The 72,089-nt window shown below is 37.1% G+C and overlaps 2 protein-coding genes across 2 annotated transcripts; one reads left to right on the top strand and one right to left on the bottom strand.

Moving 5' to 3' along the window:
- The first annotated feature begins 18,117 nt into the window (after positions 1-18,117).
- Positions 18,118-50,038, top strand: LOC115976238 (auxin transport protein BIG). Its single transcript, XM_031097410.1, has 14 exons — positions 18,118-18,506; positions 18,831-18,937; positions 26,526-26,688; positions 26,788-32,873; positions 34,632-35,249; positions 35,377-35,557; positions 38,855-39,086; positions 39,175-43,725; positions 43,822-44,044; positions 44,343-44,744; positions 45,106-45,249; positions 46,427-47,452; positions 48,134-48,637; positions 49,030-50,038. Exons 1-14 carry the CDS (start codon positions 18,236-18,238, stop codon positions 49,849-49,851), a joined length of 15,330 nt encoding a protein of 5,109 aa, XP_030953270.1. The 5' UTR covers positions 18,118-18,235; the 3' UTR covers positions 49,852-50,038.
- Positions 50,039-63,094: 13,056 nt separating this feature from the next.
- LOC115976237 (U3 small nucleolar ribonucleoprotein protein IMP3-like) lies at positions 63,095-66,779 on the bottom strand. The gene is made up of 3 exons (XM_031097409.1): positions 66,368-66,779; positions 64,646-64,729; positions 63,095-63,586 (listed from the first exon to the last, which is right to left on the bottom strand). Exons 1-3 carry the CDS (start codon positions 66,607-66,609, stop codon positions 63,355-63,357), a joined length of 558 nt encoding a protein of 185 aa, XP_030953269.1. The 5' UTR covers positions 66,610-66,779; the 3' UTR covers positions 63,095-63,354.
- Between the last annotated feature and the right edge of the window lie 5,310 nt (positions 66,780-72,089).

Below are 72,089 nucleotides of genomic sequence, written 5' to 3'. Positions count from 1 at the left end.
ACAAGCGTACAACTTGAATGAGCCCGTACAGTTTCTCTGTCCCAATTATACTTAAATCGCCACACACACACATCTAGACAATTCTAGGGAAGGATGGTATAACACTATAGAAATTCAAAAAAAAGCAAGATATATTCTTTTCATTCCTTTTTTTGATAAGTAAAAAGTAACAGATATTCTAATAAAAAAATTTTGTAAAAATATGATCCAAATTGACATTCAAAATGCAGGGAATCATTAAAAATATCATCCTTTCTATGCTTAAACAAAAGCACCATGCCAAGCATACCTGGTGCAAAATGGCCTAGATTGCTTCATTCTGTCCTTCCCAACTTCTCATGTCTAAAGGCATAAATTGATACTATTCAAAAATTTCAACAATTATGCACTCTTTTCATCATTTTCACGATGACTTATTTGACGATTATGCATTCTTCTCGTGTCTAAAAGAAAGGGCATTAAAAGCCTCTTTATTCATACATTTTAGCCAACTAAAAACAGAAAATGAGAGCAACAAAACACAACATATAAGGTTTTGCTAAGCAGAGTACATCACCAGAAAAGAAGCCAAATCTAAAATCTTAGTAATAAGCTCATATAAACTCTATAATATTAAGGCATAGTTAACATATAACATGATAGACAAACTAAGCACCATGGACTTAAGACCATAAGTTAATATAGACATCCTGCTTAATCCTTATAACAATTGTGGACAGGTTCTGACAAAAAGGTTTAGGAATGTACTCAAATCAAAGGGATGAGAACAAAAGAATGCATATCAAACAGATTAGATAATAAGAATCATAATTTGACTATAGAATAAATCAAGTCAAGCAGGTAAAGATTTTTTTATTTATTTAATTTTAACCAAAATAAACTCCAGACATATGGTAACAACCGTATTTTACATATTTCCTAAATCTCAATTTTCTAAAATCAAACAGAGGTGAAGTCACAATACAGATCTCTAACTCAAACCAGTAGCCAGAAATCAACAAACAACTCAAACGCACGGAACAATGTTTTCTACCATACTCAGTAGTCTTTCCTTCCTTAGCAAATTCTGCTTTGAAAACCAACAAAACTACTTCAAAACAGTTGAAATTTTTTTTGAAGCAAAAAAATAATAAAAATATCTGTAGTGCATCATATGATCTGAAAGTTGGAGGCTTTCCATTGCTATAACAAATTAAAATTGTGCATTAGCAATCAATGAAAAATACATCCAAAACTTAATTAGAAAGCAAAATTAACACAAAAATCCTGCTTCACAAATTTAGAAAAAACTTGGCATTTGTTCCATAAAAAACTCTTGTCCGGTAAACAATTGAAACAATGATCTTATCACGACACATTTGAAATCCCATTTAGTGAATTACAAGCTATACACAATTGCTACAGAATTGATATGGTTAACTAAATAAGCCAAAAAATAATTTCACCATATTAAAGCATCAACTATAAGATAAAAGGAAAAAGAGAAGCATTTGAATTTTTGGCCTTCCATGGCTATGTAAAAATGTTCTTGTATACTGAAAAGCAATGCAATACTTCCCAGAATCTTAAAAATGACTTTGAGTTCCTAAACTTCAATCTTATAGATCTGCTGGCCTTAAACTTCATGATAATTGCTTCCTTGTAATCTCAAAACATAAAATAGTCTGCATGGAGATAGAAAATGGGATGCAGACAAGCCAAACAATTAAATAGCCTGCCAAGAATCACTAAATGCTTTATAAATGTGGAGCCAAGAGCTTTAAATCCCTTAGACTGGAAATCCTGCTGACTTTCATATAATGCTCTTACAAGGGGGATCAGAATAAAGATATAATTTCCAATCCAAATGTATTATGTAAGCACTGCAGAAGAAGAAGGAAAGATTAAAAGACTAAACAAACAACAATGGCTAGCATTTAGTCAACAAATTTCACAACACTTAACAAACATTGGAGCGCAGTATGTTATTCATGAAACGTTGATGCTAAAGTCCATATTCCTTATTGCCAATTTAGCATACAGTAAAAGGTGGCATCCTTAATTAAAGATAATGTGCTCATTCATCATAGTTGTTTATTTAGAGGTCTTTCCTATTATTGTCTCTTATTTCATCACAATTTTAAAATCACACAAGTTGTCAGAAATCGAAAGATTTGATTTGATGTCTAAAATCGTTAAAAACTAGTCGAAACTGTATGTAATGAATAAAATATATAAATGTTCAACAATGAATCCACCAGTCTCTAAAGAAGATAGTATATTCAGTTGATTTTCATATTGAAGTTGGACCCAAAATAAAACCGGCCGGTGACATTTTTCAAAAATGTTTTTCATATATATAATATTGTATATATATATATATATATATATTTAAAAAGTTTTTTAAAGATATTTTGGAGTCCAATAGAAATTATGAAATCAAGAAATTAAGGGTCACATAAGCTAGGGACATGACAATGATATTTATCCAGTCCTAGTGGCTTGTGGGAATATAGTATGGTAGAATGACATAGATATAAAATTGTATGAAATGGGACTTCATTTGTAATTCTCTAATCTTCAGGGGTCAATTGCAATGTGTTGATGGACATTATTGCAATATGTAGAAGTTCAGATATTTTCTTGATATGATTGAGAAAATTAAGAAATAATTTTGGAAAGAATTTCAAGATAAGTCAATAACGTTCAAAAAGTTATTGATAAAATCCTACAGCTGTAGATTAGGATCCCTAAGGATCTCACGTCCAATCTCTCTCTAGGGTTTTAGAAGTCTACTATAAAATAAGATTTTATAATATCATATTCAGTTGTTGGCCATCAGAACTACTGTGTGATACTGCAGTCTTCTGAAAAACTCAAAAGAAATAGAGAGAGAGAGAGACGTAAATACCTTGGGAGGCAACACGCTTGGGTTGCTAAGAGAGGTACGCAATTTTATTCTATTTAGAATCCATAGTTGTGTGGTACAACGATCTTTAAATGAAAATATGATTTTTGTTTTATATTGCTTCGGCAAAAGTTTTCAGAAACAACTTTTGGCTACTCTTACTTTGGAGACTTCCACATCTTTTATCAAAGAGCAAACCACGGGAATTTGATAGAAAAATTTGAGGAAAAAAAGAACTAGAAAGGATCTAATACAAAATGGTACAAACAAAACATAGGAAGAAATATTTGACATACATAACCAACACATTGTCAAGGTTAAATACAAGTAATCTGTGGCAAGAAAATTCACTGCAATGGATTACATGGATGATGACAATGCCCTTCCCAGGCTGGAGGATAAGGGAGTAAACCAACAGAATTACTACAAAAACTACAATGTCAATGAGGCTTTTTTTTTTTGTTTGTTAGAAAATGTCAATTTGACCTCTTGGAGGATTTTAGGTTGTGTTTATGTCATCAACAGTCAGAGTGTTGGAGAGGAATTGTGATACAGGAACCCAATACAAGAAGAATCAGACAAGTAGATTGTTAATTTGCTATCATTAAATTATTTCTTTTCCTGATTTAATTGCAAAAGTTATATAATCGGTCATACCAATAGGCACTCATGGAGAGAAAAATCAAACAAATAAGTGCATCATAAGCACTAAATGAGTATTGGTAGTAAACTTCAGCATAGAGGGCCATTCACAAGCTAAAACTAACAAATGCTTAATTACCACAGGGTAAAAGGCAAAGGAAAGTGTAACTTCATAAGTGAAAGCATAGGGTGCCAAAAATTCAAAACATCCCCTTTGATCAGTAAAACTCAGAAATGCAGATAGTTACACTTGGTCCATGGGACAATCGTCACATTAGGTTTTGGGCTCAATCAATTCTAAATACCAAGACCTAGACAAGATTCATCTCTTTCAATCAATTTTATATATCCATCTGTTTCAATCAGTGGAATTAAAACTGTGAATGCAAAGAAAGAGTTATCCAAGATACAAGATAAACTAAAAGTTGTGTAAACAAAAATAGGCAAAAGCAGAAATACAGAAGAAGATGTCCATTTTTGTAGTTTGATGGCTCATCCACATGTTCCATAAGACAAGGTAATTGTTCAATTCTAAGAAGACAATGTCGCCATCATTTAGGTGGAAATCTAGAAAAGACAAGTCTATAAAGGTCTCTCTTTCATTATCCTAACAAGCCTAGAATGTTCTGAAAACCATGTCCATAACCATAAAATAAACGTTGTGTTTCATGCACCATGTACCTGCATTACAAGCAAAAGTCTATGGGTGGATTGATATAATGGCATTGTTCTGAACACCACAAAGCCTCTGATCATTTCATTTTCTATTTCTATATCCACCCAAACCCAATACAGCATCCCCACTGCAGCGATTCAATCACAACGATGACGAAATAAGTATCAACCAGTCTCAGGGGAGAATGAATGCTTAAAAATCTATAATTGACATTTGTAATGCATTCCTGCCTGCCTAGGCTTTGTAACTATAATTGACATTTGTAATCTATAGAGCCAACTGTGAACCATTGTTTGATAAGCGGATTGCAGATAGTAGTAAACACAAAACCCGTCTGGATTCGTAGTAGCATTCATTGATGAAATCAATCATAGGATGGTTCTGGTTCTTAAAAAACGGATTTTATTTCTTAAAAAAAATGAATTAAGGGATTTTATTAAAGATTACTGTATTTATTTTTTAATAAAAAACATTTTATTAAAACAAAACAAATTTTTTTACAAGGATGATCCACCCCTTCGGTTAAAACTTAAAAGGGTAAACATGCACATCCATAGATACGTACTTGTTATCAAACCACAACAACTCAACAATAACAAGCCTATTGCTTCAAGTCAAATGTGTCCTGACTAATGCCCAAGAGACCAACTAGGAATTTATTTAATTTTAACTTTTAAAATAGAGTGTCATGCCCAAATGGTTCAAATAGTGACAGTTCATTGCTCCAACTCCTGCAATACAACTTCTCAACCATGCACAAAACTTGGGGATTTAGGGTAAAATGGTTCAAGCGGTAGAATTAGCAGCATATTGTAATTATTTATATAAAAATAAATAAATAATAAAAACCTCTCTTCCATTTCTAGTGCCGGGACATGAAAGCCCCCTGTACACCTAATACACATTTCTGCTATTTACCTTTGACAAGAGCCCATATTTTTCTTGCTCCAATAGGAATCGTGATACCGTTTATGGATGCTGGCAAAACATATATATTGGATTCATGCTTTTTTTTTTTTTCTTTTTTCTTTTTTCTTCTAGCATAGGTTAACAAGGGTGTGGGAAGTATATTTGATAGAGCTCTCCTAAATTTTGCACTTTGGGGGGACATTTAGAGACCAAGGCATTTCCAAATTTCCTATAGTTAGCCTAGAGATTTTTAGTTCATAAACCTTATTACATTGGGTTCATTGTAATATAACAAAACATATATAAATGATGTAGTTGTCAAAGGTTTTTTTACCATGGACACAGGCAGTGGCGGAGTTAGGATTTTAGTTTAGGGGGGGCAAAATTAAAAGATAGTATTAAAAAAAATTAATACGTTAATCAATTATAGTAACAAAATAAATAAACAACTATAAACAAATTTAACAAAAAGTAAATGTTGCATATTTTTAAAAGCAAAAAAACAAAACACCTCATCCTATTTATCTAAAAGAATATATAATTTAAATGGTATTTCACTGTTCATTTATGGGATAAGTCATTTATGAGATATGAACAAGCAAGACAAATGCCATGAAAAATGTAATAGGTAAAAAATAAGGGATATACTATGTTCACAACATTTTTTTAACAAATCTTAGATTACAAGTTGTTACAGGTTGTTATTGGTGAAAAAAAAAAAAAAAAAATAAAATAAAACTAATTTCAATGGTAGGTTCAAATTAAAACTAATTACATCTTACACATATAATTTATTATAAAAATATTGTAAATATAGTACTTTTCTATATTTTTATCATTTTCTTTTACTTTAGCTTTTCAGGAAAACTTTTTTCCTTACTTTCCAATTTGTTTCTTTAAGGGTGGAGTGGCCCAGCTTTTTCTCTTTTTCATATCAAAAGGGTGGGTCAAAGTGTCAAGCACCTTAATATATCACCAAAACTAGTAGTTTGGGGAATTTTTTACAAAGTCGGGGGGGGGGGGGGGGGGGGGGGGGGGGGGGGGGGGGGGGGGGGGGGGGGCCCTCGCCCAATGCTGGCTCCGCCTCTGGATGCAGGTCATCAAGTTGAAACACATTAAATTCTTAGTTTCACTTCCTCTTTTTTCTTCTCTCTTTCAATCACCAAAAAAATTTAACATATAAATCTTGCCCAAAGTTACGATGCACCAATTATCATAAGGATCGTGTTTAGTTCAAAAGGTGTGTTACACATACTATGTTCACTAATATTTACCTTTATCATAAACCCAACTTTTTTGCATACTATTGTAACACCCAGGGCCGGCCCTAGGCTTAGGCCATTGCCTAGGGCCCCCTTATTAGAAAAGGCCCCAAATTTGGGGGCAATTTTTTTTTTTTTTATATATATAAATATTTTTGGGTGATATTAAAACATTTTAGTATACATTTTTTTTTCATTGTTAAGAAGGCTCAAAGAATAAGTAATGCTAGAGATAGAGATAAAACAAATTTAAATAAATAGGTTTTATAAATAAACATGTTGCTAATCACAAGTAATTCAAATAGGAAAATGTTAAAAATACTATAAATTTTACTACATAATTTTTATTTATTTAATTATTTTTATACAAGATAAAAATTCTACTCTAGCCTAATCTAAGTATATATGTGTGCAAAACTCTCTTCTAGATACTTAAATCTCAGTCATTGCCCCCCACACTTCACCAGAACTTATACTTGTGGAGTGATCACTGCACTAAGGGTGTATAGTAGATTTGATGTGACAATGAATATAATAGGTAAATTTCAACAAACTATTGAATGCATTTTTGAATGAATATTTGTGATTGGTGATATATCTTTGTAATTCTTGATGGTGTCACAAATAATCGTCCATAACTCGTCCATATGTCTCGTCCAACGAAAGAAGCTACAATAGGCGAAGAAAATTGCAAGCGTACTGGCGAACCTCGTCCATATATGGACGAGCAATACCTCATGAAATCTACTCATCGTTTACGAAGGACAAGCCTTCCAAGATGGTCTCGTCCATCTTCCACTAAAAGTGGACGAGCTCATCGTGGAGGTCTCGTCCATCCTTACTAAGGATGGACGAGTTCATCGGCCCGTTCGACCTAGGTAACTTCCACAGCGGTTATGGAAGTTACCCCCAATTCTCCGGACTCCTCGACATTGGGAACGGTTACTAAACAGATAACCGTTCCACACACACACTATATAAGGCTTCTTCGATGAAGGGTAAAGGGAGTCAGACAATTTCATTTTTGAGAGAATACTTCTTCCTTACAGAGAGTTCAAAAGTAACTAACTTGATCATCGGAGGATTTTTGGCCGGTCCCCACCGGTCCCCTCTGATTCTGTGTTCTTTGTATTACAGGAGATAGCCCAAAGATCAACGTTCGAGTCTTGTCAACCCACTGATATCCAAGGAATCATCAGTTGGCGCCGTCTGTGGGAAATCCCTAGAGGGAGATAAACTGAAACATAAAGTCCGTCTACAGTACCAAGCGACTAACAATGAAGTCGAATATGAAGCCCTCCTTAAAGGGCTAGAATTGGCAAAGTCCGTGGAAGCCAAGTCCATATGTGTCATGGGGGATTCCCAACTGATCATGGTTCAAGTGAATGGGACGTATGAAGCGAAGGAAGAACGAATGAAGAAATACCTTGGTAGGGTGATGCGCCTTGTGAAAAAGTTTGAAAAAGCTGACTTCGTTCAAATCCCAAGGGAGGAGAACGTGGAAGCTAATACTATAGCAAAAGAGGCCTCAGCAGATGAATCATTAGAGAAGTCAGATGAAGTTCAATATATGCCAAGTATAGATGTCCAGGAAGTACAGCAGGTGGATAACAGAGAAAATTGGATGACTCCCATTATATCATACTTGAAAGACGGACGACTACTAGAAGAGAAGGACGAGGCCAGAAAGGTGAGGGTGAGATCAGCTAGATACGTCCTTATGAATGAAGTGTTATACAAGAGAGGTTTCTCTCAACCTTACCTTAGATGCTTAGCTCCGGACGAAACAAACTACGTGCTGAGAGAAATTCACGAAGGGGCATGTGGCAATCACTCAGGAGCCAGATCACTTGTCCACAAGGTCGTCCGTGCAGGATATTACTGGCCGAACATGCAAGCTGATGCAAAAGCATACGTTAAAGTCTGCGACCAGTGCCAGCGATTTAGCAACGTCCCTAGGCAACCATCGGAATACCTCACCCCAATGGTGGCACCGTGGCCCTTCACACAATGGGGATTGGACATTTTGGGTCCCTTCCCTTTGGGAATAAGGCAGATGAAGTTTTTAGTGGTGGGCATCGATTACTTCACCAAATGGGTAGAGGCAGAACCGTTGGCAAATATCACACAACAGAATGTGAAAAACTTCGTGTGGAAGAACATTGTATGCAAATTTGGAGTGCCGAAGGTATTGGTGTTTGACAACGGACGACAATTTGACAATGCACTCTTCAAGGACTTTTGCTTACACTTTGGAATTCAGAACCATTACTCCTCGCCTGCACACCCCCAAGCCAACGGCCAGGCTGAAGTTGCGAACCGATCCTTGTTGAAAATCATCAAGACTCGGCTTGAGGGGGCAAAGGGAGTATGGCCAGATAAATTACCAGGAGTTTTATGGGCATACAGGACCACAGTGAGGACCCCTACAGGGGAGACTCCTTTCAAGCTAGCTTATGGAAGTGATACAGTCATACCTGCAGAAGTACATATGGCTAATCACAGGGTGATGATGTATCAAGACAAGGATAATGAGGATCAGCTTCGTCTGAACCTCGATCTAATAGACGAGGTAAGGACAAACGCAGAACACAAGGCAGCAAAGTATAAGAACCTCATGGCTAGGCAGTATGATGCGATGGTGAAGCCTAGGCATTTCAACATAGGAGATCTCATCCTGAGAAAGGTCTCTTTGTCAACCAAGAACCCAGCACATGGGAAGTTGGGCCCAAACTGGGAAGGACCCTATAAAGTTATCAACTGTAAAAGGCAAGGATCCTACTACCTGGAGGCCTTGGACGGGAGAAAGTTGGAACATCCTTGGAATGTGGAGCACCTGAGGAGGTACTACCAGTAAGAGTGAACCCATGGACGAGACTGTGTCTTATCTGTCTACTAACGTACTACTATGTATGATGCTGTTTGTGTTTGATACTACTATATTTGGTGTTGCTTGTGTGTGGAGTTTGAAACTACGATTTTATTACTTATTATAGTTGTGTTATGGACGAAGTCATGAAGTATGTATTTATTAAATAAAAAGGCATCAGTGTGCATATGCCTTGTCTGTAAACAATATTTATGTTATGTACAAAATGTTTGTGTGAATTCTCCATGATATTGTCGTCCAAGTCAATCCTCAAGAGGGTTGAAGGATCCAAGAAGAACAAAATCTCTAGACGCAGAGATGTAACGTCTAAATTTTCTTGAATAAAGTAAGGAAAAACCACGTCCACACTCGTCCAACTCATGGACGAGGCGGAGCCAACTGAAACAATCCAAACTCTGGACGAGAGAAAAAGTTGGCAAAATAAGTAAGATGGTAAGTAAAATTAGTTTGCAAGCCCTAAGAAGAATCAAGCTAATTAAAAATACTACCTGCTAAGACGAGTTAGACTACATGAAAGATATGTATTCTCGACATGGACGAGCTAAAGCTGGAGTTAAAATAGCTTAGCAGCATTCGTCCATGCAAAGAAAATGAAATCACTTGTCCATGCAAAGAAATAAAACTTCATTCAAAGGGTGGACATCCTACGTCCAAAAACCCTTGATTAGTTTGAAAAGCAGAAATAGTATACTTAAAAAACCCGTCCTAAAACCATGGACGAGTATAATGTATCCTTATTACATAAAGAAGGTCCAAAAACAAATGACCAAATATAAAACCAAAAAAAAAAAAGAAAAAAGAAAAAGAAAGAAAGCCACTAAGGTTAAAAGTCTCGTCCTAAGAAGGGGGAGCATTCACAACTGGTTCGTCCTGAGGCTAGGTACTAGCGTCGTCTTCCACGTTGACGTCATCAGAGCCAATCTGAAGAAGAGAGCTTGTGGCAGCAGCAAGGTTAAGCTTGATTGCGCTAAAGTCAACTTCAGGGAAGTTCTCAATAGCGTCCATTCTGAAATCTTCAAAACCAGCTGCATAATTGCGATCCAAAGTGTCTGTATATGCTTTGGACGACTTGAACTCAGCCACAGTGTCCTCTTTTGCCTTGGAGAGACGAGCATTCAATTCATCGTTCATCTTCTGCAAGTGATCAATGCGCGTATCCTTCTCCACTACATCCGTCCTTAGCTCCTCAATCAGCTTGTTACGTTCCTTGACCTCGTCCTTAGCTTTTTCAGCAGCCCCAGCCTATTTTTTACAGTCAGCATTCACCTGCTGAATCCTCGTCTCCAACAAGACTCTCGTCTTGTCCAGCTCTGTTGCTTGTCTAGACGCTGCTATAAACTTTGACATGGCCTATGAATAGACAAAGCAACATAGAATGAAATAAGGAAAAGTTGCTACCTAAACAAGGACGAGAGATACTGACATACCTTGAAGAGGTCATGGACGCCTGAATGCTCAAATTCCTTCAAGCTCATGTTATAGCACATGTTTATATCCTCGTCCTTGACGGCTATCTGGAAACGTTCCCAAGCCAGGTCTTCGTTCTCAATGATGTTCGTAGAAGGCTAGGACGAGCCAGGCGTAGTAGACTTGGCTAAAGGAGTTATGGGCGGAGTCTTGGACGGAGTGGACTCAACTGGAGTGGACGAGTCCACATCGACTATCTGGACGGCAGGCTGGGACTGGGGAGGTTTGGACTTGACCACCTTGGATGAGCCTTGTTTAACCCTTTTGTCTCTACGACTGGGGAGCCCTTCCAAGTCAATGTTCTTTGGCAAGAACTTCCTTTTGTCCCCAGCCGTTGGACATGTCTGACCCTCAGGACGATCCTGGGCCTGACCCTCAGGACGTTTCCCCTCTCCTGCAATTTCCTTCCCTCTGTTCTCTTTCATTGTTGACATTCCTAAGACAAGATGAACAAATTAGGAATGTATACATAAAAAAGAAAAAGAAAAGGAGGTTTAGCTAAAAACTTATTTTTTCGCATAGTAACTTCGTGGGCGATAGCTTCGTCTGAAGGCTTAGGACCTAAACCCCACTTGGCTAGACGTCTAAGCGTGACAAGAGAACGAAAGCTCTTATCTGTATGTAGACGAGCCCTGTGGATGCGGTCACGGTGAAATTTACTCAAGGACGGACGTTTGGCAGCTACAACACAATGAACAAACAAAGGTTAGAAATTGTAAATATACTAAATAGAAGTAAGAATAAAAATAAACAAGGGGAAGGGACGTACCTTCTGGACGAAAGTTCCCTAGGTCCCCAGTGTAAGGGGGAAAGGGATCCCTGCCAACGTCCACAGGGTTCCCTGCCCAGAAGCCTGAAACAAAAATGAACTCCGTCTTCCATTTCCTATCAGACGAAGCTAGGGACTTGATCAACCTACAATCATTCCCCTTAGCAGTAAACTGATAAAAACCTTCAGATTGACTTATGGCAGAAGGTTTATAATAATAAAGGAACTCGTCCACTGTAAGAGGACGGTCCCCACCAAAAACTTCCCCCCACAAAATTTGCATGGAGATAATTAATCTCCATGCGTTAGGATTGAATTGACAAACACCTAAACCTAACTTGACTAATAACTCTCTAGCGAAGGCATTTAAAGGAAACCTAAGGCCACCTAAGAAGTAAGATTCATAGACGCCTATTCCAAAACGGGGCTCACAACACCACTCTCCACGGACGGGTAGCCTAGGGTTAAACTCGTCTGGGATTTGATACCAGGATTTAAGGCTACTTAACCTTTGTTCGTCCGTCTTAGAATGGACGCCTACAGCGCAACTAAAGACGGTTTCTACCTCGTCCGTAAGATTGGACGGAGAACCAGCTTGAGAGCCAGAAGCTCTCCTAAGCTGTTCTTGGATGACCTCAATAGGGAGCCCAGGGGCCCCAGAAGAGTAGTTCTCGTCCGTGCTTCCTCCACTCTCATCACTAGCGCTGCTAGAGCTAGACCTATCACTAGTATCCTCACAGTACTCGTCTATAGCCTTATTAAGGCTATCAGTAGACGAGGAAGCAACAGACATCTCTAACAAGAAACTTAAAACCTAAAGACGAGGAGAAGAAGAGTACCTGGCTCTAGACGGAAGAAGACTCTAGACGCAGAGGAACTCCTAGACGAGGCTCTAGACGATGGATGTCAAGGAAGAAAATCTCTGGAATGAGGAGGGTTAAGGGAGGCATTCCACTATTTATAGGATGCTGACCTGGGTAATCGAAACGACCCAACCAATACGAAAGCGACACGTGGCATCTACCTCAGAAAAATAAATCGACGGAATCAGTCGCCAATAAAAAAATGACACGTGGTGCAGTAATTATTAACCAATTATATATGTCCAAGGACGTTCAACCCTTTGGACGACTCACATGGACGAGGGGGCAACTGATGGTGTCACAAATAATCATCCATAACTCGTCCATATGTCTCGTCCAACGAAAGAAGCTACAATAGGCGGAGAAAATTGCAAGCGTACTGGCGAACCTCGTCCATATATGGACGAGCAATACCTCATGAAATCTACTCATCGTTTATGAAGGACAAGCCTTCCAAGATGGTCTCGTCCATCTTCCACTAAAAGTGGACGAGCTTATCGTGGAGGTCTCGTCCATCCTTACTAAGGATGGACGAGTTCATCGGCCCGTCCGACCTAGGTAACTTCCACAGCGGTTATGGAAGTTACCCCCAATTCTCCGGACTCCTCGACATTGGGAACGGTTACTAAACAGATAACCGTTCCACACACACACACTATATAAGGCTTCTTCGATGAAGGGTAAGGGGAGTCAGACAATTTCATTTTTGAGAGAATACTTCTTCCTTACAGAGAGTTCAAAAGTAACTAACTTGATCATCGGAAGATTTTTGGCCGGTCCCCACCAGTCCCCTCTGATTTTGTGTTCTTTGTATTACAGGAGATAGCCCAAAGATCAACGTTTGAGTCTTGTCAACCCACTGATATCCAAGGAATCATCAATTCTCATGTTGTAAAATTTATAATATTTCTAGTATTTTTGTAAGCCTTATGTTATTAATCACATTCTTTGCAACACCAGTTTGTAGTAAAATTTGTTATAACTTTAGCATTTAAAAAAAAAAAATCATATTAAAAATTAAAAAGAATGGATTTAAAAAAAAAAGTATATATATATATATATATAAAATGCTAGTTAAATATTATTTATGTTGCGTTTGTTTTGGCTAAAAATGATTTCAGGAAATCATTTTACACCAGCTTATGTGTTTGGTAAGCACAGAAAACTGGGTCAAATGGAAATCAATTTCTGCGTTGACCGTAAAATAACCCTCCCAAGCCGGAAATGGATTTTAGTTTCTATTTTACCTTCAAATGAATTCCAGGACTTAAAGACGAAGAGAGAGAGAGCACAGGTGGTTCGCCTAGCTAAGCTCTGGCACCGATCACCGATCCCTCATCATTGCCTAGCCAAACTCCAGCATAAACACCCATTACCGATCCCTCATCTCAGCCCACCCCTCCTTCATCACCAATCCACAAACACCTAAGACCCACCTCTGCGATCGCCAGCCATGCATCGATGAGTACAGGTTGAGCTCCGATCTTGACAACCAACCGCAAGCCGTGCTCCAACATCGCCGCCATCTAGATTGGAGCCTTGCATCTCGTTCTCGTCGTCACCACCCAAGACTAGTCTCGTTCTCAACCCACCCAAGACCGATCTCGTCGCGGTAGCTGAAGATCGTCGCCGCCGCTGAAGATTAATCTCTCTTTCCCTCAATCTCTCAATCTTTCTCTCTTTGATCTCTGATTTTTTGTTGTTGTTGTTGTGGTGGTGTGGGTGGTGGTGGATTTTTTGATATAAAATTTGTTTGGAAACTGAGAAAATAGTTGAGAAAATGTGAAAAATTTGTAGGAAAATAGCATTTTCAGAATATTACCAAATACTGGAAATCATTTTTCGGACTATTTTCCATTGCACACCCAAATGCCTGAATTTTAATTTCCTTACGGGAATTCATTTTTCCCTGCATTCATTTTACACTAGAAATTCGATTTACATCGAACCAAACACAGCCTTAATTGATAACATAAAGGCCCCATTTGAAGATTTTGTCTTAGGCCTCCGAAGTGCTTGGGCTGGCCTTGGTAACACCTCATGCCTCTAAATCATTCAAGCCCATAAGATCCAACATAATGAAGGCCCATGCACCATCAGGAGGCCAAGGCCCTCACATGCACAAGCATCTCACGTCACCCTGTGAAGATGACCACTCTTTAGGCTTTTGAGGTTGGACATGCAAACCACCTGCTATGCAGCCACTAGAATGTTGTCCACACATGATGCTTCCATCTTTTTACACAATTTTTTAGCAATCTGTGTGAGCCATCATCATCAACTATGATTGTTCGATACCATCAACATTTGTCTTGTAGGTTTCCAAATTGATCATATTATACATTCATGACTTTATAAATTCAAGGTTCCATCATCTTAAGTTTGAGAGAGGATGGGGGCATTAGAGATATTAGGACCCAAGAGACCTAAATCTATTAGAGGCCCATGTACTTATAGTGTAAGCATGCTAAACCTAGGGTTAGTATAAGGTTAGCTTGACTTCCCAAAAAAAAAGAAAAAAGAAAAAAAGCCTAGTACTAAGTTTTTATTTATTTACTAGTATGTAGTCCCGTGCTACCGCACGAGAATGAATATATTATTAATCATGAGTTTATTCATGTTTAAAGTCTAAATTCATATTATTAACCAGAAAATTTCATTAACAAAACTGAGCAGTATATATATTTTATACAGAAAGATGAACCTTGGTGACAATGTTTATCCAAAAGATCCATTCACGCTTTTGAATCTTCAATCTCTATTGGTGATTGAAATTTTTGCAGCTTAAAAAATTTTTTTAAAAAAAAAAACCCTACTTATTTTGTAGTTTTACGATGGGTCATTTTGTAACATGATGGGCATTTGTATAAAGAAAAAACCTCTGAAGTTCTATGGCTGATAAAAGAAATTCTCTTCAATCTCTTTTTATAGAGAGAGGGGTTTGTGCGTGTTTTTATACATCCTTCATAGTTGTATTATCACGAAGCAGGTCCAATGGATTTAGATTGGTACTACCGATTCCCAAAACATGAGTGTTTAATGTGTTATTAATTTCATCTCATTGGCTTTTGCACATGACAGCAAAATTAAAAATAATTAGATTGTACACGTGTATAGTAAAATTGGACTCCAATTTCATATTCTAATTGAACAATTGGAATGATAATATATGATAGTAACAATAATAGGAAAATTCAAATAAAATTTCGAATTAAATTGTAACAATTTGAATAAAAAATTCCAATAGAAAGACAAGGTGGAGTGATCCACTCCAAGAAGGCGACCAAACTTGAGTAAATATAGAATAATAAATCTCTCTCCGGAAAATTTATATAGTTCATAACCTTTACCTTCACTGAACATTTTAAAAACATAGTGACTCACATCTGCCATCCAGACATCTACAGCTGGGTCCTCTCCAATTCGCGTGAGATTATATTGATCACTAAGTTCCTTTGCAGCCTGCAAAAAGTATCATCCATCGGTCCACAGCAGTACTTTCTTCATTGTTATAGGTGCCAAACCTGAACAAAAAGCCAAATATAAGGATAGTGAATTTTAGGCATAATGTGCATCTAATCACATATTAGCAATTTATAACAAATGTAAAGATGCAAACTTTGTAAGTGAATAGTAAACAAAACTCAGTGTCAGAACTAAGAAGAAAGCACCTTAATCCGAAACTTAGTGCAAATGTAAAGATGCAAACTTTGTAAGCAATTTATAACAAAGATGCAAACTCTGGCTTTGTTATTTTTTTGGAAATTATGCAATGTATCCAAACCAAGTTCTTATCACCGATATTAATCTCTTTGGTTTTTACGTTTGACTACAAAATCAAGAAAAAACTTAATTAGCACAGTAACTCACTTGACCCGATACATAGAAGTGGTTTTAATGAGAATGAGTCCATATACATTTAACCACATGATGCAAAATTCAACTTCAATTTCAGATTCTAAACACATGGCACAAAATTAGAGTTCTAATTTGGAATTCAATTTCACACTCTCTCTGCTTCACCTATTATTTTATATATAGATTTATAAATCTTTTTTTTTTTTGGTTAAGTATTTATTTATAAATCAATAATTACAATGGGTATTGAATTTTTTTTTTTTTTTACTACGGGAAATTGAACCTTGGATGTCTTTATTAGAAGATATCAATTAATTAAATTACAAGTCCCTTAAAAACAAATATAAGGTCACTCTAAGGTTCTTTAGTATTTAAACTTTATATTGAATTCCTTGAAATATTAATAGATTAGATAGAAAAAAAAAAAAGTAGTAATTAAGGGAAATTTTTTTTGGTAGCTTTATGTTGTCAAGTCTAATCATGTTAAATAATTATTTCAACTTTTTTCTTTTCTTTTCTTTTAATCACTTTACAAACCAAGGAAAAAAAAAGAAAAAAAAAAAAGAGAAAAGGAGAGAGAGCACTACCTTATTGTAAGTAGAGAGAGAGGGGACGGACTACATTATTGTAAGTCAATGACTTATCGGCGAAGTATTTTTTGTCGTATCTTGAAATCTGTGTTTGAAAGGGGTAGCAAAAGAAACATGCTCCTATCATGAGTCATGACTTGAACTTCCCTAGTCTTTTTCTTAGTAGACTTCGGTTATTTTTTTAAGACATAGTCTGATTTAAAGGTAATCTAGTTTCTCCTGTACACTTAAAGTTGTGGAACAATCAATAAGTAATTCATCGTAGGAAATGAGTTAATGATCCTACTAATACCATCTAACTCTATATCCTCAATGACTCAGAACAATGTTCAAATATTTTTTCTTTTTAATAAATAATTGATTATAAGACAGTAGCAGAAGTTTATCAATCTAATGAGTTGATTTGTATTGCTCTATTTTTTTCGTGGTGGAGAATTTTAGTTTACTATCACCCCTTGCCTCGTTTTTCTTATTCTTATCAGCGTAAATACTATTAAGGAAAAATACACCATGTTTTGAATGTACGATTCTTCCCTCTTACATGAAGGTAGATTTCACACTTTTGATACATGATATACCTCCTCTATTATTAGATTGTGAAATTATTTTCTCATCTTGCTCAAACTTGTTATATCTCGATCAAGCTATATATATATATATATATATATTATCAGTAAAGTATTTAGAGAGTTTCAATCTTCATTTATACTAAAAATCGATTGGTATCTTAATCTGATAATAAAAAGTGACAAGTCGAAACTCTATTATAAAATAAAAATTTTGCTGCCACCCTTTAAAACTTATGGTTTAGTCGTAAAGCTATTTGTTCAATTGGTAAACACTAGAAATTAGGAGACTGTTTGGTAGTATAGCTAGGACAACATATTTCAGTATTTAAACAACATTACATGTATTTTTACACATTTTTTTCTTCCACGTATTTTTAAAAAATACAAATAACATTATTAGAACAACATTACCAAATGAACTCTAAATATATTTTTTAGTTTTTTAAGAAATCCAATTTTTAAAACTATAAAAATAAATTGATTCCATCCAACCCAATTACCATCCCCACTTATTGTCGAATCCCATATATCCCGTTACCCAAGCATATAGAATTTTTTTTTCTCAAAAAAGAGAAAAAAGTACCAAAATTAAAAGAATCACTTTCACTTGGAAGAAAAGCAAAAACAAAACTTCAAAAGCCAAAAAATTCCCTTGTAGTGCCGCCTCAGATTCCCTTGTAGTACCGCCTCGGCTCATTTTCCATGTAAAAAGTAGTAAAACTATAAACCCCTCTTCTACAAACTTCTTTACACACACACACATACACTCTCTCTCTCTCTCTCTCTGCGTTTCTCAGAATTCTCACACTCTCTGTCTCTCATTTCTCGCACCGATCGTCTCGTTTTTTCTCCTATGGCGGAGGGCGATAACCTCTTCGCCGGCCTCGCCGAAGCTCTCTTCGCCGGGGCGAAGCCTCTCTCCCCCGCCGATCTTCTCCGCAAGCTTCGCTCCGAGGACTCCATCAGACCGGCGCTCCAAAACTTCTATTTGATCCTCAAACGCGGCGTCGAGACTTCGCCGGAAGATGGTGCTCGCTTAGGGCTTCAATCCTGGAACGACTCGCAGATTCAAGCCGTTGCTTCGATTGCTTCTGCGCTCGCCTCCGCTTCTCGATCTCTCTCTGGTGAAATTTCGCTTTATCTTCCATTTCTTTTTTTAACAATTTGGTTTTGATAATAGGAAAGTGCTTTTATTACTGTATTAGTCTGTATGGCAGTTTATGATTCAGGAAGTGAGAGAAGTACTTTTGGATGCTAATCAGAAACAAACTAGATTATTAACAGTTTTTTTTTTTTGGTTGCTTTTGCTTTTGCTTTTGCTTTGATAAAGCCAAAAGTACTTCTCTTTGGTTTCAAGTTATTGATTCGTAGATTATAGAAAATTTTTCTTTTTTTTCCTTATATTTTATTAAATTTTGTGTATTTTTGTGGTGTGAATGAATGCATAGTGGAGCAAGCAGAAGCATTAATTGTTGCAGTCGTGCAACAGTCGCTGGAATTCGCTGTTTCTTATTTGGAGAAATCGGAATTCAATGGCGATGATTTAAGTATTCAGGTTTGTGTGGCTTCTTTGGCAATTTATTATTTTAATTGCAGAGTTGTAGCCTCTTTTAGAGATTTTTGTGCAGCAGTGTTTTATTTGTTTATTTGTGGTTTGGTTTATGTCAAGCTGGAGTGGACTCCTTTCTAATACATGGACGCCTTTAACTTTGATCCTGTTTATCGAAATTTTGGGTTATGTAGTTGTAGGTAAACAAAATATATGAACTTGGTTTTATGCAATACTCAGATTGATTTAAGTTTTGCATTGAATGAAAATGGAATTGGATTATATGATAAACTGCATGTGCTTTGGGTTTGGTTTAAAATATTGCTTCAAGTATGACAATTCTCTTAATCCAAATGCAACGCATGAGACATGAAGGAGCTGTTCCCCATGTCCCCATCTCCAAGATTGCCCAAGGTACATTTCCATGACTCCAACATAGCAAGTAGGGAATTGGACATTTTCCCAAGTTGCCCCAAATGAGCGGAGTAATACATCCCAGAAATCTCTAGCAATAGGATAATGTCGATTGAACTTGCACATATAACACCAGTTTGCATTTATAATTGCCCTCTCATAAATTATCCGTTGTCAAAAATTTTCCTAGTGCTGCAATCCAAGTGAAGAAGGCATAGGCGCTGTTCTAGCTTTCCAAATGCACTTCCAAGGAAATGGGGTGGATCTTGCATTCCCTGATTGAAGCACTCTATCAAAGTTTTTTACTTGAATTCCTTTCTTTGGTGATGGGAGCCACACCAATCTATCAATCTCTCCCTAGGGGCGACCGACCTTCATTGCATCTAGTTCATCTGAAATGTGTTCCAACAATTCCATCTCCGAATCTTGAGCTTCTTTAAGGAAAAGTGGCTTCCAATGTAAGCGACCATTAACCCATTCTATATAGTTTGATACAAGGGCATCTCCATCTCTAATCTCAATGAAATTTTCCAGTCCAATGATTTTTACAAAACAAAACTTTAGAGCCATCCCATACCCAATATGTGTATATGAGACAAATCTTGTCCAATCATTTGTACTTTATTTTCACAAACCAACCCCATAAGGGACTTTGACAACATTAGAACACCAATCACCCCTACCAATACCATATTTGTTATCAATCACGGAATCACCTTCCTCCACGGTGAGCCCCTTTCTACCACATTACGCCACAACCATGCTTGATTAAAAATCAAAAGTTATCTAATACCTGAATCCCCTTTTGAATTTGGGTACACATTGTAGACCACTTCACGAAATGAAATTTATTCTCACCACCAATACCATCCCATGAGATATCCCATTGCATTTTTTTCCAATTTATTGGCTATGCTAATATGTGAAATACTGGCAAGAAGTAAGTAGGGAGACTAAATAGTGTACTCTAGTTTAGATTGAGTCGACCCCCCTTTGAAAGATAAAGTTTCTTTCACCCCGCCAATCATTTCTCCATCTTATCTAGTAGTAGTATCCCATCCCACCCCAAGAGGGAGTCCCAAATATTTCACTGGGAGAGAAGAGACTTTACATTCCAAAGTGTTAGCCAAAGCCTCCTTCTTTGTGACGATTCCCACGGGCATGAGCTCAGATTTAGTCAGATTTACCCTAATGCCAGAAATAAGCTCAAAACATAACAAAATACATCTAAATGGCAGATCTGATTGTCATTTTTCTTGTTCTTCCCTTCCTGTTTTACTTGATCATTGTAATCTTGGTTATTGATTTATGCCCCCATAGTACATTCCCAATGTACTCGGGTTGGCTGTTTTTCGTTTTTTAATAAAATTTTTGTTACTTATAAAAAAAAAAAATCAGGGTTTCATCGACAAAAAGCAAATGCAATAATACACCAGTTTCAATATCTAGAAGATACAGAAAACCTTTTTCAAAACCTATAGCCATTACTTTAGACATCAGTCTATTAAGAGCCTGCATAACCAAAATGAACAGCAATGGGGAAATAGGATTACCTTGATGTAGACATACGACCACTGTCAAAGAAACCATGTGGTTTTTCTTTGACAATAACTGAGAAGCAGATAATAGAGATGCAAAAATGAATCCATCATCCTTATAATTAGCAAACCTGAAAATCCCAGTTGACATGGTCATATGCCTTCTCTAGATCTACTTTCAAAGAATTCTGGATTTTAAACAACCATCCAAGCATTCATTAGCTATGAGACCAAATCCATAATCTGTATGTCTTTTATAAAGGCATTTTGAGCGTCTGAAACAATCTTCCCTAACGCATGTTTCAACCTGTTTGCCAATATCTTGGCAAGAATTTTGTAAACGCTACTAATGAGAGTAATAGGCCTGAAAATATTCAACTCAACAGAACCAATTTTCACAGGAAGAAGAGCAATAAAAGTAGCATTGAGCATTTTTAGAGTGTACCTCTACCATGTAAGGACATGGAAGTAATGAAAAAAAGCTCATGATATCTCCTCTAACCACACTCCAAACACTTTTGAAAGAAGGAAATAATGAAATTTTCTAGGCCTGGTGCTTTGTCTCCATTCAGAGTTGAAAACTATAAGAACTTATCTGTGAAATTTCTTTCCAAGTAGCTATCCTCATTTTCCTCTAGCATATCAAAAGGAAGTCCTTCCACCTTTCAACACCAAGTACAGGGGTCTTGGTATAGATTTTTGTTGAACTTGACCAAACTTTCTCGATTTTGTCTCTTGTAGGCAACCAATATCAGCTTTCCATCCCCTCAACAAATTTCTCCCCTTTCATGTTTTTTCCCCATCATTTAGACCACGCATTCTAGAAAACCATCTTAAACTGCATTATGATTGCATAATTGAACCTATGCATATCTTTGATGTGGCTTTCAACAAATCTCCCTGTCTCATCATAATTCACTGGACAAGTTAGATATTTTTAGGTCTCTTGCCCCTCTGCCTGCTTCCTTTATGCTCTTGAGTAATTTAAGCATACACACACAAGGTTTTTTATTTATTTATTTATTTTTATCTCTCTTACCATGTGCCATGAGGTATGTTATGAAATTATCAAGGGTTTTTGGTTAAAAAAAACCAACTCAAAAATCTGGAGGGCTATTCATTTGTGTTTGACATGGAGTATACTTATCAAAAAGAAAAATTGTGTTTGACATGGAGTATTTTGAGAAAGGAATGGATGAACTATTTAAAAAAAAAAAAAAAAATTGAAGGCAAATAACTCTTTTTAAAAAAAAAATTATTTTTATAATTAATAAAAATAACTGCAAGTACACTGGGAGTATACTAACACAACATCACAGTAAAGCTCCAAAATTACAAAAATCAAGAAGTTCAATTAAATCAGAGAAAGAAAACATCCTTGAGGCTGACATCCACTCAAGAAGTGTCTTCATAAAGAAAGCTTTCAGCTCTATCATAGTCCTCTCGCTCCCATCAAGCTCCTTGTATTTCTTTCCCTCCAAATACACCACATCAAACAATGAGGAATAGTCTTCCAAATTTCAACACATCAATGATGCCCAAAACCGCCTTGCAACAAAGCTAGTAAATCAATAAACCTCCTAGGCATCACCCAATAAATGCCAAACAGGGCAAAATCAAATCCCACAATTCTCTAACCAAGGAGCAATGCCACAACAGATGATCCACTGTTTCTTCATCCCTCTTATACGTGCAACACCAACTAGCCAGGGTAATAATACTCTTTCTCAGATTCTCCGTTGTTAGAATTTTCCCCAAAGAAGCCACCCAGAGGAGGGACACTTTAGAGGGGACTTTTGGATTCCAAATATTTTCCAAGAGAATCGAACACCACCAAACGGAGCTAACATATTATAATAAGAACGAACCTCAAAATCATTTTTGTATTTTTTATTTTTTTATAAGTATTATAACTTCATTGAATAAAGTAATCAATACAGGGAACCAAAGCACACAAGCAGTGTACTAATGAACCTCAAAATCCTTCTGACGAGATGGCTTCCAGCAGAGCTTATCCACTCCACCACCTGTCACTTGCTAGAATAGAAAAGATCCAAGAAAACTGCAAGAGATTCCAGTTCCCAATCCTGAATTGCCTGAATGAAATTTAATTCCTAAAAAATTGAACCATTCCTTAACTTCATATAATCCGCTACAAGAGCTTCCTTATTCTGAGTAATGCTATATAATTTCGGAAAAGACTCTTTAGAGGGGAATCATCATGCCACACATCCAACCAAAACTTTACTATAGTATCATCACCCACCTCGAATTTAGTGCATTGAGAAAATTTAATCCACCCCTGCTGGATGAATTTCCAAAGGCTCACCCCATAAGTCCCAATGGCTGGTTTTGCACACCAACCAGCTCCCATAGAGCCATACTTCAGATCCACCACTTGCCTCCACAACGAGTCTCTCTCCAACGTCCACAACCATTTACCCAAAAGAACCTCATTAAAGATTCTGAGCTTTCTTACAGCTAACCCACCATTTTGGTAAGGCAAACATATTTTATCCCAGCTAAAGAAGTGAAGCTTGGACTCTTCCCCCAACTCCCTCCACAGAATATCTTGTTGTAATTTCTCAAGACAAAGGGCTACATCTGCTGGAATAGGAAATAAAGACATGAAATATGTGGGCAAATTAGAAAGATTACACTTAAGAAGAGTAACTTTACCTCCCTACATACGTTTTCCATCCTGCTAAATGCCACACCATTTTTTCCAAAACACTGTTCCAAATCAATTTTTCTTCACACTGTCGCTGCAATTTTTGAAAAAAGCTAAAGGGAACCCATCTAGACCAGAGATGTATCCCCGTTAGCGTCTTTAACCACATTCAGAATTTCCTCCTCCTCAAAAGGAGTTTCTCTTTAGTCACCCCTGCTGTATGTGTAGGTGTAGTGGGGAAATGGTGGACCATTCATTGTGCCATTGTGAGGTTGCATATGGCTTGTGGAGCATAGTTTTAAAGATGTTTAGGGCTCACTGAGTTTTGTCACCAACTATAGCAGATTTATTGTTTGGGTGGAGGAATTGGTTTGGAAGGAACTCTTCGGATGTTTGGAATCTTAGGGCTCACTGAGTGTTGTCACCAACTATAGCAGATCTATTGTTTGGGTGGAGGAATTGGTTTGGAAGGAACTCTTCGGATGTTTGGAATATTACTCCATTATGTTTGATGTGTATAGTTCAGAGGAGCATAATAACTTCACTTTTGAGTATATTGTGAAATCTCTTGATCAGCTGAAATCCTTGTTGATTCGAACTTTGATTGATTGGTCTCCCCCATGGGGCTTTACACATTGTAATTCTATTTTTGATTTTCAAGCCTCACTTCAATTATCTGTATGATTCTTTGTAATTTTTAAGATTCTTTGTGTTCAACATCATGATCATGAAGTAATATTCTCATTTTAGTAAATATTATTACTTATAAAAAGAATCCATATGTTTGATACAAAAAATGGCTAAAACCTCCAAATCAGGCAGCTTTTATAGCAAAATTAATATTGAGTGTGGCTCTAGCCATTGTGTTGTTCTATAAATTACAAGGCAATGTTAAATCAGAATGAATGAAGGATGACAGCAAGATTTTCAGCAGCCTAACACACAGGTACTCACTTACTCACACAAAAGGGGGTAGGCTTACTTTATTGAAGAGCACTTTGTCAAGCCTTCCAACTTATTATCTTTCTTTGTTTACCATCCCACAACATGTAGCAGACCGATTAGAGAGGATTCAGAGGAACTTCCTTTGGGGGAGATCTGATGAAGTTTTTAAATATCCGCTTGTTGCTTGGGATAAGGTTGTTTGGCTAGTGGAGGCAGGTGATTTGGGGATTCGGAAGATTGGGCTTTTTAACCAAGCTTTGCTTGGGAAGTGGCTATGGTGCTTTGGGAAGGAAGTTACCCATTTATGGCGTTAGGTTATTGCCACCAAATATGGGGAGGGTAGTGGAGCTTGGTGCTCTAGAGTTGTCAGAGGGACACATGGCTGTGGGTTGTGGAAGAGTATTAGAAAGATGCAGATAGTTTCTTTAGTCATGTGGTGTATGCAGCGGGAGAGGGTAGTCGCATTCAGTTCTGGCACGACCCTGGGAGTGGTCCTACTTCTTTGAAAGAGTTATATCCGGAACTGTTTGTCTGTGCTATGGTTCAAGAAGTTTGATTTCTAATATGATTTTATATGCACCAAATGGGGGAGGTACGAGTTGGAACTTACTTTTCCATTGTGAATTTAATGACTGGGAAACGGGGAGATTTTACTCTTTTTTTGAGCATGTTTTTGCCGGAATACCAAGGGGGGACGGTGATGATGTTGTGATTTGGCAATTGAATCATAGTGGTATTTTTGATGTCCGCTCCTTTTATAATTCTTTATTAAAAGCCCCTTTTGCTTCTTTCCCTTGGTAGAGCATTTGGTGTATAAAGGTACCTAAAAGGGTGTCTTTCTTTTTATGGATTGCTGCTAGGGATGGGATTCTTACCGTAGATAACCTTGTCAAGAAGAATTTGCCTCTTGTTAATTGGTGTTGTCTTTGTTGGTGTGATGAGGAAATTGTGGATCACCTTTTACTCCATTGTAAGTTTGCTTGTGCTTGGTGGAGTGAGGTTTTCCTTGTGTTTGGGGTTCAGTGGGTGATGCCGTATACAGTTGCCTCTCTTCTTTTCGCTTGGAGGAATTGGTTGGAGAATTATTCTTCAAATGTTTGGAATATGGTACTGGCGTGTCTTATGTGGTTAGTATGGAAGGAACACAATGACCGAACTTTTGAGGACATTGAGAGACCTATTGAACTGTTGAAGACATTGCTAGCTAGGACTTTGTTTGAGTGGTCTCGTATTTAGGGCCTCACGCATTGTATTTCCTTGTCTGATTTCCTTATTTCTGTTACATCTACTATCTGATTTGTTTGTTTTCTTTCTTTGCTGTGTGTTTACAATCGTAATCACGTTGCATTTTTGTTATCAATAAAACTTTTATTACTATCAAAAAAAGAAAAAGAAAAAGTGAGATCCAGATTTTCTCTCTAGAACGTACTAAAAGTGATGGAAGATATTATGGCTTCTGTTGGTGAAAAGTCATTATTGAAAGTCTTCCATGCTAGTTCCTGTTGTGGTTTGAAACCTACTGCATAATGGTTCTCAATAATAACGATTGGGCTGTCTTGATAATTTAATGGTGTAATATCAACCACTTTTTTGTCTAGTGGAAAAACTTTTAGGAATATTTTGAGAAGGGGCATGCATAATGGATTTTTGAACTCATTTTGCTTGTAAAATGGAGACCACTAATATTGTACAGTTTTATTCATCACTTAATCAGTACATAATTTGAGCCATGGAAGCCTGACTACCTCCTTTTCTCCTGAATCTGTATGGTTTTAGGAACCACCGGCTAACTTTTGGTGTGGTTAGAGGTCTTTCAACTGTGTGTGTGTGTGTGTGTGTGTGAGAGAGAGAGAGAGAGAGAGGTAATAGTTCTTGGAGTTTTAAATATCTTCTCTTTTTTTTTTTTTAATAGATTTATTCAGTGCTAGATTGTTCAGTCAGTTACTTGTGTGTGTATCTTTTTTGAATTAGTTAAATGGTGATAGTTATTGTTACTGATGGCTTCAATTTTGTTTGATTTTTTCAGAATAAATTGGTACAGCTTTTGGAGATAGCATTAGTTGATGGAGTGGATAAAGTATCTGAGACATTGCAGCCCTGCTCTATAAATAGCTTGGTAGACCTATTGCCAACGGTTGCTGATTGTTGTGGCATTGATTTGGATAATCATGTTAAATGCAGTCTTCAAGGTATCTCTGATATTGTGTACTCCATGATCTCTTGCAGTTGTTTTATCTCATTGTTTACATTGTAATATTGACATGCTTCTCATATGTTTATCTGAAAAGGGACCAGTTGCTCTGTGGAAGAGAAACCAGTGGATCGGCTTCATATGACATTAGCTTCTGAGTGCATACAATCGGATAGGCAGACATCTGGATTCATTGCACATGCTTTGCACCAAAATTTGAACAAGTTTATTTTTCTGTCCCAGCATTGGGCTGTTGCTCATGTGGGATGCATTCGGCGTCTGGTATTGCTCTGCAAAGAATTGATTGCAATACCAGCTGTGTTTGATGAGAAGACAGCTGGTACAAATTTCAGCAAGAGACTCTCATTCAGTTTGAGGATTTTGAAGTTACTTGGAAGTCTTTCAAAGGACATTCCTTACATTGAATATGATGTCCAATTGGTTCAGGCAGTTGCTTCTTTTGCTGATGTATTGCCAATTTTGTTTAGACCTGGATTTGAGTTTGTAAATAGCCATGCTGCTATTGATGGTAGTTTTGAGAGCCTGATTCTGTTTCTTTTGGAAGAGTTTCTTCAGCTTGTTCAAGTTGTTTTCTGCAATAGTAGCATTTTTCAGAATATTCAAGCATGTATAGTAGCTTCTATATTGGACAATTTGGATTCTACTGTGTGGAGATACAACAAGTCCACTGCTAACCTGAAGCCTCCGCTAGCTTTCTTCCCTCGCAGTGTTCTTTACATATTGAAACTTATTTATGATCTCAAGAGGCAAACACATCAGCCTCTCAATTGGGAGGAGTTTGAAAGAGTGCTTAGTGGCAGTTCTGCTGATCTGATTGATTCCCCTTATTGTTATGTTCATTTTGAGAAGGTTCCTTTACTTAAGAGGTACACAGTGGAAGAACTATTGAAAATGATATTCCCCTCATCAAAGCAGTGGGTGGACAATCTAATGCATCTTATTTTTTTTCTTCATTCTGAAGCAGTAAAATTAAGGCCAAAAGTGGAGCGATCATCTTCCAGTTGTGCAAAAACTATTTCCAACTCTGAATTGGAAAATGCAGTTTGCCAAGAGGATGAAGCCCTTTTTGGTGACCTTTTTTCTGAGAGTGGTCGTTCTGTAGGATCTACAGATGGATATGATCAACCACCTGTTGCTATCAATTCTAGCTCCAGCCATAGCAACACACCAATTCAAGCTGCTACAGAAATGTTGAGTTTTCTTGAATTGAGCATCTTCTCTCCGGAATGTTATACATCCATATACGAGGATGGCCGCAAACAAATCAGTAGGAGCCATATTGATATTTTGCTTTCCTTACTTATTTGTCAGGGCTGTTGTTCTGAAGATAGGACATCTGATAGCTGTGGCAGTTTACGTGAAGAGAGGAGAAATGGGAATATCCATGAACTTTGCTTTGAGCTGTTGCACAACCTTCTCACTCACCATGCTTTGTCTGATTCCCTTGAAGAGTACCTTGTTGAGAAAATTCTGAATGTTGAAAACGATATTTTTGTTTACAATGATCAGACTCTAACCTTGCTAGCTCGCACTCTTCTCTGTAGGGTGGGTTTGGCAGGTAGCCAGTTCAGAACCCAAATATACAGGGGATTTGTGTGTTTTGTTCTTGAGAAGGCAAAAGCTATTTCTTATAAATGTCCTAGCCTCAAGGAGCTTATTGGTACCCTTCCCTCTGTCTTTCATATTGAGATTCTTCTTATGGCATTCCACTTATCTTCCGAAGGAGAAAAGGCAACACTGGCAAACTTAATATTTTCTTCCCTCAGAGCAATTGAGGTTCCAACTTCGGGTTTTAACAGCACACAGTTTTCATGCTGGGCTTTACTAATTTCAAGGTTGATTTTAGTGCTTCGTCATATGATATTTTATCCACATACTTGTCCTCCATCATTGGTCCTGGATTTGCGATCCAAGTTGAGGGAAGCCCCCCATTCTGTTTCACATCTGCCTAATAACATGAATGATTATTTATCCTCTTGGGCATCAGTTGCAGTAAATAGTTTGGTTGGTGCATGGATTGAAGAGCCTGTCATTAGTAGCTTGATCAATCAACTGATTGATATTTCAGCCCTTCCTACTTCACTATATCGAGATGATCAGGCCAAAGGTGGCTTATGCTTGAGTTGGAATGATATTTTTGCAACTTTCTCATGGATTCTCGGGTCTTGGAAAGGTAAAAAAGCTGCAGCACCTGAAGAGCTTATTATTGAAAGATATGTTTTTGCACTTTGTTGGGATTTTCCTTCGGTGTGTACTGCATCCGACAATCTGCTTCCATTTCGGACTGGCTCCCAGGCTCTGGACTTATCTGATATGGCACATTTCTTCTGCTTCACCCACTCATTTTTGGGGTGCAGTGATGCCTTTGACCGTGGCACTAGTTTCCCTGGAGTAGTAGTTGGCCTAATTCAGCACTTGCATGCCATGCACGTACCAGAGGGAATTGAAGAACTAGGCTGGGATTTCTTTAGGAATGGATCATGGTTGTCTTTGATACTTTCCATACTTAATGTTGGCATCTGGAGATATTGCATTAAGAATAAAATTCCTGGAGCAAGTCCATGGACAGAAAACACATCTAGGGACAATGAGTATATCACTCTTTCTGAAGACCTGATTTGCTCCATTGTTGAAGCTGGTCAAATTGAAATGCTGGTCAGGCTGCTGTCTTCTATGTTGGAAAGATATTTGCAGGCTCAACAGAAAGCTTTCCTAGCTACTGTTGATAATGATCAGAACAATGCTAATATGTTTTCACCTCTATTGCTTCTCAAGCATTCTGGATTTGACAAATGTTTTCAAGATGAGCTCCTTGAAAAGAGTTGCACCACTTCTTCCCAGCTGGACCCTGTTCTTGATATCTTATTGAAGTTGGATGCTGCCATTGATAAGAGAGCTGTCGGAAATTTATCCAGGGCCTATTGGGAATTTATGTTGCACGGTTTACCCTTTAGTCCTCAAACTGCTAGTGGAATTCTTGTTTCTTGCATTCTTAGCATAAGAGGTATCATTTCCATTCTAGATGGGCTGCTCAGAATAAAAAATGCGAGAGAAAATATCCATCTGGAGACTGAACTACTTGGTCAAATTCTTGGTACAGTAATGACGGTCAGGTTTGATAGGATCTTTGGAAGCATTCATGGGATGTGTGAAGATATTTATCACATCTTAAATGTTGGTTTGGAAGTATTGGATTATTCCAACTTACTTCTAATAAAGCACATGGAAGGTTTTCTAAGGGACATCAATGCCAGAGGAGTAGGTGATAGCAGTATCCATGAATTGATAATTACCAAGGCAATTGATACAATTGATAGCCTTAAGAAAGACCCTTCAAAGTCTGCCATTTTCCAATTTTATGTTGGTGCGGAGGATGTGTCAGAGCAGGTGAAGGATCAGTATGGGTTGCAGCATGGTGATTTGTTGGTTTTGATTGATTCACTGGATGATTGCTGCTCAGAATTAGTAAATGTGAAGGTTCTTTCCTTCTTTGTTGATCTATTATCAGGAGAGTTGTGTCCTGGTCTTAAAGAAAAGATACAAAATAAGTTCCTTGGCATGGATTCAGTTCGCCTGACCAAATGGTTGGAGAAAAGGCTTTTAGGTTGCATAGTGGAAGCTTCAGGTGCGGTCAATAGTGCAAAAGGAAGTTCTGTTTCTCTCAGAGAGTCAACTATGAATTTTATTTTGTGCCTTGTATCCTCACCTTCTGAGTTGCAATCTAGTGAACTGCAAAGTCATTTTTTTGAAGCTGTGCTGGTTTCACTTGATACTGCATTTTTGCTATTTGATATTCATGTAGCCAAGTCCTATTTTCATCTTGTTGTTCAACTTTCAAGAGGAGAGACATCAATGAAATTGCTTTTGGAACGGGCCATAAAGCTGATGGAGAAGGTGGCTGGTGATGAACGTTTGCTTCCAGGGTTGAAGTTTTTGTTCAGTTTTCTTGGAACCATCTTGAGTGATTGTGGGTCTGGTAAGAATACTCCAGAAAGATCTGCTGGAAAGTCATTGTCTACCAATACTCATGGGGTGGGATCTGTGACTTCTAGGCTGGTGGGATCAAGTAAGAATTCCGAAACATTGGTTCTTTCAGCTAATCAAGAAGGGGGATCCACATCTATTGAATGTGATGCAACTTCTGTGGATGAAGATGAGGATGATGGAACTTCTGATGGTGAGGTGGCTAGCATAGACAAGGATGAGGATGAGGATAGTAACAGTGAAAGGGCCCTTGCTTCTAAAGTATGCACATTTACATCCAGTGGCAGCAATTTCATGGAACAGCATTGGTATTTTTGTTATACATGTGATCTGACTGTATCAAAAGGCTGCTGCTCTGTTTGTGCTAAAGTTTGCCATCGTGGTCACCGTGTTGTTTATTCTCGCTCGAGTCGCTTCTTTTGTGATTGTGGAGCTGGGGGTGTTAGGGGTAGCAACTGTCAGTGTTTGAAGCCTCGCAAATTCACTGGGAGTAGTGCTGCACCTGTGCGTGGTTCTAGTAATTTTCAGTCCTTCTTACCCTTTACCCAGGATGGAGATCAGCTGCCAGATAGTGATTCAGATTTTGATGAGGATGTTAATACAGATATTGATAACTCCCTCAGGTTATCAATTCCAAGAGAACTTCAAGATAGGATTCCACTGCTACTGGAGGAGCTTGATATTGAGGGCCGGGTGCTTGGCCTTTGCTCTTCATTGTTGCCTTCTATAACTAGTAAAAGAGACTCCAGCCTTTCAAAAGATAAGAAAATTGTTTTGGGCGAGGATAAGGTGCTTTCTTATGGTGTTGATATCTTGCAATTGAAGAAGGCATATAAAAGTGGGTCACTAGACCTAAAAATAAAGGCAGATTATTCAAATGCCAAGGAACTTAAGTCACATTTAGCGAGTGGTTCTCTTGTCAAAACCTTGCTCAGTGTCAGTGTTCGAGGCCGACTTGCTGTTGGAGAAGGTGACAAAGTTGCTATCTTTGATGTTGGGCAGTTAATTGGACAAGCCACCATTGCACCTGTTACAGCAGACAAGACAAATGTTAAGCCCCTCTCAAAGAATGTTGTTCGCTTTGAGATTGTCCATCTTGCTTTTAATTCAGTCATAGAGAACTATCTCGCTGTAGCTGGTTATGAAGATTGCCAGGTCCTCACTGTGAACCCTCGTGGTGAAGTGACTGATCGTCTTGCCATTGAACTAGCCCTGCAAGGTGCATATATTAGGCGAGTAGATTGGGTTCCAGGTTCTCAGGTTCAGTTAATGGTGGTTACAAACAGGTTTGTCAAAATATACGATCTGTCTCAGGACAACATCAGTCCCATGCACTACTTCACATTGCAAGATGACATTATTGTAGATGCAACCCTTTATTTGGCTTCCCAGGGAAGGATGTTTCTTATTGTTCTTTCAGAATGTGGCAGCTTATTCAGGCTAGAGTTGTCAGTGGAAGGTAATGTTGGGGCCACGCCATTGAAGGAAATTATACATGTTCAGGACAAAGAAATTCTTGCCAAGGGCTCCTCTTTGTACTTTTCTTCATCATGTAAATTACTTTTCATATCTTATCAAGATGGCACAACCTTGATAGGTCGGCTGAGTTCTGATGCAACATCTCTTATTGAGATATCTTTGGTATATGAGGAGCAAGATGGTAAGCAGCGGCCTGCTGGACTTCATCGTTGGAAGGAGTTGCTGGCTGGAAGTGGGTTATTTGTTTGCTTCTCTAGTTTAAAATCAAATTCTGCACTTGCTGTGTCCATTGGGGCTCATGAATTAATTGCTCAAAACCTGCGGCATGCAGTGGGTTCAACCTCACCCATAGTTGGGATAACTGCCTACAAACCTTTATCCAAAGACAAAATCCACTGTCTTGTTCTACATGATGATGGCAGCCTGCAAATATACTCACATGTCCCTGTTGGAGTTGATGCCAGTGCAAATGCGACATCAGAGAAAGTTAAAAAATTGGGTTCTGGTATCCTAAGCAATAAGGCTTATGCTGGTGTAAATCCTGAATTCCCACTTGATTTTTTTGAGAAAACAGTGTTGATTACACCAGATGTGAAACTGGGCGGTGAGGCCATCAGAAATGGTGACTCTGAGTCTGCTAAGGAGAGGTTGTTATCTGAGGATGGTTTTCTAGAAAGCCCTAATCCTACAGGCTTTAAGGTATTGTTTCTTTACGGTCTAACTATTGTGTTGTGTCTCTCCCCTCTTTCCATCTATGGTTCTGTCATTAGTTTCTCTCTCTCTGTTTGTAATTGTTTAAGAAAGATTTCCATTTCAAGCTCTCCTTTCTTTGAATAAAATATCTTATTTATAGAAAAAGGGTTTAAAGGGTATAAGAAAAGTGATCTACTTTCGGGTGATAAAAGATTTTGTTGATGTTCAAGCTAGTGCTGCAGGCTTTGAGGTATTGAGTCTTTACGGTCTATGGTTCTGCCATTAGTCTCTCTCTCTGTTTGTAATTTTTTAAGGAAGCTTTCCATTTCGAGCTCTCCTTTCTTTGAATAAAATATCTTATAGAGAAAGGTTTTAAAGGTTATAAGAGAAGTGATCTACTTTGGGGTTATAAAAGATTTTGCTGATGTTCAATGATCATGTAAACAACGACATGAACAATTATGTGTGCTGAAGGAGACAGAAGGAGAACACTCTGGAAACTTTTGTTACATAAATCAAATCATACAATATTCCATTAATCAACTTATAAATTTTCAAATATGGTGAAGGCTATTTGTATAGTGTTGACTTTTGCTTAACCTAATAGGACCAAGGATCAAAATTTGACTACTAAATTATAGGCCTAAGAAATGCATTAAAAGATTCCCAGTACTAAGAAATTCTAGAATGATACTAAGAAACTCTAGAATAATCTAGACAGAACATAGTTAAGAGAAATCTAGTGACAAATTTAAAAACTGTTTAAGCTTTAGAAACTAATATTATAGGCTTCAAAAGCATATGTATGCTTCAACCGGACATCACATGATGGCCAATGACAGGAAAAGCTCTTGAGCTGCCAAAACTGAATATCACTCTAAAGGTAGCAACTTACCTTTCTTCCATGGCTGTATCAGGTGCTGCTTCAACTTCAGGTAAGAGGTCAACGATAATTGAAGAACCTGGGGGAAACCTGTGATATCATCAGAATCTTTGTGGAGGATTACTATTTATAAAAAATAAGTAGTTGTACAATTTTTAGGGGTGGGATCATGTGCATGGTACAGGGTGGTCTTAGCCTGATTAATCTTGATCTTCCCTGAAGCTGACATAATTTTCAGAGCAAGATTTGCATCTTCTTTTATGTCCAGTGAGTGTCCTTTTTGGGGGAAGACAGTATAGTTGTTCACAAAATAGATTTACATACCTGGCAACAAATTGAAAATATTTGTCAGCCTTGAATCTGAGACTGTCAAGCAGGTTGCCCAATTAACTTCCCAGGGTGTTCTTTTCATTCAAATTGCCTCTTGATTTGTTTTATTGGATACATTACCATCCAGAAGATCATGGTCAAGTATTTAAAAAAAAATAATAATAAGTTAATCTAGTTTTATTGTCTTATACAAAATTTTTCCCCTTTTGATGTTTGTTAACATCTGTTAAACTAAAAAAAAAAAATGCATTTGAAAATATTTGTTATATGTTGATTGATTAATGTATCCTTGTCACATCCTATCTTTGATTTTCAACATTTGACATATCCCTGTCCATATTGTAATGTGGCCATATTAATGCTTCATATGTTTGGATAATGAGTTAATCATAATCGTTATGATACTGAGCATATTGAGGGTAGACAGGATGGTTTGTCTTTTGCGTGCAGTTTATTATAGTGGTCACTCGGTCATATCTTTTTCTGTTTGATTTATTTGCATTTTCTCTGCTCTTGTAAACTTCTCTGATTGTATATTCTTGTTTTCACAGATAACCGTCTTCAATTCAAACCCTGATATAGTCATGGTTGGTTTTCGTGTGCATGTGGGTTATGCTTCAGCAAACCATATACCATCTGATATTACTATCTTCCAGAGGGTTGTTAAATTAGATGAGGGCATGCGTTCTTGGTATGATATACCATTTACAGTTGCTGAATCACTCCTTGCTGATGAGGAATTTACAATTTCTGTTGGACCAACCTTCGGCGGGTCTGCACTGCCTAGAATAGACTCACTTGACGTTTATGGTCGAGCTAAAGATGAATTTGGTTGGAAAGAGAAAATGGATGCAGTTTTGGATATGGAAGCTCGTGTGCTTGGTTCTAATGCCTCGCTTGCAGTATCAGGGAAAAAGCGCCGTTCAATGCAGTCTGCTCCTGTTCAGGAGCAGGTCATAGCAGATGGTCTTAAGCTTCTATCTAGATTTTATTCATTGTGTAAGTCACAAGAATGCTCAAGAGTTGAGGAAGTAAAACAGGAGCTGAGCAACCTCAAGTGCAAGAAGTTACTAGAAACCATATTTGAAAGTGACCGGGAACCCTTGTTGCAGGCTGCTGCTTGCCGTATCTTGCAGGCTGTATTCCCCAAAAAAGAGATATACTACCAAGTATATGCCTAATTTTGTTGTGTATTTGTTAACTATTATCCCCTGTTTTTTGGGTGTGCTTGTTAATTTTCTCTTATTTATATGCAAGTGAGCATTGTGCACTTACTAACTGAAGCTTCTTACTTAGGTTAAGGATACCATGCGTCTCCTTGGGGTGGTCAAATCAACCTCTGCACTTTCTTCAAGGCTTGGCACTGGTAGTACTGCAGGAAGGTGGATTATTGAAGAGTTTACAGCCCAGATGCGTGCAGTCTCTAAGATTGCGTTGCAGCGTCGGTCTAATTTGGCTACTTTTCTGGAGATGAATGGTATTTTCACATCCCCTAATTGGCAATAATATTAAATTTCGTCGAAAGCGTTCCTTATGTATTCTTCTGTGCTTCTCCAGCATATTGTAGTGTCTTCAATATATTTTTTCTTACCTATCCCAAAAAAAAAGTATTCCTTTATGTTCCTGATTATGGCTATGATAAATATTACCTAAATTTAATATGGAAATTGAGGCTGGGCATGCTGTGCATTGAAGTTAATGGATTGCAGACCTTATAAAGGTGAACTGGTGAAGATTGTGGTTTACATGTAGTTCATCTTATAATTGTCATAGTGACATAGGACAAGGGGAACAAAATCAGAAATAGAATTCCTGGATCAGGTCTGACAGTGCTTGGACAGGTTTTTCTTTAAGGAATTAGGGTTAGGGTTTGGTGGGGAAAATGCTGGAAAATAGTAAGGAATATAGGGTTCAGATGATAAAAAGGAAAAGCAGGTTTTGGGGATGAAAATAAGGGGAAACTCCAAAGTCTGGGTTGCTGTTCTAGGCTATGAATAGTAACCAGTGAACGGTGTTTTGACTCTTCATGGGGTATTTGGGTCTATTTGATGGATCAGTGGTTTAGGGTTTTAAAGTTTGGGATTTAGGTTTAAAAGGTGACAGAACAATGAGTTTTTACTAGGTTTCAAGTTGCTGGAAATTTGAGGACAAAAAGAAAAGTAATAAACTTTTAGTCATCACACCAATGATTCCTTGGCTCACACTTCAGAGAAGGTTGTGTCACACAAATCTCAAGCAAAACTTCATTATTTCTGATTTGGAGAAATTATTTTTTTCTTGAATAGAAAGCATTAGTCCATATAAATAGACGACTTAATAATAAAACAAAAATAAGACCCAATGGACTATTAGTACAGCCCATTCCTAGAAACCAAAAAATTACAAATTTGTCCTTGACGCCTTAAATAAATTAAAATTGAAATTGGCTTCTCATTGCTTGCGTCATTAAGTTATTAGATGGTTGGATTGATTGGTTTTTAATATAACATGTGAATCAGTTTTTATTTTGTTCTCTCTTTCAGTTTTGTTTTGTAATTTTTTAGGTGGATATATATATATATATATGTGGGCTCTATTCCCCATCTCCATTCTACTTAGCGAAAGGAATGCTAGATCCTTTGAGGGATGCGAACGGTCATTGCTAGAGATTAAGTCTTTTTTCTTACATACTCTCCTTGATTGGAGTATAGCTTTGTCGCATTTTTCTTGTTTTTTGCCCTTCTTGTTTTGCTTGATCATTGTAATTTTGGTTCTTGATTTTTACCCATATAGTACATCCCCTATGTACTTGAGTTGGCTATTTTTTTATTAATATAATTTTTTGTTGTCTATCAAAAAAAAAAAAAAAATCCCCATTCCATCTACGGTTTGTTTGACAATGTGGTGCCTTGGGGGGTCCTTTCAAAATTTCCCCCCACCACAGTTTACCCTGCTTGAACATGCAAACACCAATCACCACCACCATAATCCACCGCTCATTGCTAACACCACCACCCAAATCTACCATGCTCCATTATACCCAAGTCACCAAACGCTTCAAAACTACTATTGACAACACCAATGTTCAAATTTGCATCAACATACCACTCTGTTGCCACCCCCAAGGCAAGAAAACTATTGTACACCGCTACATCACACCAATTGACATAATGCTCATTGAAAAATACTAAACCAAACAACAAATGAGTCCACTGAACCTAAAACAATAAAGAATCAAGACGACAAAAAGAATGAGGACGATCTCAGCAATGATGGTGGTCAATGCAATGAGCGATGGGGATGATTGGGGCGCAAACTAGAGAGACATAGAGGAGCCAAGGAAGGAAAGATGGGAGATTTATGGTGACTGTGGAAGGGCGGGCACATTCTCATAAGGTGAAAAGTTAGAGGGAGAGGGGAGGGGGTGGGGGGGGGGGGTTAATGAACAAAGATGAAACCCTTGGGTTTTATTACTTAAAATAGATTAGTTTTACTATACTATATTTATATGTATACAAAATTTTAAATATACCCAGGGTGGGATGGGGAGACTAAAACCATCCCTGCCCTGAATTTGTCTTGTGTTTTAATTCTATGACCTGTTCCTACATTGCCTAATGAGGAGTGATGCGAGGGATATTGCAAATTTTACTACATAAGCCTTACAAAGTGATGTGTCAACTTCAACTTCTAAACACAACAGCAAACAAAAAAAGGGAAGGAAGAAATTCATTTATTATGTTGTTGATGTGTCACCAATCACATTCATTACCATGGGGTAGGTAGGGGGTGAGCAAAAATTGGAATCCCTAGGCACTAAAATTGAAAGCACCATTTATTTTCTGTGTTAATAAAAATTCAATTAGTTTGTTTATTGCTTTGTTGTGCTCTATGGTGCAAAGAGCAATGATAATGATGCCAGTTTTTCAAATTCTATGACGTGGATATTGTGAACCATATAAGTCCTAAATGTTTATGTTAGGAAGTAGGCCAACAATATATATCAAGTGTGCCATGCTAAAGGTATTTATATCATTTCATGGTGCAATGACTCTATTTAACATTGGGTTTTTGGATCTTCACTGCTCATTTCATCTTCTTGTTTGTTTCTACCTCCTCATTGAATGTTATATTGTGAAAAAGTTAAATGCGGCAACCCTAGGAATGTTAATGTTGTTTCTTGGTGTTACACATTTACTTGAAGGATTTTGGAGCATTGGTTTAGACAATTATGTTTATTCTTTTGTTAATTAATTTTGAAGGAGAAGAGTAGATGAAAGTCTTTTAAGCTTAGTAGATGACAACCCTAAAAGTGTAAGCTCCAAGTCCATCCCAGAAGGAATACTCTTGACTCTTAGGAAAGTTTTGGGACTTATAAACTATCATCCAACCATCCAGGGAGTTAAGATTTAATGGTCCGTTTGGATTGAGGGGGAAGGAGGGGGAGTAGAGTAGAGTGGAATTGGCTCAAAATTAGCCTATTTTCATTCATCTCTACTCTACTCCCCTCCACTCCCCCCCCCCTTTCAATCCAAACGAGCCCTAAAAGTACTCCTTCGGGGTTGAGCTTATTAGGGCTTTCACCTATAAGGCCCTATTCTACTCTTCTCCTATGAAATTAATAAGATATGTTTATTCAGTTTGATTTGTTGTTTACATTCCAGAGTTTTGCCGTGGCTATCACTTCCATTATGTCTAATTGATCAATCAGCAGCATTTTGCCATGAAAGTGTAGAGAGATGTTTGATTATTGATTTGTTCTGTATTAATATAAGCTGCCATTCCTCTGATATAGGTTCTGAAGTGGTGGATGGGCTTATGCAAGTCCTATGGGGAATTTTGGAATTAGAGCAGCCTGACACACAAACTATGAACAATATTGTTATATCTTCCGTGGAACTCATTTATTGTTATGCTGAATGCCTCACTTTACATGGGAAGGATACAGGATGCTCTGTGGCACCTGCTGTTGTTTTACTCAAGCAACTTCTGTTTTCCCCCAATGACGCAGTTCAGACTTCCAGCAGGTACTTATATTTTTTTTTCTGCTTTATTTGGAATCTGAATGGAGTTTTGTTTGTCAGATCCTTATTTATACTTGCTTTGTTTTTTCAGCCTAGCTATATCTTCAAGGTTGCTCCAGGTTCCATTTCCAAAGCAAACCATGTTAGCTACAGATGATGTGGTGGAAAATACTGTGTCTGCTCCTGTGCCTTCTGACACAACTGGTGTAAATACCCAAGTCATGATTGAGGAAGATTCCATCACTTCATCTGTTCAATACTGTTGTGATGGCTGCTCCACTGTTCCTATACTTAGGCGAAGATGGCATTGTACTATTTGTCCTGATTTTGATTTATGTGAGGCATGTTATGAAGTATTAGATGCAGACCGGCTTCCCCCACCACATTCTAGAGATCATCCTATGACAGCAATTCCAATTGAAATTGAATCAATTGGAGGAGATGGCAATGAATTTCACTTCACACCAGATGATGCAAGTGATACAAGCTTGCTGCCAGCCACTGCAGATGCCAGCATGCAGAATTCTGCTCCATCAATCCATGTGTTGGAGCCCAGTGAATCTGGAGAGTTTTCTACTTCAGTGACTGACCCAGTTTCAATTTCTGCTTCGAAACGGGCTGTAAATTCTTTGCTTCTTTCTGAGCTTCTTGAACAGTTGAAAGGATGGATGGAGACAACCTCTGGGGTTCGGGCAATCCCTGTAATGCAACTCTTCTACAGACTATCATCTGCTGTGGGTGGACCTTTTATAGACAGTTCAAAGCCAAAAAGCTTGGATCTAGAGAAATTAATTAAATGGTTTTTGGATGAGATTAATCTCAACAAACCTTTTAATGCCAAAACCCGCTCTTCTTTTGGGGAAGTGGAAATCCTCATCTTCATGTTCTTCACGTTGATGCTTCGGAACTGGCACCAGCCCGGAAGTGATAATTCCACTCAAAAATCAGCTGGAACTGTAGAAACAAATGACAAGAGTGTTATCCAGATTCCGCCCTCCACTTCAGCTGCTACTCAGTCTTTGGATGATCAGGACAAAGATGATTTCATTTCCCAGCTGCTTCGAGCCTGCGATTCTCTTAGACAACAAGGTTTTATCAGTTATTTAATGGATATACTGCAGCAGCTTGTGCATGTATTTAAGTCTCCTCCTGTTAATCATGATGGTGCACATGGTTTGGGCCCTGGTTCTGGCTGTGGGTCTTTACTAACAGTACGAAGAGATCTACCTGCAGGTAATTTTTCTCCATTCTTTTCGGATTCATATGCTAAAGCCCATCGGACAGATATCTTTATGGACTACCACAGACTATTGTTAGAGAATGCTTTCCGACTTGTATACACTTTGGTTCGCCCTGAAAAACAAGACAAGAGTGGTGAGAGAGAAAAGGTTTACAAGACTTCATACAGTAAGGATTTGAAGCTGGATGGATATCAGGATGTTCTCTGCAGTTACATTAACAATCCCCATACAACGTTTGTAAGAAGATACGCAAGGAGGCTTTTCCTGCATCTATGTGGAAGCAAAACTACCTATTACAGTGTTAGAGACTCTTGGCAATTCTCCAGTGAAGTTAAGAAACTTTTCAAACACATAAATAAATCTGGTGGTTTTCAAAAACCTGTCTCTTATGAGAGAAGTGTTAAGATTGTGAAGTGCCTATCTACTATGGCTGAAGTAGCTGGTGCACGGCCTCGGAACTGGCAGAAATACTGTTTGAGGCATGGAGATGTTTTATCCTTCCTGATGAATGGAATATTTTATTTCGGGGAGGAGTCTGTTGTTCAGACTCTTAAACTTCTAAATTTGGCCTTCTATACAGGAAAGGATATTGGCCACTCTTTACAGAAAACTGAAGCAGACTCGGGAATAGGTTCAAACAAATCAGGCACTCAATCTTTGGATTCAAAGAAGAAAAAGAAAGGTGAAGATGGAATTGAATCTGGTTCAGAGAAGTCCTATTTAGATATGGAGGCAGCGATTGATATCTTCACTGACAAGGGTAGTGATGCCTTGAGACAATTTATTGATAGTTTTCTACTGGAATGGAATTCGAGCTCTGTGCGTGCAGAGGCCAAGTGTGTTCTTTTTGGTGTTTGGCATCATGGAAAGCAGTCATTCAAGGAAACCTTGTTAACAACTCTCCTACAGAAATTCAAATTCCTGCCAATGTTTGGTCAGAATATCGTTGAGTACACAGAACTTGTCACATGGTTGCTGGGAAAAGTCCCTGATATTAGCTCAAAGCAACAAAGTACTGAACTTGTGGATCGGTGCTTGACCCCTGATGTTATTAGATGCATCTTTGAAACACTTCATTCTCAAAATGAGCTATTAGCTAATCATCCAAATTCCCGCATATACAACACTTTAAGTGGTTTAGTGGAATTTGATGGATACTATCTTGAGAGTGAACCTTGTGTTGCCTGCAGTTCACCTGAGGTACCATATAGCAGGATGAAGCTAGAAAGTCTGAAATCTGAAACAAAGTTTACTGACAACCGAATCATTGTGAAATGCACAGGGAGTTACACAATCCAGACTGTGACTATGAATGTTCATGATGCACGCAAATCTAAATCAGTAAAAGTTTTAAACCTCTACTACAATAATAGGCCTGTGGCTGACTTGTCAGAATTGAAAAATAATTGGGCACTATGGAAGCGTGCAAAGAGTTGTCATCTTGCTTTCAATCAGACTGAGCTAAAAGTAGAGTTCCCCATTCCAATCACTGCTTGTAACTTCATGATTGAGCTGGATTCTTTCTATGAAAATCTACAGGCCTTATCCCTTGAACCATTGCAATGCCCACGTTGCAGTCGACCAGTCACTGATAAGCATGGGATATGTAGCAATTGCCATGAGAATGCATATCAATGCAGGCAATGCCGAAACATCAATTATGAGAATCTGGATTCTTTTCTTTGCAATGAGTGTGGTTACAGCAAATATGGAAGGTTTGAGTTCAATTTCATGGCAAAGCCCAGTTTCACATTTGATAATATGGAGAATGATGAAGATATGAAGAGAAATTTAGCAGCTATAGAATCTGAATCAGAAAATGCTCATAGGAGATATCAGCAACTCTTGGGTTTTAAGAAGCCCCTACTCAAGATTGTATCAAGTATTGGTGAGAATGAGATGGACTCACAACAGAAGGACTCTGTGCAGCAAATGATGGTCTCTTTGCCTGGGCCTTCATGTAAGATAAACCGTAAAATTGCTCTTCTTGGTGTCCTGTATGGTGAGAAGTGCAAAGCAGCTTTTGATTCTGTTAGTAAAAGTGTTCAGACGCTGCAAGGGTTACGCCGGGTATTGATGAGTTATTTGCACCAGAAACATTCTGATAATGGAGTTGCTGCTTCAAGATTTGTGGTATCCAGGTCTCCAAATAATTGCTATGGCTGTGCAACTACTTTTGTGACCCAGTGCCTTGAATTATTGCAGGTGCTATCAAAGCATCCAAATTCTAAGAAACAACTTGTTTCATCTGGCATCTTATCTGAGTTATTTGAAAATAACATTCATCAAGGTCCTAAGACTGCCCGTGTCCAAGCTAGGGCAGTACTTTGTGCTTTCTCTGAGGGTGATGTTAGTGCAGTGACTGAGTTGAACAGTCTGATGCAGAAGAAAGTCATGTACTGCCTTGAACATCATCGTTCCATGGATATTGCTCTGGCTACCCGTGAAGAGCTGTTATTGCTTTCGGAAGTGTGTTCTCTGGCTGATGAATTCTGGGAATCAAGGTTACGTGTTGTTTTTCAACTGTTATTTTCTTCCATTAAATTGGGTGCCAAGCATCCTGCCATCTCTGAGCATGTTATTCTTCCTTGTCTGAGGATTATATCTCAGGCGTGTACTCCTCCAAAACCTGACACAGCAGACAAAGATCAAGGTGTTGCAAAATCTGCTCCTGTTTCACAGACTAAGGATGAAAGTAACTCTAATGTTTCAGGATCTTTGAGTGGTGTTTTCAGTGGGAACAAGTCTCAGCCAGAGTCATTGGAAAGGAACTGGGATGCTTCCCAGAAGACTCAAGATATTCAATTACTGAGCTATTCTGAGTGGGAGAAGGGAGCATCTTATCTCGATTTTGTTAGAAGGCAGTACAAGGTGTCTCAAGCAGTCAAGGGTGCCAGCCAAAGGTCTCGTCCCCAAAGACATGATTTCCTAGCTCTTAAATATGCATTAAGGTGGAAGCGGCGTGCTTGTAAGACAGCAAAGGGTGACTTATCAGCATTTGAACTCGGGTCATGGGTTACAGAACTTGTTTTGAGTGCTTGCTCTCAATCGATAAGGTCTGAAATGTGCATGCTGATAAGTTTGCTCTGTGCCCAAAGCGCATCAAGGCGATTTCGGTTGTTGAACTTGCTAGTGTCTCTATTACCGGCAACACTATCTGCTGGTGAAAGTGCTGCAGAGTATTTTGAGTTGCTTTTCAAGATGATAGAGTTGGAAGATGCTCGTCTGTTTTTGACTGTGCGGGGATGTCTACGTACAATATGTAAATTAATTACCCAAGAAGTGGCCAATATAGAGTCTCTGGAAAGGAGCCTGCATATTGACATTTCACAGGGATTTATCCTTCACAAGCTGATAGAGCTCCTTGGAAAATTTTTAGAGGTTCCCAATATCAGATCCAGGTATTATATGGATTTTGCTAATATGTCTTCCATACTTTTTTTTTTGGATAAACTTGTTTACTTTTGCACATCTAATACAATTTGATCTTGTGCCAGATTCATGCAAGATAATCTGCTCTCTGAAATCCTTGAAGCACTTATTGTCATCCGTGGCTTGATAGTGCAAAAGACAAAGTTGATTAGTGATTGCAACCGGCTCTTAAAAGATCTTTTAGATAGTCTTCTGCTTGAAAGCAGTGAAAATAGACGGCAGTTTATCCGGGCCTGTATCTGTGGTTTGCAAATTCATGGAGAGGAGCGAAAGGGAAGAAATTCTCTGGTATGGATGACATAATCTACTCTGTTTATGATCCTCTTTTTCTGCTTATAATTTTCTTTATCGTCTTTGATCAGTTACCAAAGATGTCAAAATCATTAAAGTTATGCCTGTTTTGGATCTATTTTTGAACTTAATTTTCTGCTTGTATTCTGTCTTGATACAGATAAATTACTTAGTGGATGAGTGATGTATAATTGTATAGATTTACAACTTTAGTTTTTGTACTTCTATTTTATTTTAATCTAAGTATGTTGAGATGCAATTTCCTTTAATAAATTGTATTCACCTGTTTGTGCAGTTTATCTTAGAGCAGCTCTGCAATCTGATCTGCCCATCGAAACCAGAGCCTGTATATCTTTTGGTTCTTAACAAGGCACACACGCAGGAAGAATTCATCAGGGGATCAATGACTAAAAATCCTTATTCCAGTGCAGAGATTGGTCCATTGATGCGTGATGTTAAGAATAAAATTTGCCATCAGTTGGATCTCTTGGGTCTTCTTGAAGATGATTATGGCATGGAGTTGCTAGTTGCTGGCAATATCATCTCTCTTGATTTGAGCATTGCTCAAGTTTATGAGCAAGTATGGAGGAAATCAAATCAATCTTCAAGCACTTTGGCTAATTCTACCTTGTTATCTACAACTGCTGCTACTTCAGCCAGAGATTGTCCACCTATGACTGTGACTTACCGTCTTCAGGTTTGTTGATACTATTTCTTTTAAATTTATAATTTTTTTCTCAGTAAATAGTTTTGTTTAATAACAATTGTGGTTCCAAAAGAACAGAAGAAATTGCTTTATACCTTTTTTCTATGTACTGTTTGGTTGCATATGGTGTCTATTCATGGAATCTGTCTTGAGATCCATATGGTGAATTTTCTATTCACGCCGTCCATTTGAGCTCAGTTTATTAGTGAAGTATTGTGTATGAGGACGGTAAAGTTGAAGTGTTTGTGTCCATTATTGTTGAAGGTGTGCATAAAAATTAGGTGGTTGTTTCTTTTGTTGTTGTTGTTTCTTGTGAGGGGAATGCAACATTTCGTGGTGGTATTATTGGCAGGGATTAGATGGCGAAGCAACTGAGCCTATGATTAAAGAATTGGAGGAAGATAGGGAGGAGTCGCAAGATCCTGAGGTTGAATTTGCCATAGCAGGTGCAGTACGTGAATATGGTGGACTTGAAATTATTTTGGGCATGATCCAGGTGTGTAGGCTACTTCTTTAAATGATCGATCTATTTCCCTCTTACTGATGAAGAATTTTCTTTTAGCAATCATTCAAAATTATATTACCAGGTTCATTTTTCTTCGGGCACACCATGGAATTTTTGGCAGAAGAAATAGAAATTGCAAAAGATTTCAAGAAAATCGATCACATTACGTTTTTATGAACATTCCATTTCATGTCAATTTTGGAATAATATGTAACATTTGTTCTAGTGGCATAGCAACATTTGTTTTATTCTTTAAGTTTACTAATGGTTTCTAGTGCCCTTTGGATTGGTGATGCATTTTTGGAGTATTTTCTGAAAGTTTGCAATTGTAATTGGGTGACTTTGGGTTTATGAATTATATTTATCTGAATCCATATGTCTATTTTCTATTTATAATAGAAACAATGGCCTGTTTCATTGTGTCTCAGAGAATAGTTTTAAAAACTAGTTTCCAAGAAGAGGAAGAAAACTTAATTGTTTTTCAATTGTTTTGTTTTTCCTGAACTGAAAAACAGAAAACAGTTTCAGGAAACACAATTTTGGTGTAATCAAAGCCATTTCGAGTTATGGTTTTAAAAAAAACTAAAAACAAAAATCACCTTCCATATCTCATTTTCTTATATAAAATAAAAATTAAACACAAAAAAGCCTGGCTTTGTTTTTCCTAAAAAGCAGAAAACTGTATCAGGAAACACCATTTTGTTGTAACAAAAAGCCATTTTGAGTTGCGATTTCAAAAAATCAAAACAAAAAATGCCTTCCATATCTCTGTTTCTCTTTTAAAATAGAAATTAAACCAAAGAAGCCAGGTTTCCAAGATATAAGGAATTTTCCATTTTGAGGTTATGCACTCATGCCGTGGTATAAATGCATATATTTATCTAAATGATTATAGCATATCTTTTATTGGTTATATAAATTTCCTCAGTTATTTCTGTACCCTGAATGTTTATTTTGTGCTTCTAGTCATTCTCTTATATGATTTTAATTGCCATGCCATGCCATTTGACCTGATTGAATTGTCACTTAAAGAAATGGCATATATACTTCGGAATTTTTTTTTTCCCATTTCAGTTGCTTATAAAGGCTTTGCTTTGTTATGCAAGGGAAGGCTATTTCTGATTATTATTATTTATTAATCCATCCGACTTTTGTTTTGAATGTTCAGCGTTTGCGAGATGATTTCAAGTCCAATCAAGAGCAGTTGGTTGCAGTTCTTAATCTCCTCATGCACTGTTGCAAAATCAGAGAGAACAGGCGTGCCTTGTTGAGACTAGGAGCTTTAGGCATACTTCTTGAAGCATCAAGGCGGGCCTTCTTTGTGGATGCCATGGAGCCAGCCGAAGGCATTCTTCTGATTGTGGAAAGTCTGACTATGGAAGCAAATGAAAGCGAAAACATTAGCATTTCACAAAGTGCTCTTACTGTCACCAGTGAAGAAACTGGCACAGATGAGCAGGCCAAGAAAATAGTTCTCATGTTCTTGGAACGACTATCACATCCTTTGGGCCTTAAAAAATCAAACAAACAGCAAAGGAACACTGAGATGGTCGCACGAATTTTGCCTTACTTGACATATGGTGAACCTGCTGCAATGGAAGCACTGATCCAGCATTTTAGCCCTTACTTGCAAGACTGGGGTGAATTTGACCAGTTGGAGAAACAACACCAAGACAATCCTAAAGACGAGAACCTTGCTCAGCAAGCTGCCAAGCAGAGATTTTCCCTGGAAAATTTTGTTAGAGTTTCAGAGTCACTTAAGACAAGTTCCTGTGGAGAGAGACTAAAGGACATTATCCTAGAGAAGGGTATAACCAGTGTTGCAATTAGACATCTGAGCAATAGTTTTGCGGTTTCAGGGCAGGCTGGCTTTAAATCCAGTGCAGAATGGGCAATAGGTTTAAAACTGCCTTCTGTACCGCTTATATTGTCTATGCTGACAGGCTTGTCAATGGGGCATTTGGCCACCCAAAGGTGTATTGATGAGGGTGGAATCTTACCCCTGCTTCATGCTTTGGAAGGAGTCTCTGGAGAAAATGAAATTGGGGCAAGGGCTGAAAACTTGCTAGACACACTATCTAATAAAGAGGGAAAGGGGGATGGGTTCTTGGAGGAGAAGGTGTGTAGGTTGCGGCATGCAACTCGGGATGAAATGAGGCGTCGAGCTTTGAGGAAGAGAGAGGAGATGCTTCAGGTACATTTACACTGAACCCTGTGCTGCATAGCAGACTTACCTATCTATCTATGTTAATAAAATTGGGGCTGGTTATTATTGTAGCAGCTTTTTTATTTGCTTTTCAATGCCAAGAAAAAGTATATGGGTGTGATGTAGGACAACATCTGAATTCTTCAACTCCTACTTCTATTTTGGGGAATTAGGGTTAAGGTTTGATGTTGAAAATAGCAGGTTCAGATAGGGTTGGTAATGGGAAGTTTGAAGAATAGGATTTAGGGTTTGATAAGCTTATAGGGATGTTTGCAAATCTGATTTGATCTAATATTTGGATCAATCACAGAGAAGTAGAACTGAAAAAATAGATTAAAGGGAAGAAAGTAGAAGATAAAGTTATTTGCTGATGCATGTTTGTACATTTAAAAGATAAAATAGACAATGATTATCTATATATGGAGGGATAATGTTTATTTAGGTTAGTAAGTGAAACTCTCGGAGTGCAAAATTTATACATTATTTAGTTTTGGTTGGTGAAATTCTCCATTTTTTTTTCTTTGACATTGCCCTCCACTGTTTCCCTAGTATTGAGGCCTTTGAGGCCAAGGAAACAAAATATGATACATAATACATTCTCCATATTGATGTTTCTTCCTAGAAAATGAAGAAATAATGGTGGGAACGTCTATTTGGTAATTGGAACAGGGACTTGGAATGCGACAGGAACTAGCTTCAGATGGCGGTGAGCGTATTGTTGTTGCTCGACCAATTCTTGAAGGTCTGGAAGATGTGGAGGAGGAGGAAGATGGGCTGGCATGCATGGTGTGCCGAGAGGGCTACAGTTTGAGGCCTACTGATTTGCTGGGTGTGTACTCCTACAGTAAGCGGGTGAACCTAGGTGTTGGCCCTTCAGGAAGTGCACGTGGGGAATATGTCTACACAACTGTGAGTTACTTTAATATTATTCATTTCCAATGCCATCAGGAGGCCAAAAGAGCAGATGCAGCTCTGAAGAATCCTAAGAAAGAGTGGGAAGGTGCAACCCTCAGAAATAATGAATCTCTTTGTAATTCATTATTCCCTGTGAGAGGTCCTTCGGTTCCACCACAACAGTATAATCGCCATGTTGACCAGTATTGGGAAAACCTCAATGCTCTTGGACGTGCTGATGGAAGCAGGCTTCGACTGTTGACATACGACATTGTTCTGGTAGATAACTTTCTTTTACTTTTCTTGTACTCTTTTTATTTATTTATTTATATATTGTATTTGGATGACTGAGTTAAGGTTCTGCTTTTGAGTAATCTTTGAAGTACATACAAATACCCCTAAGTTGAAGATTGATCCTGTCAAAGATTTCCTCTTGATATTATTTGTGGCTGAAACAAATTATTGGATGGTAAATAATGCCTAATAAGGTTTTGTTGAGAACTTTTTTATATATGTAATAATGCCATCTGTGGTGGGTCACATATTGATTTGAATGAGTCATGTATTATTCTTTCATCAGTAATTCCTTTCTAACTTTTGTGGTTCTGTCACTTTAATATTTGGCTTTTTACCTTCCTGTACCTGATGTTCATGAATTTTCTGTCATGCAGATGCTTGCTCGATTTGCAACGGGGGCATCATTCAGTGCAGAAAGCAGAGGTGGAGGAAGGGAAAGCAACTCCAGATTTCTTCCTTTCATGATCCAAATGGCTCGTTACCTTCTTGATCAGGGAAATCCTTCTCAGCGCCGTAGCATGGCCAAAGCTGTCTCAGCATATTTAACCTCTTCCACTACAGATTCCCGCCCCTCCACACCATCTGGAACACAACCTTCTGTGGGGACTGAAGAAACTGTACAATTTATGATGGTGAATTCACTTCTCTCAGAGTCCTATGAATCATGGTTGCAGCACCGATGCGCCTTCTTGCAGCGTGGAATTTATCATGCATACATGCAGCACACTCACGGCCGGTCAGTGGCTCGCGGATCATCCAATTCAGCAAAAGTAGAACCTGGAAGCTCTAGTACAAGCCCTACCCCTGAATCAGAGGGTGCTGATGATCTATTGTCTATCATCCGACCAATGCTTGTCTACACTGGTTTAATTGAGCAGCTGCAGCAATTCTTCAAAGTTAAAAAATCAGCAAATGTGGCATCTGTAAAAGCAGAAGGAACTACTGCATCATTAGAAGGGGACGATGAAAGTGGAAGTGTAGAAGCTTGGGAGATTGTGATGAAAGAGAGACTATTGAATGTGAAGGAGATGGTAGGGTTTTCTAAGGAATGGCTCTCGTGGCTCGATGACATAAATTCTGCTACTGATTTGCAGGAGGCCTTTGACGTCATCGGTGTTTTAGCTGATGTGTTATCTGGTGGAGTTACGCAGTGTGAGGATTTTGTGCATGCTGCGATAAATGCGGGGAAAGGCTGATGATCATTCTGAATCAGGGGCATTATGTGTATTTTTAGTTCAAAATTCTAGTTACAAACTTCCTTATTTTGATATGTGATAATGATGTATGCCTGTTCTGTCCCCATGCGTGAAGGGGTGAGAACTTAATATTATGTCTTGTTTGAGTCTGTAACACATACGCTCCTTTAGGTAATGAAATTTGCTTTCCCCAAAGAAATGTCTCGTGGTGTCTTGAATCAAATTCATCAGTCTGCATATACAGCACATCGCACTTAAGTTCATCAAGTATCTTTACGAGCGAGACATTATATGAGAGAAACGTCTGAATATATACTTGCCTATTAAAAGATTCTAAATAGTGAATTTAACAACACAATGTAATTGTTCAAGCTAATTAAATAATTGAGAATTCGGTCAATCAATACCTTCAAAATCATAGTTACATTTGAATTATTATTGTATTTGAGACATTTTTCCGGTGGTCGATTTTTTTATGTATTTATTTATTTATTTTTACTGTGTTTTATGTATTTATTGAATGTTGAACAAAACAGTAAAAAAGAAAAAGAAAAAGAAAAGGAAAATGGAAACTGATTGTTGAATAATAAAACAATGAAAAAGATAATAATAATGGAAACTGGAGTGGCATACACAGTAGCACAAGGGAGTAGCCGAATAACTAAGTCGATATGATGGGTATATTGCACAAGGGAGTAGCCGAATAACTAAGTCGATATGATGGGTATATTGTCTTTCATAAAAGTCGCTCCCTCTTGGCCACTGTTCTTTCGTTCCCTCCATTGAATTTGAATTTTAAATTTGGATGCTTGAAGGCTCAATTCTGAAAGCTCAATTCTAAAATTTCTATAGATGTGTGTTGTGTGTAAAGAGTACAAAAATTATATAAATCTAAGTAAGCAAGTATAAATGCTTTGTCTACTTGTTTTTCTTTAACTTTTTGTGTATACTTATTTCTCTTTTAACTTTCTCTTTTAGTGTGTGTGAAAAGATTCTCTTTTAACTTTATCTTTTGATGCGTGTAAAGAGATTAGAGGAAAAAAAAATAAGAAATATATAAATCTAAGCAAGCAAACATAAATACCTTAACTTCTTGTTTCTCTTTATCTTTTGTTTTCTTTTGTGTTGGAAAATGTTTATATTTTGACACAATGTCATGATCATAATTTGATGAAATAATAAGGAACATATTTCAACCTTGAAATGTAACACACTCTAGTCCTATATATTGTGTAACATATCCTATAGAGGAGTAAAGAATCTCATAAATCAATGGAAAAAAAAAAATAGAGGCTAGACATGTTAAATTTAAATAATAATAAAAAGGTTAGGAAGAAGTTTAGACATAGATAAAACTATAAATATATATATATATATATAGAGAGAGAGAGAGAGAGAGAGAGAGAGAGAGAGAGAAGTATATAAATCTAAGCAAGCAAGCATAAATGCCTTGCGTACTTGCTTTTATTTAACTTTCTCTTTTGTTTTCTTATATATTAGAGAATGTTTTTCTTTTTTGGTACAAATATATAAATCTAAGCAAAACAAGCATAAATGCCTTGCGTACTTGCTTTTATTTAACTTTCTCTTTTGTTTTCTTATATATTAGAGAATATTTTTCTTTTTTGGTACAATGGTATGATCATAAATTAATCAAAAGTGACAACTGAAATGAGAACGCATTACCATCTAGGTAGGGATAATCTTAATCTCAATACCCTCCAATTAAACAATCAAACCTTGGAATAAACATAAACACAGACAAAAATGCCTGAAATATTGAGATAATATTCATATGGAAGTTCAATCAATTTTACTTTTAGATAGGTAAGTTGCACACTAATCTTGGCTTTGATCTCATTACCACATATCCTTCACCTTATTCTTGCTGGAAATGTGATGCCATCAGACTAGATAGAGCTCATTGGCACACTGGAGTTTGCTGATGACAGCCTCAATCAAGCCACCAAGTGATTGGAATTTTTTGTGATCTATAATCTATGGCTATCAGTCCCTAAGAACTGCTAGATTAACCGTACCATGTATCAAAACACAGATCAGCAGGTATTTAAGACTTTTCCATTGCCTAAAAAACTATGGCGATTGTAAAGGCGTTCTAAAAATTTAAGAAAAGATATTGCTTAGTAAATTTAACAACACGATTTAATTGTCCAAATTAATTAAATAATTTTGAATTCGGTCAATCAATACCTTCAAAATTATAACTGTAAGGACGCGATTCATGACGGACCGTAACAGTGTCGGGTTCGCACGTGAAAAGGCCCCTAACAATATCATTTGTAGAGCGTGGGTTTGGAAGGCTAGGCCTTGTTCGATAGGCGGTGGGTTTTTCGCGGTGTTCGTATGAACTTAAGCTTTCCTACACCCCTGGAGTCTTTCTCTTGGAGGTGGGCTGGGAGGCCCTGGTTTCTGGCCATTTTTCCCAACCCCCTTTTAGGTTACTTCTTTTTCCTTTTATATTCGCCTGCGTTCATTGTCCTTCGTCCACGTATAGGGTCAATCTTTCCAAAATTGATACTTGTCCCATCAGCCTATCCCCCAAAGTCGTTGGGGATGGTTGTAAAAGCCAAAGAATGCGGCTCTGTCAGGTTCAGAGCATTAAATGGCAATAACAGCAGCTTTCCCTGGATATTTTAGATCTTTTGTCCTGGTTTCGGTCCTATACCGTTTCTGCCCTCCTTTCAGAGGGGGAACTTTGGGTCTGCCGAGGACTGAGCCGTCCTCGGCGATGTCCATAGGCTATTTGGTCGAGTTTGGGCCATAGCCCTCCTCGGCTTGGGCCTTTGGATTTTCCCCAGGTAGATGGGCCCGGCCCGTAAATCGTTTGGGCCCCACAATAGCCCCTCAAAACCCGGTTGTCCAACCTCTTAGTTGGAAAGGGGGGTTTTGGTGATGCCAAACCTCTCCTGTGGCCCAATCTATTCGGCCTATTAAACATGCTGGCGGTTCCTCATATGCCCAAGAGATTCACCGGTCTACGAGATAGTTTTTAATTTCGCGCTTGATGCATTCTTATCGCTTGGGGTATTCAAAACGCGCTTTGAATAATCACTATTTACGAGACTACTTTAATTCGACGGTTTATTTTGATGGGGTGGAGAAGCGGAACCGGCGTGTTTGGGTTTGCTGATTCCTTTGGAGATCTGAACTTATTAAATGCCCCCCGCTCCGCCCTCTGTATAAGTAGGACAGGAGGAGGTGATTGTTTTTACCAAAAATCCCTTTTCATCCTCCTGCGACTCTGGAATACTTAGCCTCCCTTAAGATTCGATTTACTCGCCGGTTTATACACTTAATCGTAAAATACTTTACCATAACAACAAGGGATGCAAAAGTCCCACCCCTCCCAAAAACGCCACGTTCCGATAAAGCTTATCATGGCTCGATCGGGACAAGGATGGCGAAGACTCAAAATCAACCTCATCCTTCTTTCAGTCAAAATCCGAAGCAGGGACTCGTCACGTCAAACTTTCGACGTGACTGAGTCGAGAACACCCAAGATCGTTACCATCCGGCTCCTCACGAGCGTACCTAATATGGCACCGGCGTGTTAGGAGTCAGGGCGGAGGCAGGGGCTAAGTGCTTCTGCTTCTCCCTCTTTTGCTCCCTGGTGCCCTTCCCCTCCCTCTTCTTATTGTCTTCCCAGCACCAGTTTCGCCCTGGTGCTGTTTCTTTTCTATCTTTTGTTCCTTTCTTTGTCTCTTCATCTCTCTCTCTTCTTCTCCTCCTTCTTTACTCATGTCCTCCATCTTCTTTATTCATCCCCCTCATCTTCGTCATTGATTTCTTCCTTACTATTTCCTTCTTCTTCATTCATTTTCTTTTTTAAAGTGAGTCCCTCTCTCAGTATGAGCAGCAATGAGGCAGAGATTGGAGAAACTTTGAAGACGAGTTTAAAAGACGCTTGACAGTTTACTTTTTTGTACTACAGATGTAATGGTTGCTTAGGCAGTTTACATTTTGTATAGGCTCGTTTGAGCCCCTTTTTGTATGTTGTAATGATTTTTTTTATATTAATAAAAATTGTTGTCTACCTTATTTCGCATGTTATGTCTCTATGTTTTCATAAATTTGCAAGCGCTGCTCGGCACAATAATATAGCATCTAAATCAATGACGACTAAGACCAAAATATTTGATAATAAAATGATGTCGCCATAGCTTTAATAGAAGTGCTTGGCACAATAAGGCCGATCCGTAAAAAATAATACTCACCCGGAACCAGCCGAGGAGAGAACCGAAGGCTTGATGCCGTGTGAGAAATAGCCGTCCGAGGACATATCCCCTACCAAATGAATAGCCCTTTTATACGACTAAATGCTGGGGCGTTCCACCCCTTTCCTTACACCTTTATTGGCCTTAACATTCTATGGTGTTTAAGCCGTGGATGAAGTGACCTGACATTTTGACCAAGTAACCTTTCTTATGAGAGTCAAACCTTTTCTTATCCAAGTATTTGGTTTTCCCATAGGCTTGAGTCCGAGGACCATGCAAGGCCTTGGTTCTGTCCAATAGCTTGTAATTTTTATAATTTTTCGCACTTGGCTTCCCCATAGGCTTGAGTCCGAGGACCATACAAGGCCTTGGTTCTGCCCAAAAACTTGTAATTTTTATAATTTTTCGTACTTGGCTTCCCCATAGGCTTGAGTCCGAGGACCATACAAGGCCTTGGTTCTGCCCAAAAACTTGTAAGTTTTATAATTTTTCGTACTTGGCTTCCCCATAGGCTTGAGTCCGAGGACCATACAAGGCCTTGGTTCTGCCCAAAAACTTGTAATTTTTATAATTTTTCGTACTTGGCTTCCCCATAGGCTTGAGTCCGAGGACCATACAAGGCCTTGGTTCTGTCCCTGGGCCCATATGTCGAACGGGCCTGGGCCGCGAATTTACTGGGCCCACAAATTAAGAGGTGTTTCCATAACTTTTGATCACGCGGTACCTTTTGGCGTCCCAGTGTTCGAGGTGCACCTTCTCGAGACTCCTTTAACATCAGGGTTGCAGACGACGTTGGAAGTCGAGCCAGAGACGTTTTGTCTGTAGCGTTCCTTGGGACGCTGCGCGAATTAAATGCCACCACCTTATCTTTTAACATAAATAGGAGAGAAAGTTGCTCCTTTTCACACACAAATCCTTCAGATTCCTCCCTTAGTTCATCATGCTTGAGGCAGAGATTAGGAAAAAGGAGCTCCCTCCGCCACAAAGGCGTCATGTCCCCCCGAGACTCAGAGTAGGGAGGTACGGGCCAAGGAGGTGCAAGTTCAAGGGAGCATTCCATTTCGTCATAGGGGAGGGGGTCCTCTTCCCTCTTTTAGTCAAAATCCGAAGCAGGTTCTGGTCATACCAGTTTTTCGGTATGTCCAAAGAAGGAATTTCCACCATCAGCACTGTCTACCTTGTGGCAGGCAAATTTTTGTGGGGGCTTCCCAACCTCAAGCTCCTAGCACCTTTTCTGTAGATGGTGTTAGCCTGAGGTTAGGTTCTTTAGCTGCCTGAGTTATGGGCATGCAGAGGTGTCGAGGAATGGTTTCCTTAGACAATAACTTGGCGCAGTAGCCAACCTCTCCTCTGAGCTGTCCCCACGGCCTTCTCTCCACTCGCTTGTATTTTCCTTTACTTATGTGGTCAGCTTTAGTGTAAGCTTGTTTCAGCTTTTCATTGTACACTGTACTGTTCCTTTGTCTTAATAAAATATGTGCCTATTTCTCCATACATATCTTTATTCTCCGTAACAACTACTTTATGCATGAATATTAAATGCAAGCTTGCCCTTAAGGATATTCCAGGCAGAAAAAATGCTTTAACACGGGTTCCTACTAATTTAAACTCACAAATATTATCAAGTATAACAATGGTAACTTTCAATAAATTAAATTCTTGGAACTAACCGGGATAAGCGTTGAGTACTACGCGATGCATGCTAGACCAATGTCCGAGAATGATAATCTCTAAATAATTCGTCTGAAAGGGTAGCTAAGTAGCGAGGGACTCTGGTTGTGCTTTTGGGGCAATATGTTGCGCCGTATCGCATCAACCCCTTTGATACTGGGGATCCGAGGGTAGACCGAGGAATCCGCGCAATCAAGATATTAACCCGTCTGCTAACGCGGAGTTCTCTTCGGAGGGATTTCGAGGTTTACGGGCCATAGTTTTTCTTTAAATAGTTGGTTCCTCATCCAAGTAGTTGGTTTCCCCACAGGCTTGAGTCCGAGGACTTTGCAATGCCTTGGTTCTGTCCAAAACCTAGTTTTCATTACATCCAGGTAGTTGGTTTCTCCTGAGGCTTGGGTCCGAGGACCATGCAATGCCTTGGTTCTGCCCAAAACCTAGCTTTCCACATCCAGGTAGTTGGTTTCCCCTGAGGCTTGGGTCCGTGGACCATGCAATGCCTTGGTTCTGTCCAAAACCTAGTTTTCCACATCCAGGTAGTTGGTTTCCCCTGAGGCTTGGGTCCGTGGACCATGCAATGCCTTGGTTCTGTCCAAAACCTAGTTTTCCACATCCAGGTAGTTGGTTTCCCTGAGGCTTGGGTCCGAGACCATGCAATGCCTTGGTTCTGTCCAAACCTAGTTTTCCACATCCAGGTAGTTGGTTTTCCCATGGTTCTGTCCAAAACCTAGTTTTCCACATCCAGGTAGTTGGTTTTCCCCAGGCTTGAGTCCGAGGACTATGCGATGCCTTGGTTCTGTCCAAAACCTAGTTCTCCACATCCAGGTAGTTGGTTTTCCCATAGGCTTGAGTCCGAGGACCATGCAATGCCTTGGTTCTGTCCAAAACCTAGTTTCCCACATCCCCCCAGGTTAAAAAAAGTTGGTTCCCCTGAGGCTTGGGTCCGTGGACCATGCAACTGCCTTGGGTTCTGTCCAAAACCTAGTTTTTCCACATCCAGTAGTGGTTTCGCCTGAGGCCTTGGGTTCCCGAGACCATGCAATGCTTGGTTCTGTCCAAAACCTAGTTTTCCACATCCAGGTAGTTGGTTTCCCCTGAGGCTTGGGTCCGAGGACCATGGCAATGCTTGGTTCTGTCCAAAACCTAGTTTTCCACATCCAGGTAGTTGGTTTCCCCTGAGGCTTGGGTCCGTGGACCATGCAATGCCTTGGTTCTGTCCAAAACCTAGTTTTCCACATCCAGGTAGTTGGTTTCCCCTGAGGCTTGGGTCCGAGACCATGCAATGCTTGGTTCTGTCCAAAACCTAGTTTTCCACATCCAAAGGCTTGGGTCCCGTGGACCATGCAATGCCTTGGTTCTGTCAAAACCTACATCCAGGTAGTTGGTTTTCCCATAGGCTTGAGTCCGAGGACCATGCAATGCCTTGGTTCTGTCCAAAACCTAGTTTTCCTCATCCAGGTAGTTGGTTTCCCCTAGGCTTGAGTCGAGGACCATGCAATGCCTTGGTTCTGTCCAAAACCTAGTTTTCCACATCCAGGTAGTTGGTTTCCCCTGAGGCTTGGGTCCGTGGACCATGCAATGCCTTGGTTCTGTCCAAAACCTAGTTTTCTCTTTGTGTGGGATCTTGGCTTTGAGGGGAGTTAGCTCCTCGGCCAAGCCCCTAGAGTTTATCCATACGGTTAACGTTACAAGGTACCTAGTTTACTCTTTACAGGGGACCTTGGCTTTAAGGGAGTTGGCTCCCCAACCAAGCCCCTAATCAAGAAACACAGCGGCTAACAGAACTTTATACTAGAACTCTATAACCGACGGTTAGATATAACGAAGAAGCTCCATCGACCCACTTCCTATACCAACACACAAGTCTTTCCCACAGACGGCGCCAATTGTAAGGACGCGATTCGTGACGGACCGTAACAGTGTCGGGTTCGCACGTGAAAAGGCTCCTAACAATATCATTTGTAGAGCGTGGGTTTGGAAGGCTAGGCCTTGTTCGATAGGCGGTGGGTTTTTCGCGGTGTTCGTATGAACTTAAGCTTTCCTACACCCCTGGAGTCTTTCTCCTGGAGGTGGGCTGGGAGGCCCTGGTTTCTGGCCATTTTTCCCAACCCCCTTTTAGGTTACTTCTTTTTCCTTTTTATATTCGCCTGCGTTCATTGTCCTTCGTCCACGTATAGGGTCAATCTTTCCAAAATTGATACTTGTCCCATCAGCCTATCCCCCAAAGTCGTTGGGGATGGTTGTAAAAGCCAAAGAATGCGGCTCTGTCAGGTTCAGAGCATTAAATGGCAATAACAGCAGCTTTCCCTGGATATTTTAGATCTTTTGTCCTGGTTTCGGTCCTATACCGTTTCTGCCCTCCTTTCAGAGGGGGAACTTTGGGTCTGCCGAGGACTGAGCCGTCCTCGGCGATGTCCATAGGCTATTTGGTCGAGTTTGGGCCATAGCCCTCCTCGGCTTGGGCCTTTGGATTTTCCCCAGGTAGATGGGCCCGGCCCGTAAATCGTTTGGGCCCCACAATAACTATATTATTCTTAACAATTTATATTTAATTATTATTGTAGTTGAGACAAGTTTTTCGGATAGATTTTTTTTTTTTTTTTAATTGAATGTTGAACAAAACAGTAAAAAAGAAAAAAAAAAAAACTGATTGTTGAACAAAATAATAAAACAATAAAAAAAAATAACAATAATGGGAAGTTGGAAACTGGAGTGGCATGCACAGTAGCAAAAGTGAGTAACCGAATAAGTATATCGTCTTTCAAAAAAGCTTGCTCACTATGGCCACTTCTGGCTAATGTTCTTTCACCCCCTCCGTAGAATTTCAATTTCGAATTTGGATCAAATGCTTGAAAATTTCAATCCTAAAACTACTATGGATGTGTATTGTGTGTGTAAAGAGAACAAAATCTCTCTTTATCTCTCTTTCTCTCTCTCTCTAAATAAGCAAACACAAGTGCCTTGCTTACTTGCCTCTTTTTAATTTTTTGCTCACACTTGTTTTTCTAAGACTTTCTTTTTCGGTGTGTGTTAAAGAGATTCTCTTTAAGTTTCTCTTTTGGTGTGTGTGAAGATATTAGAGAAAACAAAATAAAAAGAATATAAATCTAGGTAAACAAGCAAGCATAAGTTCCTTGCCTACTTGCTTCTCTTTTAACTTTCTCTTTTATTTTCATTTGTGTTAGAGAAGGTTTTTCTTTTGGCATAATGTCATTATCATACTTTGATAAAATAATAAGGAACATATTTGAACCTTAAAATGTAATATACTCTAGTCTTATATATTGTGTAAGCAATCTTAAATGTGCATAACCTAGATATAGAGGAGTAAAGAATCTCATAATTCAATGAGAAAATAAAATGCTAGTATGGACATGTTAAATTAAAAAATTCTACATATGGATAAAACTAAACACACACATACACACACACACACATATATATATATATATATATATATATAGAGAGAGAGAGAGAGAGAGAGGTATATAAATATAAGTAAGCAAGCATAAGTGTCTTGTTTTTATTTAACTTTCTCTTTCGTTTTCTTTTGTATTAGAGAAAGTTTTTTTTTTTTTGGCACAATAGCATGATAAAAATTTGACAAAATTATAAGGAACATATTTCAACCTTAAAAAGTAAGAATCTCTAAGTCCTATATATAGCATTAGTATTACATGAGCTACTGAGCTTAATTTAAAAAAAAATTGAAAATTGGGCAAACTTGGAAGCCTCCCAAAGAGTGTTTGGAAGTCAAATTTGGATTTTTTTTCCCTGTAAGTAATGATGGCTACTTCTGCAACTTCACTCAATTTGTGTGCGTTTCCTATTAATGTTCATAAATAATTGATTGGTTTGCTCACTTAAAATTTGTCATGTAGATGCAGTAATTTTGGGAGTTTGGTAACAAGTGGTCCATTTTCCATTAATTGTTGAGCGTTTTCCCAGTTATTAAGCTATTGATTTGCATTGATTCGCGAGTTATATTATTGCTAAACGAGGTTTGGTTTATGTTAATTCCTAAATATTAATGACATCTTTCACCATGATTCTTAACAATTTATAATAATAAGCCTCGCTCTCAAATAAATGGTCAACAATCTATAATCTATGGCTATCTATCAGTCCCTAAGAGCTGCTAGATTAACCGTACCATATATCAACACAGATCAGATATTAAAGACTTTGCCATTGCCTAAAATGAAAACTGATTGTTGAACAAAATAATAATAATGGAAACTGAAGTGGCATGCACAGTAGCACAAGGGAATAACCAAATATAAGTGGATGAGTCTATCATGTTTCGTAAAGCTTGCTCACTATCCGTTGGTCACTTCTGGCTAATGTTCTTTCACTCCCTCCATAGAATTTGAATTTCAAATTTGGATGGAATGCTCTAAAATCTCAATTCTAAAACTTATATGGATGTTTGCTGTGTGAGCAAAAAGAACAAAAAGTATATAAATATAAGTAAGCATAAGTGCCTTGCCCACTTACTTTTCTTTAACTTTTTCTGTGTATTTTTTTTTTTTTTTAACTTTCTTTTTTGGTATGCATGAAAAGATTCTCTTTTGACTTTCACTTTTGGTGTGTGTGAAAATATTAGAGAAAACAGAACAAAAAATATATAAATCTAAGTAAGCAAGCAAGCGTAAGTTCTTTTCTTACTTGTTTCTCTTTAACTTTCTCTTTTGTGTTGGAGAATGTTTTTCTTTTGACACAATGTTATGATTATAATTTTATGAAATAATAAGGAATATATTTGAACCTTAAAATGTAATATACTCTAGTCCTATATATTGTGTAAGCAATCTTAAGTTTGTATAACCTAGATATAGATATAGAGGAGTAAAGAATCTCATAATTCAATGAGAAAATAAAATGCTAGTATGGACATGTTAAATTAAAAAATTCTACATATGGATAAAACTATATATATATATATATATATATATAAAGAGAGAGGGAGAGAAAAAAAAAAGTATATAAATCTAAGTAAGCAAACATAAGTGTCTTACTTTTATTTAACTTTCTCTTTTGTATCAGAGAAAGTTTTTCTTTTTTGACACAATAGCATGATAAAAAATTGACAAAATTATAAGAAACATATTTCAACCTTAAAAAGTAAGAACCTCTAAGTTCTATATATAGCATGTGTATTACATGAGCTACTAAGCATAATTTTAACAAAATTGAAAATTGGGCTAACTTGGAAGCTTCTCAAAGGGTGTTTGGAAGTCAAATTAGGATTTTTTTTTTCCCCTCTAAGTACTGATGGCTACTTCTGCAACTTCACTCGATTTGTTTTTATGTTTCCTATTACTGTTCATAAATAGTTGATTGGTTTGCTCACTTAAAATTTGTCATGTAGATGCAATAAATTTTGGGAGTTCGTAACAAGTGGTCCATTGCATTTGATTCGTGAGGTATATTATTGCTAAACGAGGTTTGGTTTATGTTAATTCCTAAATATCAATGGCATCTTTTACGTGATTCTTAACAATTTATAATAGCAAGTCTCGCTCTCAAATAAATAAGTAACAAACTTTTCACGAGTCCAAAGCTGTTCATATATGACCTTATAATCAAGAGTGGTACTGGGACACTGTAGAATTCACATATTCACAATAGTCACATCATTTGAGCCAGTCACTTATGTGACCTGCTGTGAGCCTGTGAGATGATAGTGAATTTGGTGTCTAGCAATTTCAACATTTTGCATCAACAAACATATCAGAATATGGCCACGCCCTAATGACAATGGTTAGCAATGGCTCTTATGGATGGTTTTGCTTCACAAGTCCAAAACCAATATCTGTAATAGAGAATATATAATGAGGAAAAAAACGTTGTCATGCAGATTACATTTTGCATGTATTGCAATTGTATGCATTAAAGTAAACATGCATAAGTGTCTTGCCTACTTATTTCTCTTTTAACTTTTTGCACACACTTGTTTTTCTTTAATTCTCTTTTGATGTGTGTGAAGAGATTAAAGAAAACATAACAAATATATAAATCTAAATAAGTAATCATAAGTACCTTACTTTCTTTTCTTTAACTTCTTAGGTATACTTGTTTCCCTTTAACTTTTTCTTTTGGCGTCTGTAAAGAGATTGTCTTTAACTTTTTTCTTTTGGTGTGTTTGTAAAGATGTTAGAGAAAACAGTACAGAAAGTATATAAATTTAAATAAGCAAGCATAAGTGCTTTGTCTACTTGCTTCTCTTTTAATTTTCTCTTTTGTTTTCTTTTGTGTTGGAAAAAGTTTTTCTTCATGATCATATATAGAGAGAGAATAAAATGCTAGTATGGACAAGTTAAATTTAAATAAAATAAAAAAAGTTAGGAAAAAGTCTAGATATGGATAAAACTATATATATATAGAGAGAGAGAGAGAGATAGAGAGAGAGAAAAAAAAAATATAAATCTAAGTAAGCAAGTATAAGTATCTTGTGTACTTGCTTTTATTTAATTTTCTCTTTTGTTTTCTTTTGTATTAGAAAAAGTTTTTCTTTTTTAGCACAATGGCATAATTATAAATTGACTAAATTTTAAGGAACATATTTCAACCTTAAAAGCTAAGATGAGTTACTATATAGAGCATAACTATTTAGATGAGTCACTGAGCATAACTTGTACAAAATTGAAAATGGTGGAAGCTTCCCAAAGAGTGTTTGGAAGTCAAATTTGGATTTTTTTTTTTCCCTTGGAAGTAGTGATGGTTACTTCTGCAACTTCACTAATGTGTTGTGTGTGTTTCTTATTAATGTTGATAAATAGTTGGTTGGTTTGCTCACTTAAAATTTGCCATGAATATGTTAAATGCAGTAAATTTTGGGAGTTTCGTCACAAGTGGTCCATTTCCCATTGTTAGAGCGTTTTCCCAGTTATTAAGTTGTTGATTTGCATTTGATTTAACAAGTATCTTTAGGAGATTCGTGAGGCATATTATTGCTAAATGAGGCTCGGTTCATGTTAACAATTTACGTAATTGAAATTAATTTCCTAAATATTAATTACATCTTTTACCATGATTCTTAACACTTTATTATAATAAGTCTCGCTCTCAAATAAATGGAAAACAAACTTTTCAAGAGTCCAAAGCTGTTCGGATATGACCTTATATGAACAGCTTTGGACCAGTCCAAAGCTGTTCACATCACTTGGGCCAGTCATTTATGTGACCTGCTGTGAGCCTGTGAGATGATAGTGAATTTGGTGTCTAGCAATTTCAACATATTGCATCACCAAACATATCAGAATATGCCCACGCCCTAGTGACAATGGTTAAAAATGGCTCTTATGGATGTTTTTGCTTCACAAGTCCAATGCCAATATCTGTAATAGAGAAGATACATTGAGGAAAAAGAACATTGTTATGCTGATTGCATTTTACATATATCGCAACTGTATGCATTAATTAATATCTATGACCATCAAGTATCTTTGCAAAATCTGATATATGATCACTATCTCCAGTAACCAAATTCTTCTATACATCATAATCAGAAGTCATGAAGACAGGAAAATTTTTCAAATGAAAAATCGCATTGTTCAAAGATCACTACCAACTTACACAAAATCCAGTGCTACACTCAGGTCATTGCATCATAGTCGTCCAACTGATCATTGTACTCCTGCACCTTTCTCTTTATCTTGGATGAATCTACCCATGTAATGAAGTCTTCCATGTTCCTAGTTACAAGGAATGCTGGGTCAGTAACCGTCTCTGGACCCACTCGAACATGTCCTTGCTCAATGTATGTGATAGCTTCTTTCAAGTGCTCACAAAACTTCATTCGCACCAAAACAGTTGAGAGCCTACGCCTACAAGGACAAATACACAACATCCTTTTCAAGAGCATGGCCTTACAAGAAACTTATAATGGCCTTATTCTAGATCCTTTCTATTTAGTATTTACACTCTCAAAATCAGACAAAAGTCTCAAGGTTGCTTGAGATCATGCATGTGCACTCACCAATGGTGGGCTTCATGGGATTAGGCCATTCTTCTAAGAATTCTGAATTGCATGAGATATAATCCACACATTCTAATAAGCCATGCAATGTAAACAAGCATCATCTCTTTATTTATTTATTTCATTTGAACAGGCATCGTCTCAAGATGAACTCTCTGACCCAATGTAATGTGGCTTATGATACAACATTCCAATGTGACCAGAATAGTGAGTGCCACTAAGAAAGTGCAATACAAGTCTTCACAATATCAAAAATCTTTCTTTTTCTTTTATCCCAGGACTAGTAAATATTTTATAATTTATTGACTGTTTGGTAAAGACTAGCGAACACCCTATACTAATAGGGTGGGTGTGCCACATGGCCCAAGGCCATTGGCAGAAGTTGTTTGAAACTTAGAATCAATTTCAATATACTCAACCTTTTTATTTTAAAAGTCAATTGCATTGTATTTAACTATTATTGTTTATTGAGTCTCAATCATGATTACTCCCGAAATCCATTGTAATCTGTCCTTTAATTAATAATTATAATTAATGCCAGCAAGTTTATGCTTATCCAAGTTCTCTTGATTGAGGAGTTACTAAACCCACTCTCGAGAAAAAGAAAATAGCATGAACACTTAATTAAGGGTTCAATCTGCAGCAACAATAGTAAAAATGAATAGCATGACTGTTTTTTTTTCATATAAGATAAGTTTTATTAAATGTAAAAAAATAAAATACACAGGGGGTATAGTAAATGAACAGCATAGTTAATAGCATAACTTTTTATTTTTCCTATATTCGTGGTGGAGACTTCCTATGTGAATAAAACATGTAGCTACACCTTCCCTTACTTTTAAGGTAAGGGAGAGCTGTCCTAAAACTAAGCAGAAAGATATTTTTATTTTCAGAAGCTTTTGCTTACCTAAAGAAAGATGACACTGTTATACGTTCACACACTTTTAGAACATCAGCGTTGTGCTTGGATGGTAGTACACCAATGTTGTACCTGTCATTGAGAAAACACACACATAGCAGTCAACAGAAACCCTTCAATAATGAGTGACAACTCAAATGAGAACGTATTACCATCCAGATAAGGATAATCTTAGTCAGAACTATAGTTCTCAATACCCTCCAATTAAACATTCAATCCTTGGAAAAAAACATAAACACAGACAAAAAGGCCCAAAATATTGAGATAATATTCATATGGAAGTTCAATCATTTTTATTTTTAGATTGGTAAGTTGCACACTAATCTGATTGGATTTGATCTTATAACCACATCCTTCACCTTATTCTTGCGGGAAAGGTGTGCCATCAGACTAGAGCTCATTGGCACACTAGAGTTTGATGATGACAGCATCAATCAAGCCACACAGTGATTGGAATTTTTGTGATCTATAATCTATGGTTATCAGTCCCTAAGAGCTGCTAGATTAACCATACCATAGTCCATATATCAACACAGATCAGATGTTAAAGACTTTGGCACCATTGCCTAAAAAACTATGACGATGTAAAAGGCGTTCTAAAAAATGAAGGAAAGATATTGCTTAGACAGCTCAAGACACCTTCTGCATTACAAAGAGATCACTTAAAAGCCCACCTAAAACAGTGATGGTTAGGTGATTAATCTGCCTTCATACCCTGAGGCTGCTGTGGTGCAAATGCACAACCCCAACAGGAGAAATGGGAAACATGATAGAAGTTGATAACACAGCTAAGAGATGCTTTCATGGATGTCACATAAATAGCCTTTTAGAAGAAATTTCTAAATCAGCAAAAAAATATACGCATTCCCCTCAACTAAACAGAAATTTCCAGTATATTACCACTGACGGATGAGATAATCTGATCAAGCACATATAAATATTTAAATTTATTACATCAATAACATCAAAAAAATTCCCCCTTTAGGTGGGGGAGGACAAATAATGTCAATAACTTCACGGTGATTTGGACCGTTTGGTTAATCATGCACACTTATAAGTTAATCATGTTTAACAATATGCCTTTTTTTTTAATATAAGTTTTGGCCCTAAGGGAGGAGGAGGAGGAAGAGAAATTTGAACTATTGACCTCTGCTTCACAAGGCGTAGTCCCCATTCAATTATGCTACCTCTTGGGTTATTTCAAGGATTTGCCATTCAGTATTATACCTTATACTACAAGTTAAAAGCAAAATAACCATAAACCATGCCAAATTCAAATCAGTGTACACAATAATGGATTTTACCAGACTATTTTTATTAAATTTTTTAATCATGTTGATTAAAACAATAACAAATAGCTAGGATGCACCGACACTTCATTTTCATCCAGGGTGCCATACCCGTGCGTATCCTTCTCGTACAACGTGTTGTACCAGTCATTTTATATTATAATTTTTAATTTTTCAAAAATTGCTCGCATCATCGTGTTGTACCCGTGTCTGTATCCATACCCTTGTCCCGTGTCCGTATCTGTTCCACTCCTCTAATTTCACTCACATCTCAAATGTAACAAGTACATAATCTAAACATGGAGTATATCAACAACTAACAAACCAATATGAACAAATTGCAAGGCACAAAATTTACAAAAAAAAAAAAATGATAAAACAAAAAGCCCCATTTTTCTTTTTAAAGAAAAAGAGAACTCACAGCTTTTCGAGTAGTAAATCAGTGAGTTGAATCCGAGAAGGGTCATTGTGGTCCATCTTCATCAAAACGTTGACTAGCTTCTGCACCATACGGCACAAACCCGAATACCTCTTGTAATCGTCGCGGTGAGTAGCATGGTACCTTTGCATTACAAAGGCTTCTCTGTGCCCATCTTCTTTCTTCCATTCCAAAAAATTCACCTTCTTCAACAGCTTCTTCTCGTGATACTTCAGTTTCCTCATACTTTTGAAATTTCACACACACACACACACACAGAATGAGTGAGTTTGAATAGTAAATTGGTTTGGGAATAATGGGTCTCTCTCAGAACTCAGGAGAAAGAAACTGAATCAATGTTCAATAAGGCAGGGTTTAGGGTTTTGCTTAACGACGCCGTTTTCTATACAGGAAAAAACGGCGTAGTTTTATGCCAAACCCTACATTAGATTAATGTCGTTCAGTAAGAACCAATACGGCACCGTTTTTTCGTTCCCTCAGAACTGGTCCGGTTCTTGGTTTTCATAATTGAACCGGAGGTTTTGACTGGTTTTTTGAAAGATTTTCAGATTTTTAAGCCCGTTTGATACAGGTGTTTAAATAACAATTTTCAACTTTTTTAGAAATATATGTAGATAAAAAAAATGTGTAATTTTATTTAAAAACTGAAAATATATGTTTAAAATTGTGTATAGGAACTAAGTTGCTAAAACAATGATAAAGAGGCCCAATGAGCCAACCCAGTGCAATTATTATGTTGACAAAATAGCCTTATTATATAATCTGCGTTGTATTTTATAGATTTTGAATATGGCCCATTTCTACTTTAACTTGTGCCATCAAAGATGGCCTCAAATAGCCAAACAAATATAACCGTAAATTACAGTAAATCAATAAGCTCTATCCAAAAAAGAGGAAAAATAATAATAATGTTATAGCACTCGCATCAATGTATGCAAAATTATATAAATGCAAAATCTTGGCTAACTAACCCTAAAAATTACTTACATCAGTTTGTCTAAAATTATGCGTCTCTTGTCCAATATTAATTCTAGCTACAAGCCTGTTATAATCCTGCAAATTTACATGACAATTGTGTTTTTTTTCTTTTTTCTTTTTTCTTTTTCTTGCATTTCTCAATAATGGAAGAAAAGAATGAATGATGATTGTGGTGCGTAAAGAGGGAAAAACAATTTTTTAAAAATCAAGAAAAAAAAGCTTATATTTTAATAAAATAAATAATTTAATATGTGTATTTTTGAAAATTGGTTATATAAAATAGAAAAAATAACTTTTATGCTAAAATAAGCATAAATTTTACAAAAATTGTTAAATTTATCATTGGAAGATCAAATCAAGACCGATCTCACCCCTTCTGCCTAATGCACTGTTGTCAAACGCGTTTGAGACAATTGGCATTAAAAAGAATGAATTTTGTATGGAATGTTAACCCCCCCAAAAAAAGTTCTCTTTGTAAATTAAGATTAAAGAACTTGTAAAAAACAAAAACAAAAAATAGTTAAAGAACTTCTATAAAAAGATTGAGCTATATGGATAAGATGATTTATTTATTTTTAATTAAAGACAATATGGATAAGATGATTTTAATCCTTGATATATGAAGCTAGTTCGGGATTTGTGTAGGAAGTAGAAATATAATCTGTACAGTTTTGCAGCAAAGAGTTTTAACTAAATATAGTTGTAATACTTATTTGACAATCTACTGTGATAAATTACTTTAAAGTTAAGTGTTACTAGTCTCATCAGTCATCACACGCGCTTAGCACGTGCTATGAGACCTTTTTAAATTTAGTGTTATAATTTTTTATTTATCTCAATTTGAGACGTTTCTCTTTTATATCCAATTAAATCACACACATAGTAATTTTTATTTTGAACATAGAAAATAAATTCATTAAAATGAAAAAAAAAAAAAAGTAGTACAAACAGATGTGAAGAGAAAACAATTCAAACACCAACATAAATGAATAAATAAATCATGAAAAAGGAAAAAAAATGGAGTACATTGAAAATCACATTTTTTTTTTTTTTAATAATTCAAAAATAAAGAAGAATAGATTTGGAAAAAAAATCAAAAACCAAAAAAAAAAAAAATGAGATAAGAATTTAGAAGAGAGAGGGAGAGAAACGTTTAAGTCTTGATAAAGGGGAAAAAAGTGAAGACGTTGGGTCTAGTGGTCTTATTTTATAGCCAAAAAAAAAAAAAACCAGTGTCTTTATTTTTTATATATAATTTTTTATTTTGAAAATCTAATTTATAAGTGGATAAAGTAATTTGAAAATAAACAAAAGAGTGACCCTATTTTTTAGCTAATGTTTTAGTGAGAGTTAGAGTTTTATTTTTACCGAATTGTCATTTAGTTTTATCTGTACTAACATAGGGGTGCAGGGGCATTTTTGAACAAAAAATAATGAGGATCCCAAATAGGGAAAACCTTTTAAATAATAGTGTATAGATAATAGTGTATAGATAAAGGGGGAAAATGAGAAGAAAAAACAAAATAAAAACGTTGAGCTTAGTGGTCCTATTTTATAGCAAAAAAAAAAAAACCTATGAATTTATTTATTACATATTATTTTTATTTTGAGAATTTAATTTATAAGTGGATAAAATAATTTGAAAATCAACAAGAGAGTGACCTTATTTTTTAGGCAATATTTTAGTGAAAGTTAGAGTTATATTTTTACTGAATTGTCTTTTAATTTTGCCTGTACTTAAACATAGAGGTGTAAAGACATTTTTGAACCAAAAAAATGAGGATCCCAAATAGGGGAAACCCCTTAACCCTTAAATAGTAGTATAAATACTTTTTGTAACAAAATTGATAAAAAATAAAAAATAAAAATTTAAAAAACTTTTAGCTTGAGAAATGACACAAAAAAAAGGTATAATAAAAGTGTTTTGTATTATGGGTTTGGTTAATGGGTACCCTTAGGATATTTGTTAATTGACAATTTTAGGAAAACTTTTATACCACTTTCATGAGAAATATAAAAAACTGTCAAAAAATTAGATATTTTTTTCTTTTCCAATAAAAAGTTTCTAAAAATATTTTCTAAACCAATACTATTAAAGTACCCATTAACTTTTCCCTTGTATTTTCATACTTGAATTAAATCTAATTAATTCAATTAATGACTAATGTTTATTATTATTAGTTCTCTCCCTCTCAAAATGGGTAGGCATTAGTTGTCATTGTGAAAAACAAGTATTGGTATTTATGTCAATTCATTATTTCTTTTAAAGGTTGGAATAATGTACTAAAGATCTTTAATGAGGAAAGTTGAGGTTTCAGCTTTACCTTAAGGTTGTTTTTCAGCTTTAGGTCTTTAGGAGGGGAGAAAAAGCTCTTTACCAAACCAAAGTAGTCAAAAGGGTGGCGAATTTTTCCAAAAAACTTTAAATTTCTTTTTTTCCCACTAAAAATAATGTAGGGCCATAAATTAGGAGTAAAATTACTAAATAACCGTTTGGTATATATATATATATATATATATTAGATAGTTAGAATATGCTGCTAACTCTGTAATTTAAACCATTTCCCATCTAGACCCCAAGCGCCTCATATATGGAGAGGTACCAATTAACCCGTTTGATATAGTTTCATTTTTAAGCCTTTTGAATATGTGATTGTTGAGAAATTATGTACCTAAAAAATGTAGAATTTAAAAATATGATTAATAATATAAGCAAAAATCTCAGCCATTGGCCCATTGTAGCTTGAGATTTTGCCATGCGGTGTATTTTATGATTTTTTTTTTCAATTAAGTTTCTACCTCATCAAAATTTAGTATTTATGTCAAAATAATAATTGATGCAAATGCATTTATTTTAATGTATTAATAAGGTTTAAAGAATTTGCATTCCTCTCTCTCTCTCTCTCAATTTAGTTACTAAGCTTAAAATTTGTTATTTTAATTTGTTTAACTCCCTAGTAGCCAAAGGTTTATATTGTGTGATGCATTTTTAGAGAATTAAACAAAATCCAACAAAAACAATTTAACACACAATCAAAAATATAAAAATAATAATTATGTTCTTAAGGTGAAATTAAATTAAATATTTGACAATTTACACAAACAAAATTACATTAGGTTTATATTCTAAATTATATTAATCTTAACAATTTACATTTTTCCGTTTTATGTAAATAATTGAAGTTTATTTCTCAAATAGTATAATATTTAATGAGTATTATAAATTTGTCATAAAAATAATTTTTTGTGAAATATTTCAAAATGAACTTATAATATAAACACGCGTGCAACATATCGGCTGATACTTTTAAAAAGTGTAGTATGGAGAAAAGTGATCAAACAACCATGTTTTATTTACTTTTTTTACACTTTAGAACATAATTTGTGATTCATTAATCACATGCACGTAAGATATACTCTTTTCTACTATACTCTTTTCTACATCATATTATATTATAATACTGTGTCTTTTGTTAATAATTAAAGAAGTCATTGATTATGTTCTAAAAAGAAAGAGTCATTGATTAAAAGGATAACTTGGGACAAAGTTTAAAGTTAAGGAGACAAAAACGTATTGAGAAAAAAAAAAAAAAAAAAAAAACTTTCTATCAAAAAAGAAGAAAAAAAGAAAGAACTTTCGTTTCTGTTTTTTATTCTTGGATCATCAATCCAAGCTCAATGACCTTTTTTTTTTTTTTAAACTCAGTAACAATATAACCATCACAGACTTAAAAAATTGATCAAACATCTTTGTGTAATTGGTAATAGTAAACTATCTACCACCTAATTGAATAAGATACTACAAAAACTTTGGTGGTATGTCTCAACTCTCGATGGTATACCATACCAGAGGTGGGTGGAAAACTCATCTTTCGAACTCACTAGTTAATAGCAGTATCCTTCTTCGATAATGGTACTACAGAACTCATTCAAGATAATCATAGTATATAGAAGTGAAAATTACCTAATACACTAATAACAATAATAATAAATGATGAATGGTGAAGAAGTTTTCACTTTTCACCTTGGTAGACGTGAATTATAACCCAATGAATAATTAAGATGACAGCAGTGAGCACCATGAGATTTCCCTATCAAGAGTAGAGGACAAAACATTTGTAAATTTTGGAATTGGAAGGAAACAGAATTCACATGTGAGAGTTAAGAGCCCCTGCAAAATTTTCAATTAAAGTTACCACTAGATCCAAAGTCCTTTTTTTTGTGTACCATACTATGTATGTCAAGCACTGTTCATTATTGCAAGGGTCAATTCATGATAATTCCACCCCTCACTACTTGCTTAAATTGCACCAAATAACAAGTGAAGGTGAGTTTTTAGGAAATTCTAACTTGAATGCTCTTGATTAATTCTATATGTAGACCTTATTGGTAGGAGAAACAGTCAAATTGTAGTTTTTCATTGCTTTAGATAAAAAATAAATAAATAAAAAGAAACCAAAGACAAAAACCTATTCAAGATATGTTTCACTTGCAATAGATAACCACAATGTGCACTAAGTGAGTCGGAAGAATTCTAGTCCGGAGTGAATATGATGAGCATAGAGATATTGTTTGTCAGTGACAATCTCCTTTGTCTCAAATTTCTTTCTTTCCTTATTCTAGAAAATTTGAAGTATTGCAATTTTGACCTCGTGAGTCGTGACTCATTTTTTATACAACTCGGAGAAAGACAAAGACTGTATAGACTTTCAGTGGCATTAGTCTT

This window comes from Quercus lobata, chromosome 2 (assembly GCF_001633185.2).
Source record: "Quercus lobata isolate SW786 chromosome 2, ValleyOak3.0 Primary Assembly, whole genome shotgun sequence".
In the NCBI taxonomy this organism is placed as follows: Eukaryota; Viridiplantae; Streptophyta; class Magnoliopsida; order Fagales; family Fagaceae; genus Quercus; species Quercus lobata.
The sequence above is the reverse complement of the archived record's forward strand: the minus strand, read 5'-3'. Positions and strand labels throughout refer to the sequence as shown.

Coding starts and splice junctions, on each gene's coding strand:
- LOC115976237 (XM_031097409.1), bottom strand. CDS start 66,609: ATGAGGAAACTGAAGTATCACGAGAAGAAGCTGTTGAAGAAGGTGAAT. Junction 64,730..66,367: donor GATTTACTACTCGAAAAGCT/GTGAGTTCTCTT, acceptor TCTCAATGACAG/GTACAACATTGGTGTACTAC. Junction 63,587..64,645: donor ACAGTGTCATCTTTCTTTAG/GTAAGCAAAAGC, acceptor TTGTCCTTGTAG/GCGTAGGCTCTCAACTGTTT.
- LOC115976238 (XM_031097410.1), top strand. CDS start 18,236: ATGGCGGAGGGCGATAACCTCTTCGCCGGCCTCGCCGAAGCTCTCTTC. Junction 35,558..38,854: donor TACTTTTCTGGAGATGAATG/GTATTTTCACAT, acceptor CCTCTGATATAG/GTTCTGAAGTGGTGGATGGG. Junction 45,250..46,426: donor TTATTTTGGGCATGATCCAG/GTGTGTAGGCTA, acceptor TTGAATGTTCAG/CGTTTGCGAGATGATTTCAA.